Source organism: Lottia gigantea, assembly GCF_000327385.1.
Source record: "Lottia gigantea unplaced genomic scaffold LOTGIsca_237, whole genome shotgun sequence".
Taxonomy (NCBI): domain Eukaryota; kingdom Metazoa; phylum Mollusca; class Gastropoda; family Lottiidae; genus Lottia; species Lottia gigantea.
In genome coordinates this window covers 1-72,089 of record NW_008708692.1, presented here as the reverse complement: position 1 = coordinate 72,089, position 72,089 = coordinate 1, and the positions used below count along the sequence as shown (strand labels likewise).

Genomic DNA, 72,089 nt, shown 5'->3' with positions numbered 1-72,089 from the left:
CAAACATCTTGTCAAGCGTTCATAATGAAGGGTTGAGGTCAACCTTCCAGATTGGATTAATCAAGATCTGTGTGTATTTTGTGTAAGAATTTATTGGTACGTCCATGTTTATTGACAGCAATATGGGTTGCCGACATGGTGAGGGTACCAATATTAATCAGTCTATATGTTCTTACTGAATGGTTTATTGGACAGCTCTAATATCGCATTTGTTCAAACTGCCAAACTTTCAATTCATCAGAAGTATGAGTGATCAAGTGTAGGTCTAGAGAATTCCCACACTGACGGGGCTTTAATAAATGAGGCGAAAAGATGTTAGAATATTAATTCCAAGGTCCACTTATTTTAAATGAAAGACATTAATCAAATGAAATTCTATTAGCTTATAGTGAACAGTATTGTAGTCTGGAGAGAAACTGATGGAATACAAAAACTTTAATATTAAAGACATCGAAAAATGTCTTAAAATATCACAAAAGTGATCGATGTGGAAGAGCTATAGACGTGCTGATCAGTTATATGTCGCTTTACAGACTTTAACTTTTAGCAGGATCGTTCAAGACTTTTGGATAGAATTAAGATTTTTTCTACAGTGGGTTGATGCCCCGAAATGCATTAGTCCAAAGGTGGGTTCAGGACGACCGACGAATCTAAACATCTCATCGTGTCCATAGCAACGCTCATATCGCATACTAGACTGACTACTAGAAACTGCTATCAACTGGATGGTCGAAGTTTCAAACCATCGAGAAAATGTAAAACACGAGCAAATTGCGGTCCCTTCGATTTTTCATCTGTCGGCCTGTGTGCTTTGTTATGAGTCAATTCAGCTTCAAGTTGCTAGCAGTCGTTGAAAATACAGTTGCACCCACATTCTGCAAGTCGGAAGGTTAACCTGACCATAGTATTTAAAACCCTAAGTAACAGCATATTATATACTCGCGAAACCTGTTTTTTTTTTGGCTACAAATGCTGTGCGTCTACAGATACGGCTGACTGAAATAATGCCAAAATGCGCGTTATCCGCTCACAACACATCGATGCTACGGAATGGAAATATGGAGAGCTCATTCATATGGGAACTTGTACACTATAATGAGCTTGTACAAGACAGTAAATACAAAAAGTTTGCAAATATGTAGACTGCAATTTAAAATGGTTACCTCCCTTTTTCTGTTTTTTTTTTCAGTTACGCTCAGATGAAAACACCGTGTTGAGTTTAACCTGTTATTGATAAGGGATATCATGTCATGAACTAAGAAAACTAATTGCGGAAGTGACATAGCTAGGAGGTTTTACTCCGGGGTAATCAGTCTAAAATAAATATAGCAGGTCTTAATGAGGTACGTGATCAACAATTACAATCAGCAAGAGAAGCTGAATTAACTGAAAGGAGGATCGGGGAATAATGAAATAGACTCTGCAAACTTTGTAGTCATTGGAGGTTTACTCTTCCAAGGAATTTGGGGATGAAGTTCAAATACCCTTGTAGCTAAGAATAATTGCTTGTGGGAATACAAAATGAGTCCACCAGGAAATTAGTATACCATATATACACTAAAGCTACGTGGACTCCTGGAAGGGAATGTCATGTTGCTCTATGGGCAAAGTTTCAGCATGTGTCCGAGACGGATGAACATGTCTACCACGCTAGCGAAACTGGCTGCACAAGTTAACCTCATAATCCAGTTTGCAGATATTAAGCTTAAAGCTAATCGGTGGGAGCATGGCCCCTAGGGTTTAACCACCAACAAGATCAACGGCCTGTTGTTGGGCTCTAAATTTAATTTGTGAAACACTATTTATAAGCTACCCAACCTCTCTGTAGACATCCCTTACCTTCAAAACGAAATTCAAAAGCTGCTGTTAATATAATCTAAGTGACATTTCGCAATAAAAAAATAAACTAAGTTGCATATACCTGAGCTATTAATCATTAGTTTAACTGCTAAAAAAAATATAATATTTCAATTGAATATCCATCTACTTCGGGATGGAATAGACGAGTACGTGATATCATATTAAGGAGTGTGACTTTATTATTCAGGGAAATCTACGGCTTTCTCTTATATAAGAACACGGCACGTATCTCGCTTATTTCAAATGATCCCAAATCACTCTATACTTTTCTTTACTTTTCAACAATTTTAAAGACGTCCATCCAATCTATTATCTGGAAATTCTAAGCACAACTTCAGAATAATTAGTAAGACCCGGGCTAGCTTTATGTACTTGTCGATTAATAGACCTTCTGTTATTTGTAATGATCGAGGTTAATCAATCGTTTAGATATACAGAGTGATTTGTTTATCTTAGTAATTACGTTGATCTCAATTTTATGGAAGAAAAAGTCGGAAACAGTAATGTACACAGAATAATTATAAGTCACATCTTTTCTAAAATTATTTCTGAAATAGATCATCGTTAGCGGCCATTTAATAAACGGGCAGAATGCAACAGATTTTGATCACCATCAGGTTGCAATTGGGCATTTACAAATGCTGGAATGAATCGGACGACAGGTAGTCGCAAACATGCGAATTCTGGTAATTATTGGTCGTACATTTGCATGCATGTATTGTGCTAGTGATAAGGGCACACCAATGATAACACTTTTAAAATAGGGTGCATTTCGATATGTTGCATACTTGTATGCACACCTTTTTTTTTATATTTTACTTAACTTATAAAATATCTAGTGATTCTCTACGTTAGGAGTATGAACAACTAATATTGAAAACCCACAAAAGCTTTATACGTCATTGTAATTGCTTTCTGAAAATAATCTGAATTCCACATTACATGTCTATGTGAAAATATCTATCTTGGATTTACTGGTAAGCAATAACATAACATTGTAAGAGCCAGTTAAAATTTCTGGAATAAGGGACATAACTCTACATTAAATATTTCATTCCTTTCCGAGTTTTAGCTTTATTCAACTCAAAATCAACAAATAATGTGAAATTTCATTTAATAGCTAACATGGAATAATCGAATATACAATAATATATAACAGTAATTTTGAGGATACGTTTTTTTTTCATACTTAATAACAAGAGGCGAGAGACCTTATGAATACATTACTTTAATGTTGTCTGAAAATTTGAAGTGTAATTGTCTCCCTTCTGTCATGTTCAGTTGAAAAATATTTTTTATTTAAATACATCATTTTCCGAAAAACACTAGTTAATAAGATATAGGGTACACTTCTGAATATACATTAAACGCCAAAAACAAAGTGTGGAAAATGTTTTTTTTTTCTTTACCAAAATTACATGATAAATGATGGTTAAAAGCAAATATGTTTTAAGCTTTCTTATTCATATTTTCGTTTCCATGAATCTTTTCTACAGGATTTATAGCATCGGCTTACGCCCACAGGACATAATATACAGGCGCCACAGATGCCATGAATAATTTCTAGAGTCGTTAAAATTTAAATAATTTGGTATCAGATATTTTCTTATAGGTTCAACTTGACAAAATATCGGATAGCTGTAAAAGAAAATTACCATTTGTTTTTTTTAAATGTTAAATATGCACGAGAAATTAAATAAAAATAATAGACCCGATGTTTATAATGTAAGTAAATGTAATTCAATATAAATAAACGAAAATAAGTTAAACTTCGTACTAGGGTGATGAGACTGACGATATGCAGTGTAAAATAAAGACAATTTTACCTTGATAATTATCCTACTCATTTTTTTTTCTGAGTGGTCGAAGGATCAGCCTGACATTTGGCCAACCGTCGAAGCCCCTATCAAAACTCGCGCGAAAGCCCCTCTATTACTCAATATAACTAGCATACTCTGCCGAACAAAAGAGCAAAGAATGTTATGGTGTGGACAAATACTTTCCATCTGATCTTTATGCTAGTACCACCAGCTGAAGGAAATCAAAGAACTTTCCTCGCTTTAGTGATTTAATTTTGTTTCATTTTTAATCGAAAATGTGTTGAGTGTGAAAAGATATAATTGTTGAGGAGTGTTATCCCAGGGTATATATGATACATGGGTGATGTAGAGATTAATCACGATAAAAATTTGTTCAGCTTAGTTTTTTAATTCAAAATGAAAAGAAATGTCCCATTTTTCTGCACCATGTGGAATAATGACGGGAAACGCCATGCGGGGTGCGGAAAATTTGCCAGGACAACGGCATTAGACTGCTCTTTTTTTTTATTTCAAACTGTCGAGGGATCTTTAGTGTGCACACGGGGCCCAGGTTTTTAATTAAAAAATAATCTAGAAAATAAATGATTAATGATCTGATACTTGATTATCGGTTAAGTTTTGGCAATCAACCAACCATATTCTATGTGACAATGAAGTGTATGGAATACGCCTTAGGTAAACTAGTGCTGTTCCTGACGAATTTACAATCTCTGTTGCTTGCAAAAAAGACGAATAACAGCATATATATTCTTGCATAGAACAGAAATGTTTTGGTTGCATTAGCTTTGTCAGAAATTAGAAAATTTTTCTTGTTCTTTGATTTTTTGTATATCTAGTTGAACATGGAGAGCCATTACCACATCAAAGAAACTCTGTTGTCTATCGAATATTACATAAACCAGAAATTCTGTCTTTTCTCAAGTTCAATTGATTTGTAACGGGTAAAATATCTTCAAACCCAACAATAACTCTATCAGCTATTGAACAAACTTCTTACCAAAACACATCAAAGTGCACTTGTAAAGTCTTCATTTATCAATCTTAAGAAACAGGAAAGAAAAATCGAACTCTTATCCAATGTTCTACTTGTTGAAAATAAAGTAATAAACGATTGAATATATAGAAAAAGATGTCCCAGTTTTATTGAAACGCTCCTCGAAACTCCATTTTCTTTCAATTTGTTTGCATGAAGAGGATTAAATGACCTTATACAGTCCAATATTATTTCCAATACTTGGTAGTCAAATAGGATTTTCTTTCTTTATACTCTTCAACGCAAATTATGAATTCATCGGCAGTCGACTTCAGATAAATTTCAATCGGATATTGCAGTTGCTGCACTTGACTTGTCTGAAAATCGTATTATTATCCAATGAATAATGGAGGTTTTACGTGCATCTGCGATGAAGCGCTTCTACTTTGTCTTAAATTCAACTTTGCCTTAAGTAACACTTTTGCCTATTCCATGTAGTATAGGTTGAAAGTCTGTCTTAAGTAGAAAAATGTAAACGTACACATAATGTTCTTCTTTATTTAGTCGAAAGTAACACTGAGGTGAACTTGTACAAGAGTCTAAAAATATAGGATGGGAGGGGAAGGGGTATAGATCGACTATTCGAATAACAGAATCATAGAGTAACTAGATTTTTAACGAATCTCTTGGATCCATGAAATTAATCACACCAACAACGTCAAAGCCACAGTTGCTCACAAACAATGAATCATGGCGTCGATCTGAAGTAGTCAGAATCTGCTAGTTCATAAGGCTTTTCTACCAGTCGGACAGTTTCAGCACTCGACCTTGTCACTGTTTTTAACCACGTATTAGATTTTATTACATTGATGAAGAATATGAATAGCCACTACGGACAGGAATGGGTCACGACAAGGAAGCTCATCTACAGCACTTACGTCAAGTTCTTTACAGATTTTAATATTAAAAGTTGTTGACATCTAGTTAGTACCGTTTGAAATTTATGTGTTTCACCACGGGCATAGTAATCATCGTTATCATTTATCATAATGTTTATGCTTGTATCTCCGGGGACACCCGTTATCATAGAACGTGTATTCTTCAATTAGAGCCAAATCACACTATATTATACATCATCAACTCATAATTGTCATTGCCTTTTCTTATCTGATGTAATGCGAAGCTTGTATGATCTCACTAATTGATGATGTGTCAGGCAATGTCAGAAAACTGCGAGAAGGTCACCAATCAATATATCATCTTTCAACTACCAATTTTCTTTAATAAACCGCACTGAGAATTCAATTACTAAAATATCGACATCAAGAGAAAATAAGTTTCATGAAGTTGTCAATCCACGAGAATTTATCGTCATAATTCACTGCCGCTGATATTCAATATCTCGTCTATTTCAAAAACGCTATGCTCATGTAATTGCATAATATTCGTAGATGATAGCGATAAATTCTGAATAATTTACCTTGACCGACCGACCGAAGTAGTGTGAGTGCCGTGGCCCCCTTCATTGTTTAGAAAATTAAAAAAAAAAATGATTTTATACGTTTTAGCCCCAAAATATGTGCCAGAATGCACCAACAATAATTTTTTTTAACAAATTTTCTGATGGAAGAACCCTTTCAGACGCTCCTCTGGCGCTTTCACAGAGCTACCGCAATTTGAATTCAACGTTGCCCGGTATTAAATCAGTCTGTCACCTTGTCTTGATAGACTGACACCGTGAGTGCGAGATACAGAACAATTATTTAGACATTGGCCCTACAATTCTAAACCAATAAGAACATTGTGTTGTGCTTTGTCACAATTCTTGGCTAACATGGTTTGACTTATATTTCCACCGATAGACAGCCGTATATATTTTAGAACATAATAAGATGTTGCTAGCTGTATGCGATAGCGTAAACAGTTTTTTGTTTGGCAGGTTTGGTAGCGGCCGAATAAATATCGGCCATCAACCTTAAAATAAACAACATTACAGATGAAATTCGTGGGAAAATTTCGGGCAAACCAGCCTGCCCCTTAACAAGCCTTCGGTCCGTACACCCATGACAGTTTCTCACGCCACTTATATAAAATTACAGAGTGTTCTTAGGTAAAAGTCTTCAATGGACCAACCGTAGCAGTTTAGTTCGAGATCTATGAAATACGTCATTCACTTCTCTCTAGATAAGATATTAGTGTGAAAATTAATCTAGTTTCAACGAAGTTTCAAGTGCTTTTTATTTTTTCTTACAAAATTGAGATAGTTTCCTAGACTTATCAAAGTACTTGTTGATCAGAAATGCCTTATGATCTGCATCTTTTAATGGAGTCAATAAGAACAAGCCTCAAAATATGTGCTAGTTAATTTAGTTTTATTGCAAATTATAATTCTACCAATTTCTGAAAGTCTATTCCGAAAATCTTCATACGGATTACTACCCACTTTCCCATTCAGACGTTTATTATTAGTATTTCTTACCATTACATGACTGTCTAATTACATTTATTTATAATAACAGACAATAACTCAATCTGAAATCCCTCGTGTATAGAACATAATAAGATTTATACATATAATCTCCCTGTAGAATTTAACATCAATTTGAGCCGAGAATTAGCTGTGGTTGACAAAGTGGTTCTAATCGGAAACGCTGTGATAATTCTCAAGGCGAGACATACTCTGCAATAACCTTCATCAAGAGATTGATCGAGGTCTGCACCCTTTGTATGAAATGATTTAATACTTGTATCTAATGAACGAGCTGCTCTGTTAATACGTTTCAGATCTTGGCTTAGATACAAGCTACATGTGACAGACAGACAGTTGAATGCAGAGCTGGTTACTTTTTTTTCTAAAATCGTTTATAAAAGAGAGCAAATGAACGTTGAGTTAACTTATGTAAGTAATTGTGGTGTATGGGAAGATTGTGTATTGGTTATGCGTTTTCGGGGATGGTGTCTTCAGTGTTTGACCTACCTTCTGGATAAGCAAGGCTTTAGTACCACCAGTTCTTTTCTTAGTAACATCAGACTTTTCATCAGGTGTAGTAGCTGTACTGTTTAAACGGTCGGATGGTGTAGTAATGTTACTACCAGGGGTCTTCATCATTTGAGAGTCTCGGAAGAAATGTTGAAGTGACTTAGACAATGGCAGAGATATGCGAGAACCTTTCTTAGCTTTACTTGTTCCAACTTTCTCTTTGCCCTTTCCTTTATCTTTTAACTTTTCACTGTTTGAGCGAAAACAGCTGCTCATAGAACTTAAGTTCCCACTCGACATACGTTGCTTAATACTTTTCATAGAATTTTGGCTTTTGCTATGCGATAAAAAGGATTCAGAAGCAAATTTTCCATTAGTTAGAACAGCACTCTTGACAGTTTGTTGAGAGTCCGAGGAATCACGAAATGTCTGATCGTCAGGCACATCATCAGACGAAGTTATGGTTATCGACCGGGGTAATTCTCTCACAGCATATCTACTCCTTGATGTTTCCGACGCTGGCGGAGTAGTAAACGTATCGGTGGAGACACTCCGGAAGCTGTCAAATGTCATACTTCTAAACTGATCAGAACATATCGTGGAACCATCATGGGCCGTCACAAAACTGTCAGACAAAGAAAGATTAAGGCTTTCAGAGTGAGCCAAATCACCATTACTTCTAACGGGTTTTGATTCTGCATCATCAAATGGAGGAAAAGGAATTTCCGGTATTCTTTCCATTTTTAAACTTCAACAGCTGAGAGTCATTTCCGAGACATCAATCTGAAAATAAAATAAATGACTTTTTATTGTTCTGAAGACAATTGGAACGTCAAGGAACTGAGAAGATAAATGCGTGTTATGGAAAATGCTTCCACGTATATTTTCATCAGCTAAAATAAATCTGAGTATGGGATATTTTATGGAAATCGTAAGACATTAAAGGTACTGAGCTGTATCTGTAACAAATGAGACCAGACTCTTAAATTGTGATTGTCATTATCACTCCAGTTGTTTGCTTTTGTATATGAATAACGAAATAGTTTGCTCCCTGACCTTCCTAGCCGGAGCAATAATAGTTACATTCTACTAGTCTACCACAAAACATAAAATACAGATTATTTTTTTTTATTAATGTTCAACAATTTACTAAGCTGAGAGCGGACAACTTCGTTTACTTGGGAAATTGTTCGTGGCATTGTGATAAATCATGACAAAGGACGAAGTACATCAAAGCCCTATTTGAACAAGTTTTCTTGCACCCGAGAACATGAGAACCACAAGGTGTTATATTAATATGCGACATGGAATGAACTAGTGAGAACTAACAAAAATACTAGTATTACATATTGCACATATCAGGGGTAAAGTTAACTACATACTATATAAATTATTCAACATTTACCAAGTTGAAAAACTAATTAACCTGGTTCGTCCATGATATACTCGGTTCAATCTCTCTTGTATCTACCTCTTATGGTATCGTACAATGGTGTTTAATATCAGTTGATATCCAATGAAAGATATTCAGAAGTTTTTGAAGCAAGCAAAGGAGAAAATGATGACTGAAGGCAAAAGATTTGGCAGCGCACTGGGAACATCTGGAACACCTGATGATACTTTGGTTTTACCATCGACATCCTTTTTGTTATTTAGTATATATAAACAAAAAATACGTACTTTGGTATATACTTTTAACAAGACATCATTTTATACCATTCCCTCATATAGTCTGGGTTATCATTCATCTGGAAACAGAAAATTCAACATCTTGAATAATTATAAGTACATACGATTCCTTACAGATATATGTACACTATCAACAACACACGTACATAGAATCAATCAGTCTCGATTATCCACTGACAAAAATAAAACTGAACGATTAAATAAACAGAAATAGGAGTGATCACAAATATTCAAGAAGCCAATTGTATTTGCTTTTCATATAAAAAACCTTTCACCTTTTTCCACTTGATGTTGGAAAGGAAAATGTGAATACGAAGACATGCTCCGATGTTAAAGCGAAGCCTTGTCTTTCTTGTCATGTACAGCTTTATTATAGTATCTTCCAATTTGAAGCCAAACAACTCATGAAAAGTTACCCAATTGTAAGGAACAAAACGTGTCTTAGCATTTAGATTGAGGGATATTTTATGGTGTCATTATGTCCTTCTTGAATATCAGTTCATTTTGATATTTTAATATACAATGTACGGGAAATTGAACAGCTGTATTATTAGCTATTCAACGTATCACATGCTTGTATGAACTCTAATATGGAACCTAGAATATCTTTAAACTTAGTTGTTCTTAAAATGTCATCCTGTTTCACATCTGAGTGCATTTCAATCATATTAAAATTGTTGAAACATTTTTTTCCTGGGTTAAAAACGCTCCATTATGTTCTATGCGCTAATATTTCATGTTGCCATGGGACAAAAAGAATATCGATATCTCATTCCATCATAATCCTGCAAGTTTTTAAGATGCCCTGGAGAAATCTTTTTAAAAACTTGTAGTTTAGGTTCATCTTTCTCGTGCCTCGTAAATCGTTTTAAGTAGCGCAGATATTGCATCTGTGGAGAGGTTTTCAAGATTAAACACCTCTTCTGGGAAGAAGAAACCACGGTATTATTATCCTTTATATAAAAGCAGACTCTATAACTTTGTCATTTACTGTCGAATTTGAGCCAAGTTTCCAACACGAATGATGGTCTCTTGATGGTTTGTAGACGAACCAGGGCTGTATTTAATAAGTTTATAATGATAATAACTATCTAAACCAGTCTACATCAATATATCATATCATAATGATACACCTTCAGAGGTTAAAGATAACTTAGTGTCACGACTTTTAATAGACAAAGGCTGACAATCAGAAAAGACAATGCAACCTAGAACACCTGATGCCAGTCGGCTATTCAGTTAATTCATCAGGAATATATTAAACTAAATTAAATGGAGCAAACTAATTTGTTTGACATAAAATGAACGAAACAAAAAATGGTTAAGCATATGGACCACGGGATCTTGTAAACTTTTTTGTATAGAGGGGCATCCCATTCTAATTTTAATCCGACGCCTGTAGCTTTCGAATAAAACGCTTAGTTTAAGGGAAATGGCAAGAACCACAGACCTCCGATTAAAAATTGGAATGGTATAAATCAATACCAAAAATGTCACCGATACACATAGAAAGTTTTGAAAACCTCTTTACAATGACTTTAAGATCAGATATTTTGTTACAACAATTTGGTTATTTGAAAAAAAGATCACACACTTCCGCTCATTGTCTTCTTGCAATTTCCTTGCCATTTTGAAACCTGTCAACATGCAACTTGAGTATGGCTTTTTGGTATAACAGGAAATGAACAATTTATGCAAAACGAAAGTACCATAGTACGACAACATGAGTACACGTGTAACTTTAAATATCAAACCGCCAGATACAATCGATAGTAAGACAATAAAATACAGATCACTGTCTCTAGTTTCACCGTAACTATCAACAACCTATCAATATTTCAAGTTGAAGATTTTAATTTAGTACCTATTATTTATTGACTTAGTGAAAATGAAACGTTACATTAAGCTTTCATCAATTTCACGCGCTAGGGGATTTAATAAAATAAGTCTACTTCATTAACAACAAAGTGTATTTTAACAAGCAATATCACAGTTGTTCTCATTGTGATCTTAAGACATTTTCAATAATCATTCAGTATTCCTTTTCAATAATTCTTTATTCTTTTCAAAACCTAGACATCGATAAATTCAATACTATATATATATATTAAAAGGTGCACCAGTAAAAAGACTGTTGTTAGAGTATGTCTTTCAGAAAAGTCAATTTTTCTTTCCTTTGAATTCGTATGGATCCATTGATTACCGTCGCTACTTCTTCAAAATATAAACATCATATTTGAATCAAATACTGAAAGCATACAAGCTTCATTCTTCTATAGATCGATGGAACTTGTTGAATTTCACTTCCGCTTTTTCCTCTCGATATCGTAGTTTCTGTAATATTACAGTACAACGTATGCAACATTTCCACATTTCTGAGTACTAGGCACCGTAAGCTTGCTCTTCACAAAGATTTAGATCGTAATATTGTAACTTGTACAATAAATATATCGTTGATTCAGCTTGTATTTTCGATGCACACCGCATGGCGTTGATTGTGCATTATAGCCAAAATCAGATGCCAATAAGTAGGACGTAAAACTCCGGTTCACTTCTGATTCCAATAATGTACGAATTTAGGACAGAATATATAAATAATAAGATACATGTATGTTTAAATCTGTACTCTACAGGATCTTTCGTCATTTGTGCATCATATGACAACGTTTTGATTACGCTACATTGTAAGCAATTTGTCACGTACAAGGTACTCTTTATGACTAATGTAACTTGCATTTATAAGAGCTATCGAGAATATTTGAGTTGATCTTAGATCTTGATTTTTATCAATGGCCAAAAAACAAAAAAAAAATTAAATGGCAATTTTCTTTAAATGTCAAGTTGTTTTCGTTATTTCTGAAAAAAAAATTGAAATAATTTTGTTTTCATTTGTCACTTTCATTTCATTTCCTAGCTACATTGTTATTGTTCCATGTTCGGCAATTTATCCTTTCAATTGAGAAAATAATCGAATCGATTTCCGCAACAAGTGCCAAATATCTTTGTGACTTAAAATGTATGTATTTACTTTTACTTTGTATATATATCCTGGACACCGATAGCACCAATTTTCAGTCAGATGTCTCTGGTTCCTGTATTTCCAATAAAACTTGCGACGGGCCTTATGTGATATACACATTAAAGTTGAGAAATCCTCGTTACAATCTCCCCAAGACACTGTGTAGAGATAAGTGTAAAAAATTAAAATTCTTATATTATTAACTCTATAAATATAAGGTACATATATCAGAATACATTGAATTTATTAAATAATATATTTGATACACCTTGTATATAGGGATGATTATCAAAGAGCGTGTTCATATCATGAGCATATCAAGTTTGACATCAAACACAGATTCGAATCATTGTCCGCATCATTACAGCTCGCTGGGGAGAACTTGAATTGTAGCGAAATAGAATAAGAAAATGTACCGTTGAAATCAAATCAAATTTGGCTGTTTATATTGTCCCATACAAAAGATTATCACGGCAATATTTCAAATAAAGACTAGAAAATTGTAAAAATGATTCAATTTAGACTCGAGTAATTGCTTGAAATGATTGGAAGAAAAAAGTGATAGCGACATTAAAGTAACAAAATTGTTTGACATTAAGCGGGTTGATTAAATCTGCCTTCATTAAAGAACATTCCTAATCGTAGTGAACCCAAATCAGTGCAAATCAGACCACATTACTACGCTATTTTCTCTCAAATTATGAATCAGTTAAGTCCCCAAAGAATCATGAAATTAACTTATTCTAAATTTGTAATGGAGAAAATATAACGCACTTGATCTGTGTTCTCAGGCTGTCCTATATCTGAACTACCTCACAGTTCACTAATATGAAAAATAAGAGCGCAGCTTTTTCAATGGGATTAAAATTGGGATATTAATACCACAAGAAACGCTTTTCCAGGCGAATAATTCTAATTCCGGTCGTAAAATAACATCTGGTGTAACGAATGGATTAACATGCCCTGCTACATCCCAGTTAATGTTGTTGAGCTCATATAGGAAGTTTTCAGATTTTTTAGAAAACTTCAACCGAATGCTTGAACAGAGGCAAAAGCCTTGTGGCTTTATGGGGTAATATTGTTTCATTTGAAAACATGTCAGATAGAAATTTTGTCTCGAATATATCAATCCACTGTATTCAAATACTGAAATAAAACTCGAGAAACTGGAGATTCGACTTACATAATAGTAATACGATTATATCTACTCAAGAATCTTTGATCTAATAACAAATAGAATTTAGGTCCCCATATTAGCTCGGGAAATACTGAATCTCTAAGATAAACCACTAAATATACAGTCCAAAGATTATTATTTGGTGTCTCTAGGCCATTATTGATTGTATACTTTCTATAAGTCGTATTCACACTAGCATATCTCAAGATATTAATCAAGGACAAAATAAATCTATTTAATAACTTCGAGATACTGGTATTATCTGTCCACATACACCAGGGCACAAGGGTTAAAAGAACAAATATATATAGGCCACTGGTGCCATTAGAATAAAGCTTATCGGATGTTTCTAGCTTATCACGCGTATGAACAATGTTGACGTATCGGCTTAACTTAAGTAGTATAGTTTTGGTATGGAGCGTATTCCAAAATTCAGCACAGGAGGAATGAACTGGATTTCATGAACCTCGCTGAAGTTAAAAAGCTTGATACGCACCCATGTTGACCTTATATTACTCATTACTATTACTATTACTATTACTGAGCTGATCAACAAAGCCGTATACTGTATTCATCCATCCAATTGCTAACAGTAACATAGGTTGATAGACTTTCTTAGGGTCAAAGCTGAGCTACTACTAAAGATAGACTCATGCCGACGGGTGATTCAAAGCATCTTGTTTCATCCGTCAATAAGCCGACAAGAGCTGACAGTTGATAGAAAAATTCACAGAATGCTAACTGTGGTTAGAGATCTCACCAGTTGAAAGCAGTCATTGAAAATTCAATTGCTTCTAGATTTCAACTTAACTCTTCACCACTACATGTTGGTTCGCAGCGTAATTTCTCACTTCTCTGTTTATACTGACTATTATATGAAATTTTCAACCCAGAGATTGAGAGTGTGTCGACATGATACTTAAAACTGTACTTCGTGGATTTGAAAATAAGTACATTTGTATGTAGCTAACACCTAATTGTATTGACCAAACTGGATGTAAATTATTATCTTTGTCCATCCACAATGGGTTGATAATACTGTATTTTCGTGACACGACTTTGAGTTTTTTTTTGTGTAAATTGATGTATTTTTTACATGAAGAGTTAGTGAAAAAATGTTAAAAGGCTTGAAATAATACTTTTGTGGGTGTATTTTGTAGAAAGCTTTTAATATAACGAGGGAAAAAGCTTTTATAAGCACTATTTGAAAAGTCATAGTCCAAATTGAACGATTTTCTACATTTCCATTTTGCTGGTAATCGAAGCATGCACAATTATCTCTAAATTACCGACTATTGACTAACGAAATGAAATAAAAATAATTTGAATAGGAGAAACCTTTATGTATTTCATTGTATTAACACGCAATGAATTTTCGAAAAGGCGATTGTCGAGGGTAATAGACCAACACTGAATTTTAAGACGAAACTTAGAATATTATTTTTTCAATTGTTTATTTATGCATGCCCTGTTTGGTAACGACCAACTGAGGAATTGAAAGGTATTTATTTCACGAGTGGTATTTAATTCAGTCTATATTCAATTTTCGTTTAATTCCTTTCTCCTTTTGTTTATAAAATGCACAAGGTTGTGGTTTAAAGCACAATACAGTTGAAAACAAAAATATACCAAATAAAGAACTTCAAATAGTCCCGAGTGGCGCGTGGTATTCTGAATTTCTGAACATACCCTGCTTAGCTAACTCAACTCAGAACTAAAACAACAATGAAGATTTTAGGCTCTGACTCAATAGCTGAATTCTATGTTTCAGGGTGACCTCCTGAATAGTTATGTCAGTGACCTACATGCGAGTAAAAATAAAGTAAATAACTAGATAAATAAACACAATCAAAGGAAAATAACAACAACATTCTGTTTTTGTTTAAATGTTCAAAGACTAGTAAAGATCAAAGCATTCATTTTAACGTATATTTATGGGCATGTTATACAAATTGAAAGGCAATTTATAGGAGATGGTAAGCATAATTTTCATTCTAAAAAACGTCATACATTGTACTTGAATATATTTCTTAAATATCCTTTTTACGTCTATGTATATACTCGATCAAACTGAATTTGTTGTATAAGAATTAATAAAAAACAGAGCGTACTAAATGATAATTCAGCAGTTTGACCAAGTTTTGGTGTTAAATTTATTAGTTGAAACCTTCAGAAGAATTATGAGACATATTTCTCTGCAATTTTGCGTGTATAGTTATCATAAATTTGAGCAAAAATTATTTTGGCCTACAAAAAAGTGGAATGCACCTTTAAGTTGTTTCCGGGGAAGGCAAAATTTAATTCCGACACAATTTGACACAGCATTGGCATGGTGTTTGTGCGAAGACGGAATTAGTTGACTATTTAAGTAAACAAAATGTAATATAGTACAAACATGATTAAAAATTCAAAGGTTTGAGGTTGTAATAAGAGTATTAGATTGCTGATTAGACAGTAAGGTAATTGCAACTAATCTAGGCTTTGTAAATGTCAGCAACATGTTTTAATTGATTTTTTCGAATCATTTATTTATGACCGAGAGCTTACTGTTGCAACAAAGCTCTGTTGGAAGTTTCGAAAATAAGAACCTCCCAAGTCTAAAGATGAAATTGAAATAAAAGACTTTTATGTTCTACTTTCCAGTATGAGGACCCAATGCAAATGGGCAGTGTGCAATAGAAAATTTGTCACGACAGAAGCATTACGGTATTGGAATATTCAGCATCGAAATTTACCTTTTTGGAATGCCTTTTAAAGCCCTTTAGTACTTGTCACGAAGAAATACCAGAACAGCGGCCATTTTAGTTTGATACCGCAGATAAACCGATGACTTATTTGTAAAACAATCACTGTTATCTGATGTTCGACATTGTTTTGTGGTATTTAGATCTATTGCTTTGAATAAAAGGATATCAACACAATAACTTATGAGTCAAAATATTCTGCTTTTGGCATGGGCTTAGTGAAGTTATTAGTGTTTACACAAGGGCTTCGGTAATTACTTTTATGAAAGTAACCTACCCCTCAAGTAATCGACGCCAACTCTCAAAATTAAACCATTTAACATTAGTGTTTTGAATATGAAGCAAAAATAGTCGTGGCCACGCCACAGAAGTAGTGCCTAGGAAAGTGAAAGAAACAACTATATAAGGTGAAAATACATTGATTTACTATGATTTGATGCTTTCACCAAAATGCATTTATCAGTAACATCTTTGAATTAAAAAATAGAGAAATTAGTGTAGAAACCCTCAGTGGAGAATTCACACCCGCAACTGTCAATCAGATGTCGAATTAAAAAAATGTGTCTGTTTAATTTCCCCCTCAAGGCTAAATAAATTTTTTTCGGGTGGGTCGGATTCAAATACATGAACATGAACTGCACACAACCTTCTGTTCTATCACAAATATCTGACTTTAAATAATTAACGCACTGATCGACTACTAGCCTATTAAATATATGAAAGGCATGTAATGAATGTCCTTATTCACACCTCTAAAGAATGGTATTATGTTAGTCTGAAAATAGGCTTACCTGGTAAAACATAAAATAACAATGTCAGATCCGATAACTTCCGTTCAACTACGGAAACTTATTTATGTACTAATATATAGGCTATAAGCCATTTCCCAAGAGGATAAAGAGAGTTTAATATAACTTTGTAACATTACAATATGTTTGAAAGAAGCTAGATCGATATTTCAATACGGAATCAATGTATTGGTCCTCAGAGATATCAAGATGGTTCTTTTGATTGTTTGGACTTACGTATATTTAACAAATAGGTCATTATGTAGGTTTAACGTATATTGATGGAATTGTTTCATGAAACGAGAAGCGCGTAACGTTACAGATATGAAACTAGATCATAATAGGTAGATAATAAAAGGAAATAATCACAATTATCCAAATCCAACACAAATGGTTTCATGACCTCGGTTGGTGCGTTTTTGAGAATATTTTTCAGCACTAACAAATTAAAAAAACATGCAAAAGGGTTACAGTACTATTAATACGCGAGCAAGAACCATAGAAGACCAGTAATACGCGAGCAAGAACCATAGAAGAACAGTAATATGCAAGCAAGAACCATAGAAGAACAGTAATATGCGAGCAAGAACCATAGAAGACCAGTAATACCCGAACAATGGTCATAGAAGACCAGTAATTCGCGAGCAAGAACCATAGAAGACCAGTAATACGGGAGCAAAGGCCATAGAAGACCAATAATACGCGAGCAAGAACCATAGAAGACTAGTAATACCCGAACAAAAAGCAAAAAAGTCTGGTAAAACCCGAGCAAGAACCAAAGAAGACTGTTAATACCCGAGCAAGAATCATAGAAGTCTAGTAATACGCGAGCTAGAACCAAAGACAATTTTGTTTGAACACTGCACTACGACGAAAACGATTTGTTATTTTAAATCCCTGTAATAATGACGCCTTCACTTTTTACATGACAGAAATCTTCCGATGATTATTCAGTGATAATGTGTAAAAAGGAGAACATCCTACGTTAATTTGTTCACATGAGAAATCTGAAACACAGCTTAGATTCTGATTTGTCACTTGAGATGATCGTCTCTTATTTCATTATGAAAATAAAAGTAGTATGATATACATTTCAAATTAAAAAGCATATATGTTTAGTTAGCAATTAAATAGAAAAAAAAATACATAATTAATTTGAAACTTATAGATACGCCGTAATGAGTAAATCTGACAAGCAAATACCTGCCCATTAGGTGTAAGAGGTAGAACTCATTCATTTCATTTCAAGCTCTTTCAAGTGCAAGAGGTAATCAGACTACTTCGTTAAAATGCCATTACGCTTATGGAATTTAAAATGTCCTGCATTAAAACCAAAACATTTTGTATTGAGCAAATGCCAATAAAAAAGGATCTATGTCCTAATCTCTTGCTCCTAGTAGGCGAAAATCAGAAAAATAAAAATCCTTTTTTTTTGTTGAAAAAAACACATTTGTAAATATTTGTTGAAAGCGAATCTTATCAAAATCACGCGGTATTGTTTCTAAGTCATTATATAATTATATAAGTCTTTGTCTACGTAAGAATTATTTAAGAATTGTGACATAACGTGGAGCACTGATAATATACTATAAGCCTAAAGTTATACCAAGGACAGTATCACAATAATGCTTTTAGCATTAACATCGTTAATTAGATTACTATGTAAATCTAAATTCAGCTGGGGGATAACCGTAAGTGTTCAAGTAATATTAATATATTAACCATTATGAACCATGTTTATCTGACCTGTTTCAAACAAAGAGGATATTATCATGAAATCCCAACGTCCTTAAAGCTATCCAAGGAACACAATCTATATCATTTTGATAGATAGATAAATGGATATTCATTTAAGAATATACATACTGCTCTTTAAACCGGAACATATTATATAGTCGTCATATGCTTATTTGACAACTCGTGTTGTTGCTGAGTTGTTGATGGCACATTACATTTAATATAAAATAATATAAAACCTCATTTTCTTTTCAATAATATCAAATATTTGTCGTCGTGATAAACCGTCAAGTTATTTTGCCACAACTATGATATTGAACCATGTTTACCATGTTATTTCAATTGAATAATACCACGTTATTCTAAAAATATAGCTTAGACATTGAATCATTTTACCATGGTTTTACCTTTCATTTCATTTCGATATAGTCTTAAATGTTGATTTTTGTACCTTTCTATTTCATTTGATTTCAATTTTATCACGTTATTCTGCCACCCAACTTGATATTGTTTATCATTATATTTTTACCTTTCCATTCCATTTCATTTCAGTAATATCACATTATTCTGCCATCAAATCTTTGATATTGAACCATTTTATCATGTATTTAGCTTTCTATTAAATAATATTTGGTTATTCCGAACAACTTAGATATCGAACTATGTTTATCATGTTAATTTACCCTTCCATTTCTTTTCAATAATATTACGTTATTCTGACACATCACATCTTTCATATTGAACCATGTTTACTGTGTTATTTTATCTTTTCATTTCATTTCATTTCATTTCATTTCATACCACTTTATTTTGAAAATACAGCTTAGATATTGAACTATTTTACCATATTTTAACCTTTCCATTTCATTTAATTATATTTAGCTAACACAACTTAAATGTTGGACTATGTTTGCCATGATTTTAGTACCTTTTCATTTCATTTCAAAATATTTTGCCAATACAACTTAAATGTTGAACCATTTAGCCATGATTTAAGTATCTTTCCATTTCATTTCATTTCATTAAAATCTGCATTACATAGATATTAACCAATGTTTACATTGATTTTTTACACTTCGATTTTGACACGCTCCTGGTATGTGCATTTGTAGTTATCATTTACATTTATCTTAATACACATAAATGAATATGGCGAATATAGCCACAGAATAGGTGTTAATTTAAGTAATATGATGTAGGACATCGGGGAATAACAATCATATTTATAATATAGTGGCCCAGTCGAACAATACAATACTCGAGAGGCATTTAACTATATGATTGGTACAAATGACTGTCAAATTAATATTTTATTACTACCAAAACAAACAATCTAGTTAACCAAATAGATCTTATATTCTTATTTCCATAGCAAATGTGACAAGAATCTATATACTTTACGTCATTCGATGCTTTTAAGGCATAATCGATTATGACTTGTTTTAAAGGTTGGTGCGAAGAAGCAATTGTTACAATTCTGATGAATTGAAGGTTACTTTTCAATCAGATTTAATGAACATGTTCAAATGATCTTAGTGAGGACACAAATTAGTTAGTATCCAATAAGTATCAACTGGTCTTGTGTGCCTGTCTGATTTCTTCTGATTAAGAAATGGCAACAGGTCTAAGGCATCTGACATATATCTGACCAAGAAATAGCAACCGGTATTAAAGCGTCTGACTGATTTATCTGACCAACAAATATCAACTAGTGTTCAAACGTCTGACTGATTTATCTGACCATGAAATATCAACTAGTATTCAAACGTCTGCCTGACAGATTTATCTGAATATGTAATATCAATAAGTATTCAAACGTCTGACTGATCTATTTGGCTAAGAAATTTCAACTGGACTTGAAGTACTTGACTGATTAGACTGACCATGAGATAAAATATTGTCGGAGCGTGGAATGACCAGGAAATCACCGTTGGGCTGGGGCATTTAGCAGTTTTATCTGACCTAGAAATAACCAAATTATTGTATATTATCATTGACTGGGCTATTCAGGATATGACATACATTTCAGATTAGAATATAACAAAATGAATTCGCAATGATCGATTTTACATGGGCTTTAAGTGACAAATACAATAAAGAGTTACAACACAACCATAACCATTGTACATCTAAGTACAACATTAAAAGATCTTTGGAAAAAAATTCCGAGTTGATAAATCTGATCGGAGCACCGGAAATATTAACATATACTTCGTTGATTGCACCGGAATTTAAAAAAATAGAATGCTATTACTATTAAATAACGCAATATAACACGTAAACAAATTCATTTACCGTTTGTTAATGATATGTTCAGCTCTGCAAAGTATTCTAACGCTCAAATGCATATATACAGTATATATTTTTTATGGAAGCTGGACTTTCAGCACTGTTATTTCTTGTATAGAATTCATGGTTGATAAAAAAAATCTACCACGCAATAAACACTTGAAATTAAACATGTCCTACCTTTTGAAGCGTAAAATAATCCTTTTACATCAGAATTTCAAATAGCTAAAATATTCCCAATTATATCAAACGCGTTCTCACAAATTGAATATAAATACATTTCACTCATGAATTGGCTTATTATTTCACATCTTTCATGTGATACACATCATACTTAATTTGACAAATTACATCTGATAGGCGCCTTATGTTATTATTATATCGATCTTTTCTGGTAGAATTTCAGGAACTTCAGTATTTATCCACCGACTAATAACTGTACTTATATACTAATAACATCAGAATAGCTGACAGCCATTACTTTACACTAGTATTTTTTCTTCCGATCAATTACCATAACGTTTTTGAAAAAGTCGTTGGTACATCAGCGTTTCTTTTGTTCACAACTGGAAGAGATTTTCACTCAAGAGCATTCCTCGACAGACATCTATGTTAAAATAATGCTCCCGATAGGTGCTCAGTGGTAAAACTGGCTCAAAGTGACAACTTCACCATTCGATGTTGTCTTTCCAAATGATCTGAAATGAAATAAAGGGAACTTTTATAACAACCGACATCTATTGATAGTTAATCACGAAGGACATAAATCAATAACATATTTATGCATATAGTTATATTCTGATATACAGTCGCTTTTATCAGCATTTTCAGTCGTATAGATGTATATCGTTTAAGGTACCAGTAACGAATATATGCGGCTTCACTTTCATGGTTTAGATTTAGTGATTGATAGAAATCAGTGTTCTGTAATGATTAAACTAGTCAAACTGCTTTGTATTCTTCTCTAACTATAATTCCAGATTCAAACTGGGATAGGATGTTGGAAAGGCTGAACGCTTCATACCCCTCAAGTGACACCCTTAGCATTAAAGGAAGAATATGTGTCAGCTTCAAAAAAATGAGTCTGTCTCTCATTGGTAGCTGTGGCGGCATCAGCCCCCCGAGACTGGGGTACAAATAACGGGTAGACTAACTTAATAAAGAGAAAACCATTGAGGTTGAGATTTAAAATATAGCAGTTGTGTAAACGCTAAGTTGTAAAACCTCCTATGAAGCGTCTGGGTGGTTCTCTCCGAAGAAAACTCCGTGTAAAATAGAATTGATAAAGTGCATTCTGACACATATTTTGGGGCAAAAAAATATAGAAATCATATGGTTAAATTTGTCAGAAATGAAGTGGGACACAATTGATGGTACCAACCATGCACCCTTTCTGAAACCGCCACTATTGAGTACACAAAATTCTTAATTTTTGTATCATTGTAAAATCATTCTTGGGTTTTCTACTAAGGTTAATAAAGGGATTAATCCTCTCATAAACTTCATTTACTTTTAAAAACTTATAAACCAAGTTAATTGGCATATACTCCCACTTTGATGATTCATTGGTATTTTTTTTTTAAAAGCAAGTCATATATAGATTTGAATAATAATGTTATTACCCGAATTGAATCTAACGGAAGCTTTTCTTTTAATTCAAGATCAAGGCTTCAGGCCTTCTATTAAATTATGAGAAATGATTGAAAATGTATCTTTGTTGAAATGATATTGGATTTATGGTCTATCGTTACAAAGAAATTCCAGTAATAAAATTGAAAACTAAATTGTTCTCGTAAAATCGACAAAGTTATCACAGGATAATCTTATGATGGAAGAAATATTGCGATAAGAGGCCAAGGCCACTACATTAACGAAATAACGATTTTGATCGAAATATTAATAATAACTTTCGTGTTTACTTAAAGAAAACTGCTTTCAATCAGTTGTACTGCTTTCAATCAGTTGTACAAGAGAAGAAATATACAGTAAAAATAAGATGTATGCTTCATCGGTGCTTATTGCGTAGAATAATGTATCTTTGAAGTATTTTAAACTTTATGTTTAGTGAATTCTCCATCAGCAATTTCCACGGAAACATAGCAAACGTTTGTGAGGGGTACCTGTGAAACCCACGGTGAGTACCACAAAGGCAATCTAAATAATTTTGCTTTTTAAATATCAGCAGTAGATTCAGACATTTTTTCGACACTGCGACAATTCGAAACTTGGTGAACCAGGGGAGAAAAAAGTTCTAGTTCAACACAATAATGGGATCACTTGTTGCATAACGGAAGTTCGATACTATTACACAATATCAAATGCTTATGTGGAATAACAAAGCGTGAGTGGATAACAACTCCGGAACAAATTCTTATACACATTAGTGATTTCTCATCATGCATATATCTTTGAAAATTTTACCGAAACGAGAAAAATATTGCAATACTATTTTATACACAAAAATCGATGTACATCTTTTATGATAGGAATGTTAGCATTAGAGCTATACAGGAATACCAAATAATATTTTTTTATTTAGGTATTTAAACTCTTTGAACTAAATGCAGAGATGATAGACCAAACCTCAGAGTATGAGCAGAAGCGTTGGGGCACCCGCGTTGGATCCCAGACCAAGTATTTTTACTTGGACCTAAAATTTGAATCAAGTCGTCAACTCATCTATAGAGATCCTATTCTTAGTGGGTTCAAAACCATAGCCCAATCAAAGCCCCAGAGTGTGAGCAGAAGCGTTGCGGCACCTTCGTTGGATCCCAGACCAAGTCTTGTACTTCAACCCAAATTCTTAATCAAGTCGACAATCATCTATGGACGTCATATTCTTAGTGATTGTAGGTTCAAAACCTTAACCTTTCTTAATTTTCCACAGGTTGACGTGTCTGAAGTTAAACTCCGTGACTTTATAACTGTATAATTGTAGTTTTATGATCATGAATAGCTGAGGAGATCATTAATGCATGATGTGAAAATATAATCAATCTATTGAAGTGAATTATGATCAATGTTGAAACAAGAATCCTTAGTTTGAATGCATTGTTGATGATAATGTAACATGATTACAATATTCAATTGATTGTAACCTAACATGGTCTGACATGAAAGCAACCATTATTCATGATACCCCGATTTAGATCTTTTTATCATCAAAGTATGGACGTAACCTCAGGGCACAAGTAATAAACATCTTCGTAATGCCAATATATTCTTACATTAAGGCATTATTATTATCTTGTTTGGTTTATCAACTTGATTTATAGACAACAAGCCAAAATACGTTTGGATAGTTTCGTCTTCTCTCCATGACACCTCTTGTTCTGTTACGCGTTTGATTGGGATGTATTTTTCCTTTGATTTTAGGACTGGGAAATAGGGTTTGGAAGAAGAGAGCTGTTATAGCGCTGTTGAATAAGGAATGTTATTGTTATGGGGTTTCTTGGATTGATCTATTTATTGAATGGTTGTGATAGCTATGGTATGTGTGCGTAGATTTGCTTTTATATTACAAATTCGCTGCCAAATCCAATACGTATAATGAATTTGGTCAAATAATAATTAGTACTTTCACCCTAAATATTGCAAGCCATCGTGGTGTAGCCATGTAAGCTACTGGTAAGATACTGGCATATGATACGAGCGATATATTAAACATTATAATGTAACCAACTCGGTACTTGACTGCATTTGCTGACGGCAACCTAGACATTATGAAGTTGCCACTGATGTGATATGAAATTTTATCTGATTTTGCTTTTAATGAACATAATCATTTTTCATACATACATGTTCAATTAATTTCATCGACGTATTTTATTGCATGTAAAAGATAAGGTTACCAAGGTGAAGAGCTAACGGGAAAAAGCAAGTATCAAGATAAGAAATTTATTACAACGCATCTCGACTGGATGTAAAATATTTTCTTTTATTAGTTTGTTATCATTGAATTTTGATAAGCAAGGTCAATTGATGCTTTTGGTCATGTCTGTCGAGTGTTAGCAGCAGGCCCGTTATCGAATTTTACTTTCCAGTTTCCATGTTACATACCGGGAAGGACTGATGGTTAAAAGATCCAGCTGTTCGAATAGTACAATACTCCATCTACAGGCAAATGAAAGATAGTTGGCTTATGACAAATATGCCTTATGTTCCACGCCTTCAGTGTGTTTTTGATCTATTCTTTTTCACAATACCTTGTTTTCGCCCAACACTTGATAAGTACAACGGGGTCGACTAACCTACTTAGTGTGACTTACCAAGGCCAAATGAAAATAAACTTTAAGTGGAGGTAAATTGTGAGGACCACTTCAAACCTGTCGACAAGTAAATCAGAATACCCTAAGCATCAGAAAAACAAGAAGAGCAAAACGTCAAGTGTATTCGTATTGTAAGAATTATAATGATCGAGAGGCTACTCGAGTTAAATCCCTCCATCCTCTTGAGGAACTTGGACACTTGAACTAATCAAGCCTTTTATTGACCTTACAATAATTTGATACCTATTAGACATTAAGAGATCTAATGAATCGTCTTTGTTATACTTAACATCGGCCATCGTGTCTAGTTCAGATTAATTCAGATGGAAATTAACGCACCATTCACCTGCCTACGCATTTAATGGTATATTTTTGTCGCTTCTTATACCTTTCTACAGCTGTAAGTGGGTTGGCAAAGGATCAGCTGGTAGACAGGATTTTCTAGGGGGCCGAAATAGGTATCCTTGTAGAAAATGCTTGATTGTTTCTTTCTGAATCATTTTAATTAACCCTCATCATCAACATGTTTACATGAATTACGATATAATTTGTATTATGTTTCGGGCAAGTATAATGAAATAAATATATATTGATTAACCTGCGCCAAAAATTCTTTGAAGATGGCTTTCAATTTGCATGATGATTAACCTTAAGGGCTTGTGTTTTGATATAATTCATTTATTTAGCATGATTTCACAGTGATTAAAACATCTATGGAAACAGGTTTACGTTTTAACAGCGTCTTTGCTACGCGTGTACTAAACCGCTCAAGGAAATGTTACAACACTTGTCTAACGGCATTTTCGACCCAATGGCGTTCTCAATGCGATCCAAAACAGATCGCCGAATTTTGGCATTAGTTTTGAACGTGAATAGTGGTGGCAATTGCGCGAGGTTCGCTGTGTGCTGCATGCTTAAACCACGCTTATGGCGACCTCTTACACGCTCTGAGTCAGTTTTCCGTCCAGGTAGCGATAGGAAATTTTGTTACACCATGTAGTTATTGTAATTTTACGGTATTGTAAAAGGCATGTTCGTCACTGCATTTATCTAACACGTATCCGGAAAAGTTTTTGAAACCTGTTTTTTACAAGTCCTTACGCCTTAGGTCCCAGTGAAGCCTTTCATTTTCATTCCTGTTTAAATATAATTTCGAAAGATTCCTTATAAACTGGTATCCATTCTGCTGGTTCGTTTAAAGATGACCTTGAAGAACATGGGCAATTACTTTATGGAAATAACAAAATAATTAGGAAGACACAGAACTGTTATTAAGCAAGAGAAAATCTATAAGGGAAATTAGGAAATATGGACGTTGGACGAAAAATCATACGTCTTTGGAACATAACGCGTTATGCGTCCAGTGAACCGCAAACACTTAAAGCTTATAATTATATATATAACTGTTTCATAACCAGATCGTTCTGTATATCCAAAGGATCATATTGGTCATCTCATGATGATCGATAGGAGCTAAATTAAAATAATTTTTACCTTGTATCAAAGAAAATTTTGAAAAAAAATCTTGTTGATGACTTAAAACAAGTTCCGAATAATATAATCGCTGACATTTTCGTTTTCTTTTGAAGAGTTATCACAGGGGAAATTAACATTGACTGTTCATGTCTAAAACACTACAAAACATCGTCCAGATCGTTCGAAATTTAATTTAACGGAAGCTTGTTCAATAGCATAAATTGACAATCTTTAGCAATTCAATTATAGTTGACTTTCTGTGATTAAATATCAACATTCAATTTTAAAAAGAATAATTGTTTAACCTTCTATGAAAGGTCTTGTAAAACGATTTTTATAATTGCCAATATTCCAAACGGATGTTTATAAGAAAAAAACAGCTATTTATTCAATTATAATTGCAAGGAATGATTTTTCTACCTTTTGCGCTATTTTCAAGCTTATGGTAAATGGATGGTGGAGTTGAATATCTGGTCGTTACGACGTCGGTAGGCCAGTAGGCCATCGGAAGCTCAACGTCGTTGACATATGCATTATGTTTGGTCATGTGAAATGCATGAAACGAAATATATCTGAAATCCTGTCGGATGTAAATAGCAGAAACTGAATTTATATTGAACTTTAAAGTTCAACAAACTGGTATAATATATATTCTCAAATCGAGGAATTCGATGCACATGGCAGAAAAGGAACGAAAAGGCGTGTTTCGCTGTGGTAATTTCCCCTATCGAAAGGTATGGTTATTATCAAGACATTTTTCTCAATGTCAAGAGCATTGCTACAATATAAAATCGTGATTATTTCGCTGTTTGACACAAAATACATATTTCTGACAAAAAGGCGTCTGACCTAATATCACCCGTCGGGCATGTGAAACAAAATCAAATTAAAAAACTTAACGATGCTCCGTTTTTAAATCTGACGTTACATTCTCCGCCAACAGACTGCCAATCTCTGTGACCCAGTATCCAATATATGTTTACACTACTTTACTTCAATCACAGCCTGTCATCAATAAAAAAGAAAATTGGTTCCAAGTTAAATGAACTCCAACTGACCATATCTTAACCAATATGTTCTGGCTTTTCATTACTTAATTTAGACCATTTCAAATCCCAAAGGAAATAAAAAGTAACTTAATGTGTCTTCATATAGATTGAATGATGTTGGCTGTAGACAAAATAGATGTTTCAGTAATTTATAAAGGCTTTATAAGGTTTAGATTTGAAACACGACTTTCATATATAGTAATGATATCTGTCTCGATTCACTGATACTTTCACTTTCCATTAATGTATTTTATTTTTCCTTCTTCCATTCTTATGTCAGATTTATTTATTTCAAACCTTTGACATTTAAAAATCATGATTTTGCTAGACTAATAGAAATATATATGACAAGATTGTAACAAAATCCGCATTTAAATTTGTCAGCATATGAGATGGGTTTTACCTAGAGTTAAATATGTAATAAATCGTAAAGTAATAATATACAAGGGTGGGTTTGACAACATATGGGATGGATTTGACAAGGTAATGATGGTGTGATGGAAAAAGGCAGGACTTGACAAGAAAGAAAACAAGTTTTAATTAGAACTGATGTCATATCATGAATTGTAACGCTATAATTGACTTACACATTTTAGAATAGACTTGACACAATGTTCTTGACGGGATATGGATTGGTTAAAAGTGAACAACTGTTTTAAAACTATTTTTCAGCTATAATAAAAACTCAAGTTTGAAAGTTAAAATGTACCACAAGACACTGATATAAAGTAAAATAAACTTCGCCCGGAACCAGGAAATTACAACTATCACAAACTTATTTTCACAAAATTGATATTTTATCAGCTATTTGAATATCTATATAGAAGTAATCTCATTTCTCTAATCTCCTAGTAGAAGATGATTTAAAATTATGTCATTTGTGTACAACGGCGAAATATAAGGCACTGCTTTTGATATGTGTGCAAATTTATATCTCTTAAGAATTTTGAATTGTCTACCACACCTCCATGTTTTTTAATGTCGCAGTGGTTATGATTCATTTATGCCAGTCCACATTAACCAAGAACTGTGTTGAAATTCCACTACAATTTGTGAACCATTTTCCTTATCGAGATAACAATAAAATAAAGGCTGACTGGAATCCGTCAGAAATAGAAAATTATTTCCAATTCGAAGATTGCAATTCAAAAAAAGTAAATTAAAATCGACATTTTTATTGAACAAACAGAAAAGCCAACCGTTTGATTGACAAGAGCCTTATTTTTTACTGTTGTACTTAATACAACTAATTGCACGTTTTGAGACCTGTAAACCTTTCATTGTCACAAAGATAGGACATAATGTGCTAATAACACAGTCGTTAGTTGGAGTCAGTGAGTTTAACTCACAAAATGTGGATGAACTTTACCCAGGAGCGCTTGGCAATAGGATCCTAAAGGCTGCCAGTACGTCAGTCTTATTTAAACAAATAGTGTATTGGTGTGTGTCTGAGGCGGGAATGGGCATATCGTCTTGTTACTGGCTTCATATGATGCTACAAGTGACAAATTCCTAACATATAATTATGGGTTTTGTTATGGCAATGGGAAATTCGATGAAATTGGATTTCGACCAGGTCGATTATTATACGCAGAATTTTCATCGAAACCATTGTCTTTCAGATACATGTACCCAAGAGCAAAGTGGTAGCCTAGTTATGTAATAATGTACACAATATATCCACAAGAAATAAAAAGAAAATCAGATAGTTATACGTCAAGACGAGGATTTTTTTACAGTTCTCGAAAATTAAGTACAGAATGTTGCTGAGAGAATTGAAGAGGTATAAGATAGATTGCCCAGAAAAATACTATCTGTAATCAGGTTTATGTCTGCATTGTAATAGATTGATACAGAAGGAAATAATTGAAATAATCTATCAAATTGTTACAAAACGTTTAATCATAGTGTAAATACATCTTAACACAGAAACAAATTGAATTTACTATCCAATTCAACATTGATAATGTCAGTCGTGTTCAGCAATAAGTCATAAATATCAACCTCCATTGATGTATGTGGTCAAAATGAACCCCAAAAACGATCTAGAAAATAGATACAACTTCCATAATGTACTGATACACACCAGTTGATGTGTTAAACTGATTTCCAGACTTCTCTCTCTTCAGGTTGTCGTCTTTAGTAAGAGAAGTTTTCTTGGAAATTTTCTACCGCTTACATTTGCCTGTTGGTTTGATAGTAAACTAACAAAATACCAGGAAATAAATCTCAAATTAAGCACATTTTATGTTATTTGTTAACTGTAAGGTAATATCCATGCATATTTATCATGTTGCTGTACATGTCAATGCCATGAAGTATTGTCCGCACATGGTTCAGAAATATAGGACGTAAAACTCCATTCATTTCATTTCATATTTTGGGTGGTTATTTAGACTTTGTGTAGACCATACGTTTAATCTCTTTTTTTAGCTACTGAATCAATTTCCGGACACCAGATAGTACAAGGACAGTGTTCAGTTTCTGAATGCGTCTCATTTCCATGTTGCTACATAACGGAAGCATAATATGCATTCAAGTCAGTTTAAAAAAAAATAGAATTCTTAACATTGGTTATACAGCCTTTGGATAGCCAGGCGATACAGAACAGATTTAAGTCATCTGGTTATGGTAATCTGGTTGTACCAGGCCATCATTTTTGTGCTAGTGAATCAAGATCCAGACATTAGATAAAGTCAAATCGTTTTGCTCATTGATTTTTTAAAAGATGTTATGTTGACTGTTTTCATGTTGTGGTGGAAATTAATCAGCTTTTACTTTGATGATTTGAACTAGACTTGTGTGAAATTACATTTCCTGGTTTGTGCTATGTAAAAGATTTGAATCTGTTACAGGCCGCGGAATAGTCATTACAGCTACACTTATTTACACGAGAAAAGCTATAAAGTCACTATTATTTGTCATGGAATCTGTTTTAGCTGAACGTTTTCTCTCTTTCAACTCTGATTATTTCTAAATGTCTTGAATGCTTCAATGCCAACGTCGGCGAAGCTGGTTAGAGAGTTACCATTTACATATAGAGGGTGTTTCGAAATCAGTTAATAAACTAAGATATATATGGACAAAAATCAAAGTTATTCGGAACAGTTTTTTGTTTAAAGTTTCTCTGTTAGTATTTATTATTTTGTGCGGCCTCGATTTGCTTGTACCACAGCCTACATTCCCGAGGGGTATGATTTCAGCTTATCAATAAAAGGCTGAGAATCACACACATTTTTTACTGAGAACTGATGCTTAAGATAGGTAGCCACAATTCAATATAGCATTATTCCTCTCATTTCGATTCGATCTTATTGCTACATTTTAATTTCGAAAAATGCCCAGTACTCTCCATTTTGATTTTGATAAAACTGATGACTTCCATCTGATTCAATAAATACAATGAATGAAGGTATAATGGAATGATGATATTCGTGTCAAAGTAAATATTGTGATCAGAATCAAAAGGTGACTAAATAATAGGACATTAATCTACCTCAAACTATTACTCAATAAATAAATAATGGTCTCGATGAATAGAATGGAAACAGGAAATTCTCGTGGACAATTTTAATTATCTATTGAATAATATTGAATTACATCAAACGTTATTGTATAAATAGACGATTTATTATTCAATATATTGTTATGTGATGCTATATAGGATAAGCTACATTACATCGTCAACATTTTATCTATCCGTTTTATAGTGGAATTGCGTTAATAGAACAAAGGAACACACCCGAATTCTGTCAAATTTTTAATGGATCCTTAGATCCTATGGAGAAAATAAAGAATAAAGAGGAAAAACATGTGAATTGGGCTCCTATGGCTACCTGCAGCATCTGTCATAAATAGGCAACAATTTCTCGAGGAGACCTTGAAGTGAAACTTCTTTCCGGTCTCTTATCGAATGGTATTTGGTTAGTCATATTATCGGAAATGTGCCATGAGACAGTTAGCAATAATTTCATGATGTGACAATTTCTTAAATTGTAGATTGTAATTTGGATCTGTGGTGCATAAATACGATACACAGTATATTGAGGACGACCGTTTCAACTGCAAGGATTGGTTCATTTTCTGACCTGTTTTAACCAGCTGAGCGGAAAAAATTCTTCGGCCAGTGTCAATATATTTTATTGGTAACTAGCAGAAACAGAGTGAAAGAATTAAACCACAACCTCGAACTCATCAGCTGACTTCAGTGATCTAGGATCGGACAATGTCACTTTGGAGGTCAGACATGAAATAAGTATCCATCTGATTTCTATGATATAATCACTATATAAATACCTCGTAAATCATAAAGGATGTGGTTTCTTAACAATATTGGCACGCAGAGAATAATTCCTTGGTGTCATTTTCACTAAATGTTTGGTATCATTTTAATTTTTATAGATAGTACAACGTTATCGCATATTTGGCAACTTCAATTAGCTTTCATTCATGGTAAGAATTTCAGAAGTATGGTCATAATATATTTCCGGTTCCAGGATTTCACCTGATTTAATTGGGCGTGGAATATTCAGTAGAAAATTAGTCGGAAATAGATGAATAGGTACACTATACACTCCTTTTTCTTCTTCATTGTGCATCAGGGACAGTATACCGCATCATTGCCTCGTGTAATTTACACTTTAAAGGGATAGTAGGATACTTATGTGACTACAAATTGGCGTTTATTTTGCTTCTCCGTACGGAAGTTTTCCAACACCAAGAACATAATGTAAACTTGTTTACGTAAATATGTTAAATAGTTTAGCATTAAAATTGAAAGCATGATTTGTTTTAGTTAACACTTTCAGATTTTGTCCATAGTTTTCATAAATTTGAGAATCTACTAACAAAATCAGTTTGCCCCTTTAACGCAGTAAAAAGCTAAATTGATCATAATATTGCAGTTATCATTTAACAGATCAGATCGACAGGAAATAAGTCAATTTTTCATATAAATACAGGCTCTATCGAGGTCGATGTATAATTGATTGAAAACTGTCTGCTAAATTTTTATTACCTTTTCAACTAGTCCTTTGTTTGATTTATTCATAGGTGTTCTCATCAAATTTCTCCACAATATTGACAAACGGTTGGTTGGAAGAAATTTGGACCTATCAGAAATTTGACATTATCTGTGTTTTAACACCTTTTTGTTCTATGGCTATTCTAATTTTTGAAAAAGATACGTGCTTCAACATGTTACAATTGTTTCGCAACCGTAAATCTCGTTTTTTTTCGTGAAAGATTGGCTTTGATAAGATGCACTGATACTAAAAGGATATTGTGTAACGAAAGTGGACATGATGGCAGATGATATTCTCCAGCTATATAGCCCCAGCTGATCAGTCTGTTACCTCAGGTACTTTACATGTAATTTAACATATGTTCCATAGTCTGATATTGGTCATTCATTAAAGGAAGTCTTGGTAAGAAGAAAACAGTCTATGGATGGAGACCACTCAATATTTTAAGAGACTATACTTCAGCAACAAGTGCTAATTACAGCACTGAAGATATTCTCGTGAATGTATTGTCTGTGGGCTTCATACAATATGCATGTCTTACAGGCATTGTTAACCTTATCATATAAATTGATTTTTTCAGCAAAACGTTTGTCATTCCCGCTATACAAAATTATAGTTTTAACGAGCATGTATTATTTTATCTTGTTAAAGTAAATAAATTGGCAAGTGCTGAACAAATACATCCCTTCCAGTAAAAAAAATCATGAATTTCGTAAGTTTTAATAGCAGTTGCAATTAACTTATTTTATCGTTTTAAAAATAATATTTATAAGTAAAGTTAGTATGCCATTAAGAACCAAAAAGTGACTTTATTTGAAGAATTTGCATAATAACGTTGATTAGCTTCTGGACCCCGCTTCCACTTTTCCACAGATAAAATTTTACATTATTGAATACGCATCTCAGAAAAGGTAATTCTATTGTTTTCATTCAAATGCTCCAATAATAAAACATTTGAACTTTATGAAATAAATATATATGGCACATAAAAATATATGGCACTTGATTTAGACCATCAATAACATATTTCAAGAGTAATGATTTTTATATGTATTTCAATGTAGTCTTTAATTGTTTCCATAATAATATTGACAATAGTTAATACATTGTCAATATACATTTATTTGTATTTTGTTTATACAACGAAATAATTGTATATTGAGATCCTGCTATTGACTTAGTCTGACTTGATTGTCTGGTAACATTTCCAAATCGTTCTATAATTGCATAAATGAATTAAGATCAAAGTCCTAGACTATTTCGTATATTTTGTGCTCTAGTGAAGGCTATCGACCCACTTTGATGAGAGGACAGTGAGCTTTACAGTGCACAGTTAGGAGGGTCTCTCATAGGTCCGCGCTCGCATAGTACGCTTATAGCGACAATTAGTGTGGTTCAAACTAGCTACTTGTACGCCATTTTTGTTTCCAAAATGGATATCTTTGTAAAAAGCTTGTAAATTGGGAGGCAGATTTTGATTGGTTGTGGGATGACTGAACAGATTTCTCAAAACAAATATTTTACATCTTGTAAAAGGAACGATAACGATTGTTATGGTTTACATATTCTGACTTTTTAAATTTCCTTTATAATATCTGGAACCGTGGGGATAATTAAACATACATTGTGTTAACGCAACTATTTGCTTTCTATTGTAATTCGCACTGTCTCCATGATGGGAATGTGTCAATTTCCGTATGTTCGTTTTTCTGTCTACTGGAGGCTTCAAATCAAACGATTTATCTTTTTAACTGAATAAAACACTTCCGATCTTGTTTATTAATATATTTATTTGGGAAATGAGCAATAAAACCTCGGTAAATCAGCTCTTTTCGGAATATACATGCCATATATGTACCACTAAGTTAAATTTCTAGATAAAAAAGAATAGGCTGTTTTTTTTTTAAAAAAACAAACATACAAAAAACTTAAAAAAAAAAACAAAGAAAGTAGAATATGGACAACCCCCTCTGACATTTAAAAATTATTTTAGATCGTTTCCATTATTAACTATGATCATTTTTATTTCCCATATTCTATTAACAAAGCAACTTAACATGTTAAAATAGCCACTTAAACGTTTCTTAAGAGAATATAATTTTATCTACCACACCGACAAGTTGAATTTGTCTTGTTCCAAAAGATGGGTACAAATAAAAAGTAGTGTGTCGAATTATGCAAAATTGTAGACACAAACATAACATGCTGATATTCCACTAAACAATTGTCAAATATTGGGCTCAAATCTTTAAACACATAGTAAAATTACTCAGAAAATTCAGGAACTATTTATGCGTAAGAGCAATTGTCGATATATGTGGAGGATATTATTCATATCGTGAGAATCAATCAATAAGTTATCATACAGGAACTTGCTATGGTATCAGTTGATAATTACTTCCGCCAAAATCATTTGTTAGGATTGAGAACATCTTCAACATCAGCAACTTCTAAGGATTTCTTAGATATTTTTTATAGGTAATGAGTGCATTGGGTTACAGCTGCAGTTGATGCAACTACGCGAGGATATCTGCATTCAGAAGCATCTTAGAATATGACTTTATATGGTATGACAATGTACAACAGTATCTCTGGACCGGCCTTTCAAGGATTAGCTCTTTTTAACAAAATGATCAGAATTGAGTTTACACGCATTAATTAAAATCAGGAAGCAATATTTCCCATACACCAATCTACTCAGAAAGGGAGAAGAACAAGCTTGAAGTGAACGTGCATTGCTTTTAGTTAATATTAATAATTGCTTCTGTCAAGTCCATTTATGAGAACTGAGTACAATCGCCTTTGGAAGAAGTACTAATAGTTTATAAACGCCTTGGTGATCAATAGAAGTCTTATTGTGAAATGAATTAAAGCCAATGTAATAGAGAAGCAACCACAAATTGATTTCTCGGAGAATATTGTATTCATTCACCAAAAATAAATACAAATGGCTTTTGTTACTCAAAGGGAAGCAAGTTTGTTTTTCTGAAATAGATTTCAAATATTATCAATGGTAGTTTTTATCTCATTATATTGCGAGCATTGCTATTAATAACCCATCGTTTGTTTGTTATTTTTTTTTATTTGAGAGGTGGTATTTATAGAGACTGCTGAATAGAGTTTGTATTTATTGTTATCCATTCAACATAAGGTAGACCCAATGTTATCCAATTTGGAAATTAATTTTTTATGATCATTTTCTATATAATTGATTGATTACCCGGTTTGGCAGTTGATGGAATGGAAAATTAAGCTTCTGATGACACCTTACAGAGCACTTGTACACTACCAAGGCTTCATTTCCTGCATTACAAGTATTTGGTGATATGACAATATTCTGAAAGGTTTCAATCCCCGCATAATTTCGAGATAATATCGTCGGATTTTTCAACCCGGTACAGATCGGATGCATTGACATGAAAAAGGCGTCTAGTCGTTCGGATAGAACAATAAACCAGGGCCCCGTGTGCCACAGGCTGTGCACGTTAAAGATCCTTCGACAGTTGGAAATTGGAAAAGAGAATGCTAATGTCGCTGTCCTGGCAAAATTTCCTCGTTGCACACTTCATGGCGTTGCCCGTCTTATAAGGAGCAGAAAAGTAGCAAGCAAAACTTCATCCATTTCATTCAAAAGAGATTCAATGTCAGAAAAAAATGTCTAAGCAACAGCACTGCAGCACTTTATTTAACTTTAAAGTAAATAAAATAACGTTTTAACTTAAACAATCTCTTAGGAGAATCTAGTTCCAAACTAAAGTATTCTATTCTTTAACATTTCTCTAACTTGACTGTAAATCGATCGGCATGTGTAAGTAGAGAAATCTCTGAAGAAATTTAGAGCGTAGAAAAAGTTCGAAGCCCCATCTGTAACTAGCTCATATAACTCTCATATCAACAACCTTCTACATGTATCTTAAAACGGAAACAATTTCTAGAAGAGATCTTAAAGTGAAGGTTTCTTTCCGCTGGCTAATCGAATTGCCTTGAGTTTAATAGTAACATTATCTTGTTCTATTGTAAGCTATTCAATCTTTATTAAACTGATTCCATGGAGCAGGCAGATCGGATAATGTCATCGTTTGGGTCAGAAGAACAAAATCAATATTTGACACTTTACGATATAATCACACTATTATATATTATATAGACCTCTAGGGTCATGGGAATCGTTTTAGAGTGTGTTCCGATATTTTGTTCGTCAAAGGTTATGGATAAGCTTTGGTGTAGTTGTGCTTAGTAATTGGTCGGAATAATCTTCACGAACATTTATTTTCTCTTTTGCCTTAAAACACCACTCTGAAAGGCCAATTTCCCACACAATTTACACAAAGAAGCATGCAATTTTATTATTGTATTAACGCATTGAGTATGGAGAGGCAATCAAATCAAAGGCTCCTCGATAACTGCTAAAGGCTTACGGAGTTGACATTTTCTTGAAGGGCACCTCGTATTGTATGTCTATATACTCAACATCGAATACGTGAATGTATACTCAACCCCGATAAAGATTGTTATATGGCTTCAAATTCAATTCGTATCACGATTACCAAGTATCATCTTAAAAACCATTCAGCTATTTCAGGAGACCTTGGTGATTAAAATTTTCTCATTATTCTATATTCTTTAGTCGTTAAGTCTGAAAGGCAGTCACGATTCACATTAAAAGTGCAAGAACAGTGGCAAAAATAATTCAGTTACAGTTTGAAACTCCTACTTAAGTATTTAATATCATTTTAACTCAAATTTGGCTGCATTATTTTCTAATATTTCTGCTTTCTGTCGAGCAACTTGGTCGTTTAGATACACCCTATGGATAATCCTATTTCAAGCTATGACAGTTCTAGTAGGTCTGTGTTGAGAACTAAATCATGGTCTCTACCCATTTGCTTGTCTAACTATGACAAGGTTATAAGGTATACAACGCTGCAAAGTCGGCAATAGGATAGAGGATTAGTACAGCTCAAATTCAATAATAATTTTTGGTCTCTGGAACAGTCTTCTCCACCAAAACAAATTGTTTTAGATTATCTCCGAAGGTGATGCCTTGTTGACGCGTTAAGAGTTTAACAACTACTACTCTTACTACTAAAAGAAATCAAAGTAGTAGTAGTATTTACTAGAAAAATTAAAACTGACATAAAAAATCTCTATGCAGGCCAATGAAATATATGTGAACAGTACTTCAAGAGCATCTGACAGCAGTAATTAAGTGGTTCGAGATCCTTCATTTTATATCCTGTCATTCGATGTACCAGAATATTGAAATAATTAATGTGTTTTGTCCAGTTCGAGAGTACTTATTCACTCAATTGCCCACTGAATCAAAACTCCTCCAAACTAAATAACGTGCGTGCTTAATCGAGAAAGAGCGTGATGTTCGGGTCGATGCCCTGCCATTTTAGCCTTGGCTCCGGAAATTTCTATAGCTAACCTTCTAGAGTAAGTCAATGTAACACGATTACTAAGAGATAAATGCTCTAGATGGTACAATGATGAGATCGACATAAAGTCATCTTTCAAGGGGAATCGTCGTTATACATTGATGTAGTCCTTAATTGTTTCAATAATAATATTGACAATGGAAAAGGAGTTAATACATAGTCAATATACATAGTATTTATTTGGGTGGAATAAAGGGAATAAAACGACAACGGGGGAATTATTGAAATAATGTTCTATCAACTTCAGTCAATAGACTGTCACTAAAACTACAAGCTTCTGGTATTGACTAATCCTGATTTCAATCAACATACATACTTAAACACTGGGCTTTTCATTTATTCTAGGTTTTCAACCTGATAGAGTGCGGATGTGGACACATCTGTAGTACTGAATAAGTAGCTGTTATTTATGTCATTGGATCACACGATGTAAGAAGGTGCCCTCAAAGGCAGGGCAGTCAATATACTGCAGCAAGATCAAATATAAAATTAATATGCACCCCACAGAGAACTGCCAAATAAATACAAGCAAATGAAAATATAAATGATGATATTTTGCGAAAAAACGTGTGGAATCTGGCCCTAAAATGTAATTGTCCACCCAACAAAAGTAGTCTAACTCGAAATTGGGCTCAAAAGCCATCCTATGACACCTGAATTCTATGCTTTGTTTTAATGCTTGAAGATTACTGAAAATCGATAGAGTAGCTGAGCATTCTGTAAATCCTCATTGGAAAGACATATAGTTAACGCTAACCCACTCTATATAATCAAACACATCACGAATACGGCCTATATAATGAAAATGAAATTGCATTACGCACATTGATTGACTTTTTAATAGGAAAATAATGCGATTCCATTTCTTCTGGGAATACGTCAACTGTAAAGCCTATTTTACAGTCTGTTACAGACTTATAGCGCTGACATAATGCAGGCATGTACATTAATAGCAAAATGAAAACTGGTAAAGGTAAGTTGGATAGAAGACCAACCTAAAGATTTTATTATCGCTAAACAAATTTATTTCAGTATTCTCTTAGGCTTATTAGCTCTATACCTGAAACATTTTCTGCCCTGAAATCAAAATCTCACAAAACTCGTGCTAATATACTTAGTGTACAAAAACCTCAACAAATATCTAATGGCAATATGAAATGAATATCCTTGCTCGTTGTTACAAATTAAATATGTCGGCATCCCAAAAAGGGAGTAGTTCATTCCTGGTAAGACGCCAAAGATCACTACGATTACAGATTTTACAGAATGCGTTTTCATATTACTGACTGATTATTCCCCTTACCAAGAACAAACCAATAACAGGTTAATGTAACAAGCAGGGGGAATTTAAATTAAGCATCTAATAGTAGTCAATCAATAGTACTCCAATGGTTTTTAAATTGTTTCCGTTTTTGCTATTGGCAATTGATTCTGTGATTAGAGTCTTAATGGATGTTTCAAGGTTAAAGATGATAAAAAGAATTATTTTCAAATGTTTACATTGTTTTGCAAGTTAAACAACCTATTTCCATAGTTGGCAAAGAATGGAATCACGTTAACTCTCAATTTTGTCACTTGAATACCAGTTAAAATGCCTTGTGAACACACCGTATGCTTCTGACAACTGAATGCTACTGGAAATGATTGACCGGCTACAGAACTGGACGGAAACAGAATCGATAGATTAAGGCTGTTAAACAGTCTGTATAAATTTAAAGTACAACAACATACTTTTGCAGCTGACGGTGGAGAGAAATGAACTATAAGTTTATGCAAGTGGTTCTAGCGTGGGCAACTGTGCTAAAATACACTTTCTTGCTGACCTTTGCCTCGATTAACTTTCGTTCCGTTTTTTATTAGTTTTTTTTTAATATAGCCACTTCACAGAAAGGTCTAACAACCGGAGTCTTGACTATTCGTCAAATTAACCTTACAAAAAAACGAAACGAAAGTTGGGTTTAAAACTAATTAGACAGTTCAATTTATTTATTATTACGGACACCCCGATCCTGATTTCGCCAGAAAAATACAATTTTTGTTTCGACTTGGAAAAAAATATCAAGATGTCTAATAAACCGAGTCTATTTTCGCCATTGTATATATCATGTAGTTGGCGTCTTGTAGATATTAAAAAATATTCAAATAGAATTTCATTTAACAATCTTTTCCTTCGTTATTATGTCGAAATCTCTACTAGGATATTAGACTATTTTATACAACATATTATAGCGTACAAGATTGTCCCTTTTCGATCTGAACATGGAAGTGTCTTTGACCTACCCAATATCCTGCTATTTAGAAATGTTTATTATTAGCGGAATCCTATATAATGGTACAAATTTCCATAATAAACTATATACTATTTGTTACTAATAACTTTATATGAAAGAGGACCCAAGAGTTATGATGATGGAAAAGAGCTCGTTCAATTTGGCAGTGTTTCTAGATTAATGTAAACAAATAATTAATACAAGTACATCATTGCTGCTCTGACCTCTAATCATTAGGGACAATTGAAAACTAGAGCTAGAATTCGATTAAAGGCAATATTTAATGCTTTTCGTTCTCTCGAGATACAGCATGAAGCATAATTAAGGAGCATATAATAGACATTATATACATTTAACCTCGATTCAAACCAAGCTATGGGAGATCTCAATTGTAAGGACAGTACTTTCAATAACTGTAAAGTAGGCTATGTACATAACACAGAATTTAAAGATAGTCTGTCTGTACAGTTCTTGCCCCTTTATAGGGCGCCTTCGATTAGGAACATGGCTGGAAGGGGTTGATTCCTGGTGGTATTGAATGAAATGAATTATAAATTCTGTTAAAAGTACCATCATATGTCTTTACCTTTAGGGAAAACACAATGCACATCAGTTATATGCCCAAGTTCTTCCACAGAAACCAACGGTAACGTTGATCTTACCTCAGATTCAATGATGTATCACAATTCTCTTTCCTTTCAAATTGGCATAAGTATCGTAAGATACGTAGAGAAACCATGTTGAAGAGCGAGACAGATCAGTTCTCGATTCTTACCGACAACGTCTCTACGTATGAAAATGACATTCGCCGGCATATTGGCATACGATGTAGTATCCGTTTGGCTTAATTGTTATTTTGGGTTTCACAATCATGAGTAGATTAGTAACTTGCTTTAATGAATCTTTATATAGACACTGAACTATCAGGTCCAATGATTGTTGACAGGTATGCCGGTTTATATTATGTTTTATAAGTGATTAAATTAATCTAACTTTACTTAGACAATTAATGCCAAAATAAATAAATATCTGTCTACTATGGTTATTATATAAGTAATATATAGATTTAAAATGACAAGGAATAACTATGAATTTCAAAGTCATTATTAGATTTCGTCCAGACGTATAATTGTCATATTGGTCTGTCTGACACGAAAATGACAATTCTATATTTTGATTATTCTGTGTAATATGAATATATATTGGAAATAATAACGCAATACGATTGATACAAGAATTATGCTTGAGACTGAAATATGTCTTTCCCCTCTGAAGATGGAGGTTATATTAACTGAATTATGTTCAATTTAAAAAAAGAAAATACACATGATTAGGAATCAAATGATTCGAACTTCCAGTTATATATCAGAAGAGGGGAAGAGTAAGTTCAACCTAGGAAGGAGAGAAAAGTACAGGCAAAGTTTTTGTGACTCTTTGTTTTCAGGACAGTTCAAGAAATCGAAAAAATGCCGCTTTCCTGTTTCTATTTTGAATGGCGTTTTCAGTAGTCACGAGCTAAATTACTAGTAGGAAAGTAAAATTTCATTTCATATCCGATAACTGCCTTAATGATTTATCCGTTGACTAGGTTTGGACACGCGCATCAGTAATTTTCACGTATTGGCATATCAATAATAAAATGACAATTGTAAGTTAGCCTAGACAGTTAATTGTTATATCTTTGCTCTCTGACATATTCACTGTCGCATTTTCCGACACACATGACGGTAATCACATATAATATCTTTCTAGGGATGACAACTAGTGTCTTAGATTAAGACATCATAACACACAGGCGGATCGGCAAAAAGAAGTTTAATGTGAATGCTATTGCAATGTGAATTATGCGATGGAATAAAATATTTGCAAATTCTCAAAATATCCATATGTTTGAATTGTACGAGATATAAAATATGCGCATCGAATCCAAGGAGATCATCAGCCAACACCCATGACATTGAACACATGAGCTTGATAATAATTGTTGAACACTTATCACTAATAAGATTTTAGAGAATCACTTGCCTCTCAATGCTTTACTTTGAGAGTTCCAGTAAGTGCATTAATACCTAGACTCATTTATGTTAACATCTATAGTTGTTGTCTTGAAGGGGCTGGTTATTATTATTTTGTAACAAGTATGATCTTGATTTTACGATTCTGCTTTTGCATAATTGGCTGACGAATTTATTATATATTGTAACCCACATATATCGGTAAAATATTTACTCAAGATTTTGAATAGTGATGGCCAGTTTCTATATTTAGCAAACACTTCCGTGTTGATGGCTGACACATTCAGATTAACAATAATCTGATTAATGATATTGATTCAGAAATAAAGTAGGTCTGAAGATAGAAATAGAGAACGAGAAAACCGCTATATCAAAGACGTATAAATGTCAAATTCTCAAAAGGCAATAGGAGTTTAATTAGTTCGTATTTAAAAGTTCTAATGTCAGGTTGTTCTACGAATGATGTGGATTGTAGTTTTTTGGTCTTGAGTTAGGTCATCAATTCATCAACCAGATCATGCTTGTTTAAGGTTTCTTTTTGTATAAAAAAGAAGTAGCTGCTTGTCTAGACAACCTTGTGCACCATTAAATCCATTTGTAATCCATTTTAGTCATAACAAAGATGTCTAATGGTTGTCGCCTCGACGAGAAACAGGAAAAAAAGAGCAAATTTTCACAAGAATTTCATGAAAATAAATAACTACTGAAACTTACTACGGGCGTTATATTGTAATACATAACTACCAACTTCATTATATTTCTATCGGTAATTTAACAAATGAAGCGAATAGCAAAAGAAAACAAAGATTTGGTCGGTTTGTACTCACAAACATTTAACGTCAACTAATTTTTTAGAACTATTTCGTTCAAATTGCATTGTTTTACGACTGATCTTAATTTAATTGCGGTTTAATTCTGTATTATTTAGCTTATTTTCGAATACCCTTTTATTATCAAAACCATTGTTTGTAAATATCTCTCGGTTGCTATAGTGTTTTAAATTTCACGAGGACAAAATTAATGATTTCACATTAAAATGTGAAACGTGTTTCTCGCTCATATTAAGCTGAAATTATTTTTAAAAAATCCTTAGTTAAAAATTCGGTAAACAAAGAAAACAATATGATTGATTTGAAGAAAACAGTGATTAAAATTATGTAATCTATATAAATCTATACTTGACATGCAATCCAACCATAAAGACGAAGACGCCAATCTTGGACTGGATTCGTAATATATGTTGTTGTCAACTATCTGAAAATCTACATGATGTGTGACTATTTACTTCCTCGAGGCTTACAGCTATTTTATTTAGTAACAATTTACATTGGTTAAGCTTTGTTTGAATATTTTTTGATCCGTTTCGAAGGCATCCGATAATTTCAAGTAATAGAAAACAGAATGTACACAAGAAAACATTCTGCATTAAGGATGGTTTAACAATATTTAGAGCTAAATATCAGGATCTTTGTGGTCAGAAGAGGAAAATCAATATGTAACATCTTGTCACCTAATAACACTTGTCATCAGGAATCATTACCGAGGATTTCTGACTTTTGTTAACTTATAAGTTCAGTCTAGGTTTTACCTCATTGACCTTCTAGAACACAATTCACTATCCTTGAATAAATTGAATTTATTTTAGCATTGAATTAGTATTTATCGCTCTTCAATACAGCATAATATACAACAGTGTGAAGTAACAGCACAAATCCAAACCAGTGTTGATGAATACGAGGCATTTCCACTGTACGCGTAATGTAATGTCTGAACGTTGGTTAAGTTATTTCACTTCAAATGAACAAATTAGATCTTGGTCAAAACCAAACTTATATGAATGATTTAAAATGACCCCCCCCCCCCTTCCAATATAAAAACATTCGGTTTATATATTTCATTTATTTACCTTAGGCAAACCCCTATAACATCTAGCTGATATCAGCTCCCTTTTGCTGAATTTCTGAAAGAACCTGTTACCGATGTGATTGGCAATTTTCTTCCATTCATTGAAGTCTTCAATATTGGTCTGTAAGAGGATCTAATTATGGACAGAAAATATTCTCGTCAATGTATTTCACCGGGCTTTATACAAGTCACATGTCTTACAGGCATTGTTAACCTTATCATATAAATTGATCCTTTCAGCAAAACGTTTGTCATTTTCACAATAATAACGAAGTGTTTAATCAAGCTTTCATTATTCGTTTACATGAAAGTGCATAATACAGGAAGTAATACAGAAATCTGACAAAATACTACAATTACCAACGTATTATGGTATAACAATGTATTTTACTTGCACATTGGCATTTTATGGATCTTAAAATTGCGTCATCTTGTAAGCACTACGTGGTACAGATCTACGTCTAAGTGTGGAAAGCGAAGAAGGAGCAGAAAAATTCATATAACGTTTAAGTCGTCGGAAGGCCATGATATTGCTTCCAACAACGGACGTATCATTGGCTAATTCCGACGACGTTTCAGCACAAGAAAACTTTTTTCGTAATTACTTCATTAGGTGGGTGGATTGGACCTCAGATACTTCAGTTGAAAGTTTGTTTTGAATTGAGTACCATAAGGTAGAAATCATTGGTCTGGCTTGTCCAGTTCAAGAGTTCTTATTGAAATGATTTGCTCCTTAATAGGAATGTTTCTGGTCTTGTAAGCTTGATCTACGTTATTCATTTAAGTGGGTGTTAAGGGATCGATGTGTTCTTTGTATTATACGATTTCACAGAAAATTACTATGGATTCACGAGAAACGACATGCAAGCTATTTTATCAGAGAATTGCCATTAGACACAAAGAGAAATGCCAATTCCATATAAGAAACAATTTATGGTCCACCAGAACACGATTACGATGTAACAAAGTAATTCAACAAAACGACAAGAAATTTTTTTTTAATTCGATTCTCCCTTTTATGTATATTGCTTCTATGATAGGAGCATTTAATAAATATTTCCCTCTCGTTCTAGGTATTTTCGAAGATTATGCAACTACTGTCCATATTGTCCATCACTTAGTGCCTCGAGCAATATTGTGGAATCTTTTTCTACTTACGCCATTCTATTATCATGCCGTAACTATTGTGATCTTCACACTTTGACAAGAAATATCAAATTCACAAGAGACTCGTTCAATTACAGGTTTTCTAGCAAATAGTCAGACTACATGATAGATATACGTCTGGCCATCAAGAATCATCTGATTAAATACTTTATATAGACAGTTTACAGTTGGTAATTATAGAACCCCAAAAAAAAAATAAACCAGTTCTTTACCACAGCTCGTCTGAAGTATTCTGTCACCTCTTGACACTAACCATATAAATATCACAAGATCGTCTGGCTTTCGACCGTATAACCATCTCTTGTGTTTTTATTCTGCCAGTGAATGGAAACAGAAAGTTAGATCTTTCCATTAAAAGAATGGAGAAATATGAAGCTATACTTAGTTATAAATGCTAATGCTACAATTCTTAAATCCGGAGAATATTTCCAGCCAAAGCATATTTTACATGAAATGAAATAAAGTAAAGGTTTCCGGAATGCCTTTCTGCTCCAGATAATGGACAAATACTTGCAATGTGTACTGCGAGAAATATTGCCACAACGACATTAAATTGCTAAAGTTATATAAGATCAATGCTATGGTTTTACCTGATGTCCTGATTGCTACTTTACCATTTTTATCTCACCATCTTGTATTCGTAATGGAAACAAGAAAAGTTGATTTAAGGATATTTATTACCAATATTAACGCCGGATACGTGCTTAGATCTTGATTCCAATGAACTATTGCTTAGCAGTAACGTTATTGGTGCTATAGTTTTACATTCATGTAAATAATAAAAATGGTATATGATCTAAAATATTGTGTTCCATAGCATCGTCCTGTTGTCATGGAGAAAGTGTGGGTAATCATGTTCACAGTATCTATAGGATAAGCCAACACCGTTTTTTTGTTTTGTTTTATCCTCAACTGTATAAGAAGTTGCACCCAGAATTGAAGATCACACAAACAAGTAATACCATGAATAATTGATAAAAAATAAAGGAAAGCTGTTAAAAAAAATTCTGGTTAAAATCTGCAAGCTATAAAAAAAACGATCAGTCAAAAATGTTAGATAGCACTCAAATAGGCTTCAAGATGAGCAGGTTTTGTCATAGATGTCCGGAAACTACGCAATGGAGGGCATACAAATTATATTTTAAGTAAAGCAGAATATGTGAAATACCTGGTTGGTTGCATGATTTGTTGAAGATAAGTGTGGTGAACGACCAAGCATTTAACCAAAATAACGTTGCTGCCAATAAAATGCTACGAGGTTCATTAATTCCAAAGTTCGCTTTGTTGAAAAAAAGGCTTTATCGTTCATGGCATCAATCATCACTTTAAGTCTTTTACAATTTAAAACATATTATTTACCATTGACGTGTTAATGATATAATCGGCAAATAGGTTGTGTACAAAGTAAAGTAGAATTTAAGATAACCGGATCTACATTATAAAAAGTTGTTGAATTAATTTTGTTTCCAGAGTCACTTTGACATTGACATAGATCTGGTCAATGTTTAATAATACATCGAGGAATTATTGATCCGATGAAACCTGTAATTAAAATTACGCAATCTATATAAATATATATTCGACATGCAACCAGATCATTCTTGCACGAAAACCCGTCTATCAGCACAGCAGTACCCGTAGCGTTATAGACGGTTTACTTTCGAAAGCATGATCGAAATAGTCAGGGGTTCTTAGTGAAAGATCAAAGGGCGCAATATAATGAATACAATTGCAATATTGCAGATGCGTAAATGCTCAGTACATTACATTGATAATAATATTAACTCCTAATACCTAGCAAAAAAACGAAAGCTTTTAGACCTCATCCGTTTCGTGGATGATCCAACAATCTAAAATCTGTATGGTGTCGAAGAAGTCGGATGCAGTTTCACGAAACCAACCAAACGAAACCAGTCCTAAAGAAGAAAAAAAACTCTACAGAGATACATACAATGGCTGAGTTCCATCGATAGATAAAGTTCCACAAATCCCAAATTAAGCATTATTAATCAAAACCGTTAAAATATTAAGATTCGGGAGAATGATAATCAATTTGTACTCGACTTGTAGCATATTCAACCTTTGCAATTTGATAAATTGAGATTTGGTACTGTAAACATTCAAATACGTGGCTGGGAGAAACCAGACGTTGTATTGTGTACACGACAATAAACATAACTTGAAGAATCTAACCTTCTATACAAAATGTTATAAATGACTAGACTTGAATGATGAGATTGCTGAAAAAAGAAATGATTTCTCACTGAAAACAGTCGTTTGAAATCGATACATGGCCTCCTTGAGAAAAGGTATCCCCTTCCCGATTAATATTGAGTTTAATGCCCATATACCAAATCATCCATATTTTGTTTTAAAATGAAGAGTTCAATACGTTACATCTACACTTGTGGACTTTTCTAAGGAATTGTACGTGCAGTTTCCGTAGTCAGTAAGACAGTGATTATGTAACACGATAATCAAAATCAATAAAATAATCATGGTGATGAAAGACTATGCAAAATTGCAAAGGTTTAAGACTGCACAGTCAAATTACCAAAAATGTCCAAAGACAATCAAATGGTTTAGTATTGATAGTATCCTTTCCAGTGGAGCAACCTTAGACTGCTCTTCTTCAAGAAGACATTTCGTGCAGGGCAACGTAGTACTGTATAAAATATTAATGATGAAGATCAACTGAACATGAAATAAAAAGTAAGGATTGCTAACAGCGGGCTTAAAGCTATTGAAAGGAAGTTTTCAGGTTGTTTTTATGTGTATTGATACTATGTACGACTTCTTTTTACATTATTCAATTTCCCATCAAAGTCTGTGGTTTTTATACAATTATAGAGAGGCTTAACCGTATGTGACGTCACTATCACAAAAACTACTGATAGTATCTAAGGTTTGAGAACGCCAATGGAATCGCAAGACCCACAGATGTCTGAGTGAAAATTGGAATGGTGATAATTGATGCTTTCAGTATCCGTGAAACAAAGTAAGAAAACCTTTACAATCCCTTTAAGGTTTGCGGGTGTAAAAAATGACTCTTTGATCAAACTGCAGTCGCCAATCGATGAGATTACGTTACAAAAGCTTCAACATAAAGTTATTTAAAGAAAAGAAAACCAGATTGATTTCCAGAAAGATATTGATCGTTTGAACTTATAATTCTATTATCAATATTTAGTATTCTATTACGAACGTGACCCGAGTCACGGCAAATCTTTACCAAGTTTTTATCTGTCTTGTTGACACGAAAGTAATAATAATCGAGTTTCCCTCCAATGATTTCTCCTTCCAAACTCTTTAACTTTCACGCCTGGTTGGTCGATATCACTAAATGATCGACTTTGGGGTAATTTAATCTTGATCAAATGGGTTTCAGAACCAATGATGTGATATGAATGTCACTATTATAGAACTGATGTTTCACATTGTGCATCATGCTGAATTAACCAACTGCTTCTGATTGGACATGCACATATTGTGTAAAGGGTTGCATTCTAACATCATATGTACATTTTGGGCGTAAATGTTATAAAATGTCAAGACAGATCACTTTTGAGCACCGAGTGTTCCTGTTTTGGACGACAAAGCACATTTGGTAAATGTACTATTCTGCTGAAAAAAGGCTAGTTTGAGATATAACCATTGTGCTCTCAAGATAAAGTGTTTTGAAATAGCACATATTGTTTAAAAAAAAATCTCAAATTGTAAATTTGTCTTCTACGCCCTGGATATATAGTATATAGCAGTATTGAATGTTATTTTATTCATCGGATATAAAACGTTCATGTTAATCAATAACCTCTGTTTTTATGGTCAGTTCGGTTACATTATTGTTTATTGCCAATTGATTCTTTGATGAGCTTTAATATAAACCTTCAAGGTTAAAAACATGTATGATTGATCATTCCGATTACAACACTTTATCTGTCATGCTAGTCTGGGAATTGACTGAAGTTTACGTGTTTTAACAACTTGACGCCGCCGTGTGCCTTTATTTCTTCCGGAACACACGCAATTTGAAATTGTCCTTTTAAAATTTGTGTCTACCTTTTAAACACCATCATTACATAAAATTAAGTAACCCTGTGGTATTAGTATCACAACTCCAATCGATCGTCCATGGAAAAAGCGTCTAATCGTTCGGATGGGGCCAAAAACCGAAGCCCAGTGTGCTACAGGCTGTACACTTTAAAGATCCCTCGACAGATGAAAATCGAAAAAGAGTAGACTAATGTCACATGCTCGTTTTCATTTGCCCAATTAGGTGCAGAAAAATAGGACGCAAAATTAATTTCATTTTATTTCCAGTCGATCGTCTAACCATAAATTCACCAGGGTCATGTGGGCTTTTCAGACCTACATCTCTGGCTAATTAATAACATCAAGGAGACCAACGAACGATATTTCTAGATTGAAATGACAACCAATTAATATACCAATAGACCAACCTTCAATCATTAGAGCATAAGTGCCAATTACTTATATTAATAATAACCAATTCTATAGAAAATCCTTCTTATTAAAGGTTTAAGTATCGTATCTTAAATGCCAGAGATGCTACTGTTATTCATTCTATTAAGATGGCTAACGAAATCAAGTGGGGCAATTTTCAATAAGGCTTCCTAACAACATTAATCCGAGAACATCACTTGATATATCGAAAGAAAAAGGGTGTAAGAAATATCATTTCAGGTTGAAGAAAATATGCTTTTCACAAAGATTAAGATTGCCGAAAGATGGTAAAAAATACTGTGTTTAATGATTACATCAGTTCATCTGGTTGATCCTAATGAAAAAAATAGTTCTATCTAGAAACACCAGGAGGATTTGGCAGGACACACTCTGCATGTTTACATATACGAAACCCAATTCAATTACTAACAATCAGAAGCCAATCAAATTGAGAATTGGTCACCGATATGGGAGACAGAACATTTATTATGAACATGTAGAACAGTAAATTGGTAATTGTCTCCAACTCACGAAATAAATAAGCAATCTATGACTAAAGGGCATCTATAAAGCTGAACACTGATCTCTTTAGCGCCAAATGAAATAAAGTTTCTACAAAAAAAATAGCCGAATTTTCCAGGTCGGTGGGAGATAAATTGGCTTCTGGAAACTAAACAATCGTCTTTAATCGATAAACATCACGTTCTGTTTTTCAGTGGAAAACATTTTGTATTTTCTCTGTACTAACAACTGATGGTTCAGTGAATTTTCCCATCAAAATCATTTCAATGATCCCATTTTCAATACTCCGATTCCAAATAGACATGTTATTTCCTAGCAAATATATCTGGTATTTTCTTACAGACTGGATAAAAGAAAGAAAATTTATACTCTGGCTTATGGGTATATTTCCGATCAAAGTCAATGCCGAAAACGTGCTTTAACAAGACTTAATGGTACACAGCTAAACCAAAATGATTTCAATCAAGTTAATGATATTTTGGCTTTTGAATATTATTGTATTTATATCTGAAATAAAGCGTTTATTTCAGTTTGATGGTATTGATAATTGTGAAATTCCACTAGCACACTCTCTTCTTATAGTTATACAACTTGAGTGATACATAATAGATATTTCCTTGTGTTAGATCTGCCTCGGACGTGCAGTCTTTGATACTTCTTGGATGGCGGCAAAACCATTTTTATAGTGATGTCATACTTGCCCCTTGTACCTGTACGTGCCTGAGCCTCGAACATTGCATTGGCAAAGAAAATCAAAGTGATGTTAAGTGACCCTATGGTGTATCCGATACAGATTTAAATTATTTGACACCTACAATGAATCCCGTTCATGTCTTTACCACATAACATTCCTATCTGTCTACCTTTCCATAATTGCATTAAAATTGTATTCACTTACCAGTGCAGTACGCTTCATGTATATCATTGATCTAATACGGTTTAATAATAGTGCAAAATCATTATAGACCTGTAGTATAATACTATATGAATGGTAACTTACCCTAGACGAGTTATAACTCTTTAATATAGTTCCTGTCACAATTCCTGACACACAGTGATATGATCACCTGGAGGCCTAGTATTATTTCAAACATGACACATAATGTCTGAGACTGAGTTTAGCAATAACAAAGTTTGTGGAACTTTTGTTACGAAGTTAACTTGCTTTACTCATATATAGTGTGAGAGAATAGTTCTTGCTTGATTAAATTGCTATTGATCTGAAATAGAAAGACATGAGAGGCCTAAATTCCTGAAAGAACAATTCTTTAGCTGAGCTCTGCTATTCTTTCTTGCTAACGTAATGCAACCTCCTTTATGATATTTCAGTTTATTTTTTATTTTTTTAAGCATGTTTATAATTGACTTTTACAACTGTTTTTCATGTGCTGTTTCACTAGTAACCGCTAGATGGTTTATGTATTCCGTTTATCTATACTCATTACATGTATATAATGTTCTCATAATCCTTCTATATTCAAATTAGATACAAGAAAGAGAACATGGTAACATTTCAAATTGGAACGCTGCCTTATGACGAAACTACAAAAAGACCTAACGCTCAGAGTTTTCTAAAATTGAAAACTGAAATCACATTTAAACAAGTTAGTCTTAGATTGTCCAAGGTCAGAAATACTAAAAGTGTCTCCTGCAAGAAAAATCAAAGTTCACATATTGAACACCCTTGGAATTTAACAAACAAGATCCGTTGATATTTCATTGATTATTAATTCATGTTGTTCTTTAATGAACTACATTGTAATGTTTGTCATAGACTATTGCCCTTTGAGTACAGTTTTTATTATGCATTTTCTCATGGATCATCATGATGTTGATTTGGCTATCTGATCTTTTTTGACGTATACCACAATTTCTATTCTTCGTTAACCCAATTTACTATAGATAAAGCATTTTATTTTAAATTCTCACTGAATATAACATACTTCAAATATCTTTCGCTGAATCATTTAACAAATTTGCCCAAGGCCTTTTACGAGCAACATGTTTTTTCATGTTGAAAATCCTCAAAATCTATCGAGACAATTGTATTTGCCAGTTTCATTTCGAGAGCAAATACTCATCCTGGAAACTTGTCTTCAGGTTGGAATCTGAGTGAAATATGATCAATATTCCCCAATGGCCATGAACTCTTACCCATGTTTAACTTGATACCAAGTACACAAATTTATCAAAAATAGTAGAAAATAGATGAGATTATAAGTCAAAATGTTGTCAGTTGTTTCCAGTGGTGATATATTAAACGTGTCCATCGTCACCTTCCAAGACACATTTGACTCTTTACTGCTGTAAATCATATAAATATCATGTCGACTGTTTAAACACATCTCCCACCTGCATTGACTTACTCTGCTCATTGTTGATTATCTGTTTTTATAGTGAGTTTATTTTAAATGTGCAACCGCTGCGGTTGGTGCATTGGAATGTTACGAGAATGGCGAAAACAGACACAACCGCCATTATCTTTTAAAGTCTTTCTCATATCAGGGACACTGATAACACCAATTTGTACAATTCCAAGTTCCAATCAGACGTCTGTGGTTCCTGTAATTCCACTAAAACTAAGTGGCGTCAGCAATTGTGCTACAATCACATTTTACGGTATGTGGCGTCATCAAACACTTATTTTATGTGGAATTGCAGGAACCACAGGAGACTGAAAATTGGAATGGTGCAAATTGGTGCTATCAATACCGATACAAAAACCATTTTGAGTAAACCTCTTTACAATCCCTTTATGTAGCACGTCAGACTAAGCACGTGAACTATCTTGGAGTATAGGCGTACACTGCACCCTCAACGGCACCTCTCATCTCCTGGGATTTGACACTTAAGAGTACATAGAAAACCAGTTTTAACACTCTAGAATTTGAAAAGAACACATATACAATTAAGTACAACAAAGCGTTGCAAGGCCATGAGAAAATTAATTTTCACAAATAAATACTGTACGATAGATTTACTTCTGCCTTCAAGTATAATTATATCAAGTTACAATTAATAAGCTTAAACAGTTTCAAAGTCAGATTGTCGAGCTCAATATTATTAGTCTCCTTCCTGTCACTTGTTGAATGGAGCAATTACTAACCGGATTACATAATTGGTAAAGGATAACATTCCTCTGCGGGCTAATTACCAACAAAATTTTCTTCCAACGAATCTCAATGGTCAATAACCCTTACAATGATCAATCAAAATTGACTATATTATCTCTTAGATAAATGCTTGGACTGAATCGTTAACCTTGTGGTGTAAATATAATATACAAAACTTTTTCCGTCGATAAGACTACTTGCTTAGTTTAACTAGAATTGAAATGTTAGAGAGGCGTATAGTGAATTAAAGAAAACGAAGCAAGTCATTTAAATTATTAATAATAAGATATATACGATTTGCATTGATTCCAAAGCTTAGAACTAGTAGGTGATCTTTAATATAACGGTATTCGACAACAGTGATGGATTACTTTCAAATCAGAACTGACATATTTGGTAAGATTTATAAAACAATATATGCCACAGTTATTAATATATTTAAACGTTTTATATTCATTTATATAACCGACTTTTCTATCCTTCAATTTTTACAGTTATCAAAATAATTGCAGTAATTCTTAAAAGGTGCCTGAGACAAGCGTTAAGAACAGATTGCATTTCTACTTGCACAATCTGTAATAACAAGACAGATCCCACTGGCCAGCATCGACAATGGAAAATTAGATTTAAAATCCAACGGCATTATCCGATGGGATTGAACCCGAGAATACGTTTTTATTATTCGTTTGCATTTCTATTATGGTTTGGCCAATGCTCAAACTAAAAAAATGATGAAAGAATCGAATTAAGAAAACCATTAATTAAAAAGTATGTCATAAACAGAAAATTAAATCCGTCATGCGATTGAACAATTTTATTTGAAAATACCATTGTTATCGTAGTGGTATATGTGGTTACTATAGATTTCATTTTGCAAATCAAACTAAAAACATCAAAGATATCACTTGATCTGTTGTGTGGACACAATATTACGATAAGGCGATTTCTTCATGTTGAACACTATGTATCCAGATTAAGATCAATGCCAATAAGTTTGGCCATGGACCGGTTGATAAAAAAAAGAGACCCGTGAACCTATACTGTTATCCTTGTGAAATATGATTGTTTTTATTCCTTCTTTACAGAACAATTCAGACTTATTATGTTTCATTCGCTTGTGTTCATTCCTTGAAAATGAAATCTTTATGAAAGCATCATAAAAGGCTTTTAATACCACAAACGAAGAGTTTTATTTTCGAACAATATTTCTACGAAGAACAGTGCCTTCTGTTGACCCACAAGAAACTCTGAGGAGCAAGCTGACGTACAGCTATCGAAATACCAATTCATGCAGCAAATAATGTCATTCGGGTTTGGGTTTAATTTGGCTTCTTTAATGTTGTGAATCTGTTTATATCTCAACACCACATGAAATCACTTAAATTCACAGATGTAACTTAGATACCATTGATCACGAAAATGTCCCATTAAACACGTGTCATCTCGACCCCTTGCTAACTGGTTATGGTCGGCAAAGATTGAGAGGCAGCATTCCTAAAAAAATATCATACGCAATACAACAAATCTCATCAAAATGAATAACATTGGTATTGATCTTTCTGATAGAAATATAGCCACATACTGCTTATTCAGACAGATTATATCAATCTGTATTACCTAAATCTGTATTTAATCCTCCTATTCTAATGGAATTTTAAATTTCCCCTCCCGGGCCTGTCTGTTGTTGATTACATCACTTAGTTTGAACTCTTTAATTGGAGCTATGTTTTAAATGAACTGAAAACACTGGGTTGCATTATATTGTGCTCATACTTAAATGCATTAAGGCAGTTTAACCGTCGGTATTGTTCGCCAATTGTTTCGACATTCTGACCCCGTCTCTCTGTGGATTACTACCCGGACTATAACAGAATATAACGATGGTTGAAGAATCTCAAAAGTAAAAAAAATTATTCAAAAAATAAAATTCATTAGGATTAAAAGAGTGTCTTTAATATTTGAAATCTGGAATTAAGCCATTTGGAAACAAGGATTAGACCTATTATTACTCAGCAACACTTTATGTTTAAAGTAATTTTCATTTGCTTTTGAAAGTCTTAATAGCAACACCACTTCCGTAAAAGAAAACACATCAAAAAGAATCTTTGACAAAAAAGATCAAAGCACGGTGTAATGAAGATGAATACAGCGAAGCAGTAATGCAGTTTAGTTAGATTGTAGCGTGTATACATGTATTTTGTAAACTGAAGATAGATATTTCAAATCATAAACAATAGCCAGACAAATCAGGCCCTACCCATAATTGGATGGGATATCGGAACCGGGTTAATGGCCAGACATGTAACGTCTATTCGTGAAAGTCGCTCCGACCCATTTTTGAATTGCTGGTTTTTGAGAAAATTCACCAAGACAAAAGCCCAATTTGACACAACTTTTGTAACCTATACTATTGCACACTTTGCAAAGGGAACATATTACAAATATGTTTTGTACAGTAAATAACTGTTCCAAACTCTAAAATTTACCTTATACAGAAGACTAGAAAGGCAGCAGACTCTCTACTCAACGAAAAACCAACGAAGCTGTAATAAATTTTCGTATGAAGACACATGCGCAGTATCCCTAATCGCGATTTATATTGTCATTGGCCATTACTCATGGACAACAATCCAGTAATGCACCAAACAAATCTAATGATATCGTAAGTATATGAGCCTGGAGTTATAAGTATGCAATGAATGAACATATGTACAGTCAAAGAAAAACGAGCGCCAGATATCAACCAAACTATTTGCCTCTTCTGTACATAAAAGTACATCCAGAAATATGTCACAATTGTAAAGAAACCGTGAAAGAGTGGTACTCAAGCATCTATTAAAACGGTCTGCTTGCTTCCTCGTCCGCATTATTCAACAATCCAATCATTGGAATTTGGATTTATCATGTAGTCTTTTGGGAACAGTTTAAATGAGAATAAAAATCACAGACATATTTACCTAGAAATGGTCAATAGAAATAAATTACTTCAAATATCCAATTTCTCTTAGATTTATTGACAGAGACTCACGAAGGATTTGGAGTTTGACCTAATTAGAGTGAGCTCTCATCACAGGAACCAGTCGAGTTGAAATCAACCGAGACTCTGGAGGATTACATAGCTTAAAAGTTATTAAATGTTATATCCAGCTGAAGGGCACAATTGAATGGCTCGGAAGATTTGATGTATTTGTCTCATTTTCAGAATGTTTTCATTCGACACAACTAGTTCTATTTAGTTTCTAAGTGAGTGTGACAAGGTGCAAGGTTATAAAATTGTATTGAGACCAATAAGTCACCACAACGAGGAGATATGCATTACTGCGCATCAGGGGTGTATGTCTTGAGCCCTGAGCATTTAGAGGGCTTAATTTTCACTTCAAAATAAGACTCCACACGGACAGGCTATGGTTCCCCCCCCCCCCTAAATACGTTACTGCTCGAAGTGTTATGAACATTGATTGGTATACCATTAATTCTTTTTCTCTTGAACCTTTGGTAATTGACACAAAAAGTATCATTACGCTTTGATCCTGTTAATAATGTGCTCGAATGTTGTTGAGGTTACTTATGTGGTTGATACGTTGTACCCTAATAGTCAAAATACATTTGGATGATGATATACAAATCATCTGGAAACTTCAGGCATCTTAAGTAAGTATTACTCCTACCACAAGAAAATTCAATATCAGCTTAAAGAATTCTTTACCATAATCTCAGTGACACTGTTTAGTGTGTTAAAGAGTGTTCAATGTATCTATCAATTTATCTCCATCAAACAGTGCTTGCCTCCCTTTCAATTAGACCATCTAATCAGTACAGAGTTTCGTGACGTTACTCGATCTGGAAGTGTGGTGAAAAACTTAAATCGTTCATCTTTGGTTAATTGACGGTCCATTGATCTTACTTGTTATTACTATTGGTACCTTGAAACACAATAATTAATTATCTATCAACTATGATGGAAACCAAGTCTCGTTGGAAAGCTTTTATTTTCTCTGATAAACGTTAGTCTGTCTAAGGTGTCACGAGAAGAAAGAATTACTTAATCAATTTTCCTAAAACAAATGGTTTCGTTTAGACTCGCAATTGGCATGTTATTTAATGGGGTAAATACTGACTACGTGATCAGCAATAATAAAGTGCCCATTCGTTTTAATTTAGTTTAGAAGAAAATGTAAATTGATTCAGACTGAAGTAAGCCAATGATGATTATTTTAAACTCTAACCAGGGTGACAGGACGAAGGGCAAGAGCGCCCTGGAAAACTTAACTTCGGTTTGTTAAAATTTTGATGTGGATCGTCTGCCTGTTCTTAATTCTATGCATGTGTATAGCATGCCCACCGATGGTACCACATGCCCTGACCCCCGAACACGTTCAATGATTTCTTAATTGTGTAATTTTAATTTGGACTCCTTGACCTTTTCTCTGTGTATTGCGAAGAATACATATCAATATTACAATGCATCCCTATTTTAGTTCATGGAAAACGATTTCTAATTGTAAATCAATCATCATAAATCTCACATATGCCTTCGTTTTTTGATGCATGGTCAAGTCAAGTCGGTGAAAACTTTCTATTTACGGTTAAACACTATTAAACAGTTTAGTCTTCATTGTATTAATCAAACTGCAAAGAACTTGCATAATTATGAGTGCCTGCCAACTACAATATAAAGTATCGAAACTGTTAAATGCATTCAAACACTGTCCCTCATTAAGAGCAATCGGTCTCTTGGAGAACAGGGAATTCCAGTTACAGGAAATGCTGCTTACGAGTGCTGCAAAAATTTCAGATAAATAATTATTTAATAGGGTTATCACAGTTGAATGTAATCAATAAAAATGGGATATTCCCTTAACGTAACACTGGATATGAGCTAATGATATCCATCGAATAAGTCTAACATAATAGAAGCAATAATCCAAATGAAAATATTTTAAGGAACCCGAGATTGTAGAACTTGAAACACAAATATCACTCCAGGCTTCTTGTCCAAATATGACTCAACACGAGTTCGTGAAACTCTTTCTATGATCCCTTGACCGATGTATTTTTCCATGAGAGGTTCCAATCGTCCTTTATATTCTTCAACCAATGTAAAGATATATTCAGGTGCACTAATTACTATGAAACCACCTAAAACAAGAAAAAATATTTAGATTCACCAACATATTATCTAGCAGTTGCATGCGCGTTTCCATCGTGTCCAAACCACACCATTCGTCCTATTTCCTCGAGTTGATAAGTATAACAAAATCTGTGATACGATGGGGCTTTTCCAACCTATTGCTTGTCGAAAATGTTTTACCACATTCGCAATCTTGGAGTTTCCACTCCATCGTATGTAAGTGATGCCATTAAACCAATATTCTACTAAACATCGCCTATTTGATCATTAGTGTGTTAACTATTATTTTAATTTAATCTTTAAGTTTACCTGGTTTGACAACTCGAATAAACTCTTGTAAAGCTGCACATGGCATCAATCCAGGAGCAAAGCCACCAGAGCTTACTGCACAGTCATATTCATCTGAAAAAGAGAACATACGTAATGATGCGCGACCAATTCACGATGCATTGACCATTGGCGGATCAATGTCAGCCAAAACTCAAAAAGGACGCATATACACTTACCTGTCCTAATCTTTAGAGGTCTTTCATCTACAAACTCCACAATGTATCTCCCGTATAGATTTTTCTCCATAGCTGTTTTTTCTGATGCTATACTGGGATCTACTCCATCTATTTGTATGAAACCATACTTTCGTAACTACAATTTATAAAACTAATTACTGGGGTACATAACTCATGGGATCTCTCATAGCACATGTCTAACTGTTAGGTTAGGCTGTTGCTTGATAAGCTTACAAATCTGCAAAATAATGAACCTTGAAATCTGAAATTCTCACTACCAGAGCGTTTAGATTAATACGCTGTATTCAAGAATCAAACTGGCTTTTGAACATTATATAAATTAGAGTACTGGACAATTATGTGACTTACTTCAACTGATAGTAATCCAGTTCCAGCAGCCATATCAACCATTCTTATATTCTCCCTATTCTTTTGGAACAGTTCGGCAACAACTTTGGCAGTCATCTGAGGTCCCTGATAGTTCAAGGCATTGACATCCTAAATGGGACAAATATTAACTCATTAGCATCTTCTGGAAACAAAAGTTCTTACGTCAGTTCAAGTATAGGTTCGAACCATTGTTAATGTATTGCATAGTAGAGCAAGGTCTCTCCGAACCTTCATTAAACAAGACCATAAGGAAATTTTCGAACTAAGCAAAACATCTGATGAACGATGAATGGGCTAACAGACAATTCTCTCCTTCTGTATATCGATATGAAATCCGGCACTCGTGCTTCTAGCTTGAGGAAAACCCGGCAGCCTCTATCCGACTATCCCGTTGTCAGATTTGATTGTTTTGTTTTTTCTTTGTTTTTTTGTAACAGAGCCAGTTGAAAACTTTCAAAAAGGCCCCGTGAATCCACTTCAGATACTAAGAATGCAACCACTTTCAAATACTCACTTCTATATAGGTCCCCTTTTCAACCCATTTATCAAAAGTACCAGCAACCTCCTCTCTTGACATCCCTTCCCTTTGTTTTATAGAATTCATATAATGTAAAGAGCCATCTTCTTCCTGGTAGAATTTCTTGAAGGCTGCTGTTTTGGTAGCATCTGTTGCCATGATGGACTACGGCTATTTGGCAAGAACTTCAATTATTATAGTCTAATCAAAAGAAAATATGTCATTACCCATGCGCCCACGAACAGCGATAACAAAACGAACCATTCAATGCAACAGGCTATTTTGAAAGATGAACGTCAAAATATGAGATTCTGGGCCAAATTGAATGACACCTATATAAGAATCATTTAGGCATTTAGTAATTTCGTTTAGTGACACGAACAAACCGTAGGCGTAGGTAGTGTAATACAGTACAAAGGCAATTAACTCAAAGGTTCACACATATTGAGTATATCTTATTACAACTATGAGGTCACTGTCCGCTTTACAGAGTGTTGACATACTGTATATATATGCAAATTTTCACACTGTTGATTTGCAACAAATTATTAATGTATAGCCATCACTATGGTACATACCTTATGTTGGAGTGAAGTTCGTGTCAGTAAATGAGCATAGTGTAGATTTCAAGTGGGTTTTAATAAATATCACTAGTCAAACCACAGCTGATCACCATGACCTGGTAAATTTGCATAAAGATAAACCACACACTCTATATATGTACTGTATATGTATGGAAAATTACAGAATGTGCCACACCATGAACGTCGAATATTAAATTACCGATAGAGTAGAGAAGTTCACTGGAGATAAAGTAGAATCCGCCGGCTCTTTTTATTGCGGTGTGCAATGTGATTATGTTTCCGGGATTGGTTTTTCATATGGCACAGAGTTTTAAAAGGCAATTCTCTCCTTCTGTATATCGATATGAAATCCGGCACTCGGGCTTCTAGCTTGAGGAAAACACGGGAGCAATTCCCTGGCGGCCTCTATCCGACTATCCCTCGGTCACTAAGCTAGGCAGGCCCGTTGTCAGATTTGATTGTTATGTTTTTTATGGGGGGGGGGGGGGATCGGTGGGGAGAGTACGGTAATGAAATTAGTTGCCCCCTCTCCCCTAATATTCTGAATGAATATCCGTATCATATATTGTGGTAATCAGTCCATTCCCGTTTATCTCAGATGTCGTGCCTCTTAGCATTTGGGTAAATTTATATATCATGTGGATATGTCTTGACAATTAACTACACGTATTAGTTAGTAGTCTACACTGATTTAATCTGGAAATAAACAAATTACCAAGACTCACAGCTTGGTCTGTCTATAAAAGTTGACCTACAAGATCAACCTAAAAGAGTTACGTATCCCGAATGATACGTTTAGGCCCCTGATTGTTTGAAATCGTAAAGAGTAGTCCAATAACGCAATCTATTATTATGCAGATTTAAAAGTTTGTTTTAGTATTTGTTTTACTGGTGACTTCACTATTTATATTTATGGCTTGCCACTGTCCTCGCACTATTTCTCTCAATCATATAACTTACTATGACCAAAAATAAGGCGCACAACTCCCTGTCCAAGCATAGTCGGGCATAGTGTAAAACAGATTCCATTTGTAAAGCATAGACCATTTTCAAGACAAGTGAGTACAAAGTTAATAATGGATGGTAAAACAAGGGAGATAACTACAATGGAAAGTGATCAAATGAATTGTGAGGTTTTATAAGATAAGTTGTCAGAAACTGTGATGTTTTTAATTATGTTATCAATAATAACTTTAATGAACCCTTTGTTCCTTTTGTAGATAAGGTATCTTTAATCCATAATATGACAATCATTCGTGTAATATGTTATCGATGACCGATAAATATGAATGAAATATCTCTCTTTTATCATTTGGTAGAAACCAAACGGTTTCGATTTTGAAACTGAAAGTAGAATAATAAATTTATGGCCCGAGGAAAAGAGGGGGGTGGGGGGGGGGGGGCACTGGCCCAAAGATTACCGCCATAATTAGCCACTTGATATTAGTGGACCTTTCAACCGGAAAACGGTCAGTTCCAAAATATCAGTCTGTTATTATCTCAGAGATAAGACAACTGATAAGAGATTATTCTACCTATTATAACGTTTAAGGTGCTATGTGATCTACTTCTTTCACAACCGTTTAAAAATCAAAATGATGAGGTTAATTGTGTTGCTTTCAATAGCTCTTGCACAATGTAAGTTTTCTCAGTTTATATTCAATAGACGGGCTTGACTGCTCTCCAAAGTAAACAAATGGTTGTTCCAAAAAAAAAAAATGGAAGTAACGTTCAAATGGGTTGGATGACTGTATAAATATTAATACTAGACTTGATCATTCAATACTTTCCGAAAAACATGCTTTTATTCAAGGTAATTTTCATATGAAGCCACTGATGCTATATTATATTTTTTGTAGATGCATATGGTTGTCCTAATGGTTACCATTCACACAACGGATCTTGTTACGCCGCAGTTGGAGTCCGATCTACTTGGCCCAATGCTTATGTAGGTTAATTTGAAATGGTCTATCCTATTGTCATATTTTGTCGATATCATGAAACTTATAAAAGATACCCAGCTGGACAAATACATGCTGATGTTTGCATATGCGTGAATTGTATAAAATTTTTCATTTTAGGATTATCATTAAGTATATAATTTGGATGTCTATCGAAGATCTGTATTGTATATGTAGTAAGTCTTGTTTGTATTTCAGTCATTTTGTAAATCATTGAATGGTAGCTTGGCTATTGTTGATACAGAATCTGAAAGGGACTACCTTCACCAATTTCTCAATAATAGATTTGGTAGGTAAAATTTACTATGTTTACTATCAACCATTAAAGTTCTTCATTAAAAACAGATTAACCATAGAAATTATAGCTGCAATTCCACTGCAACCTACCATGAAGACAGATTGTATTTTCAAAAGCATGTGTAAATGACAAAATGACAAATCTGTGGTGTAACATTTTCAGTGATTAAGATTTTCTAATACTCTTTATTTTTTTTTTTTTTTATAAAAAATTAGGTTCTAAATTTGTGTATTATTGGGTTGGTGCCACTAACCTTGCCGATGGATCATGGATGTGGGCTGAATCTACTCGACCAGTAGACAATCTACATTGGAGTTCTGGTTACCCAACCGATGGTTCCAATTCTCAGCATTGTTTACAGATGGTTGTAGCTCACCATTATTATTTCGGTGATAATAACTGTGAAGCTAAAAACGCATTCGTTTGTGAAACTCAGTAAGTGTTATCTAATTTAGCAGTTCCTTATCTTGACATCATAAAGTTCGTAATGCATTGTTCATATAAGACTTGTTGTTTGCAAGTATTGTATTGTTCGTACTGACAAATCAGAAGTCATATACTTACAACATGCTTTTGAATCATTTATGATTACCTTCTCCGGAATTAACCTTACTTACACAAATTCCATGCCTTTATAGAAGCGGATTTCAATCCACTATATTTAAGCTGTGATCACATTTTTCAGCAACTGGCTGATAGCATGTTATTTTAGCAAATTGATGATCTGTTAGTTTGTTATCTTTTATATCTATGAGACCTTGTAATTGTCTACCACTAATTTTTGCCGTTTTCTTTCTTTCAGAGATGCATAATAATAAACAAATTAATTGTGGTTCATATTGTTTTATTACTTGTAAAAAATCCTACTGTTAACCAGTTTGTGAATAGATAAATCCCCATTATCCATAAAAGAGCCATTTATCATTTCCTTCTTTTTACGATATCATCAACACTAAAAGATGATTCATCACCTCTTTAAATCAGTCTCTTGAAGAGATGGATCATACCATTATTCCATAAGTATAATACAAACCCATTTGAATACGTCCCCAGAATAGATGGATAAAACGACCAACGATTTAATAGGGGAGGAATCTATCCTCTTAACACCAGTCTCTAGAATAGATGGATGATAAAATTATCCACAAAGGAATAATACATACTCCCTCTACATCAGTCTCTAGAATATAGGGATGATATCATCACACACAAAAGAATAAGCCATCCCCTCTGAATCTGCTTCCAGAACAGATGGATAAAACGATCATTTAAAAAAGGAGTAATGCATCCGCCTCTAGAGCATAATAGAATAGAATCATCCAAAAAGGAAAACAGTCTCTAGAATAGATGATTGCTACCATCACCCACAAAAATATAATATATCCCCTTTGAGTTTGATAAAACGATCGAAAAAGGAGTAATAGAATAGACGGATGAGACCACCATCCATAAAATAGTAATTCACCAACCCTTCACTTCAGTCCCTATAAATCAGAAGTATGACACCTTCACCCATACAAGTATAATACATCAGCCCTCAGGAATAGATGAAAACTAATGACCATTAATACACCTATACACGCTACAATAGAATTTTAATTTCCACGAATCAAATGTTAATGAAATCTTTCGGAGTCTTGTAGATACCTGGCACGGTTGTGAAAGATCATGGAACGCCTGTAAATTTCAAAGATGAAATATATGAAACGTTCAGTTGTTCACGGTTGATGATTTCTATATTTAATATACAATCATTCAGAGATTCAGTACACCTAACTGTATTCTGCAATATAGCAAGAGTAATAACGACCAGTTTGTAACCAAAAAAATTAAGTATAAGGTCAACAAGCAGTTGCAATAGATCTGGTATGAATCAATGATTGCTTTCGTAAACTATTTTATGGTTTCATAAATTATTTCTGAGACACATATTAGAAAAACACAGTTACTCCCCTTTACCTGGAATATTAATACAAATACCTGATGCTATTCAATATAGAATTTGGTTACTTGTGCGTATAAATAGGGGCTCTTAGGTAATACGTACTATTTTTGTCGGATTGTTTCGCATGACTTTGTAGATTAATGGAATCTTACGTTTCTTTTAATGTCTTTTCTTTTAAGTTTGATGAGTGCAAAAATTAAACGTGAGCTGAGTTCAATGGTGAGTTGGCATTTTTAATTGTCTTATCATTGGAGAGGTCATAGAGGTTATCTAGATCAAATTTACGATAAGAAGTTTATTATGAAGTATGCCAATATGACATCTTTGAAGTTTGTTGTGGTCTTTCTTGTTTTGCAAGGTAACTTTAATAATTTTTTAAATAGAATTTAGGCATGTAAATGAAAGTTTTATTGTCATCTAGTTTATAACTCAGATGCATTATTAGGCTAGCTCGATACGACACAGATACAATTTTTTTTGTGGTAGCATACTTTAAAATCAGTAAAAAATTTACTCTTCAGTTGTATACTCCTGTCCAAATGGTTATCATCAACATGATGGGTCATGTTATGCTGTGGTACCTATTGCAACAACATGGCCGAATGCTGTGGTATGTTCAATTTGTCAATATAGACATATTGTTAAGATATATAAGAAGATATAAGATAAGAAGGCTTCATATGATAATTTTAGACAGATTTCATAGCCATGCTGTATTAATTTCAGACATGTTGTAAATCTCTGTTTTAATATTTCAGACATTGTTATATTTTCAGACATATTGTAAAGCTATTGGAGGATATTTATCAGTAGTCGATGGGGCTGTTGAAAGAAATTATTTAAAACAATATATCAACAATAAATACGGTAAGAAATTAAAGTCTTATATCTTCATTTCATAACCCCTGAAACCACAGAGCCCAACAATTTTTGTATTACAGAAACATCATTTTGACATTTAATTTGCAATATTGTTTGTAGGTTCACAATTTAAATATTACTGGATTGGTGGCTTGAACTATGTGGATGGTTCCTGGGTTTGGGCAGGCTCAGTAAGAACCATTGATCCTTTGATGTGGTACCCAGGGGAACCCTCTGGTAGACCTGGTGAAAGATGTCTAATGATGGTGCAGAAAGATAATTATCTCTTCGGAGATTTGGAATGCGATGCTAAGTACCCTTTTGTGTGTGAAGTAAGGTAATGTAATATGAATAATCTTTTTCTTTCACAATCTTCAAAAACTATGTCGGGATTCCGAGCATAACCGCCATAAGTCGACATAGTCCACAAGTCATATTGTAAAAGCCAACAAAATTGATACAATGGACAATGAAACGAATAAGTAGTTTAAGTGTTCGCTGAAACATTCGACGCCTTCTGTCAGTACACAACATAGACCAAGATAGTATCTCTGTTCTCTTATTAAAGGAACCTGAATGCATGAACCCCTATAAGTATTTTTTTTAACAACCAGTCCTTCGGTTACGAAGAATTCCAGTTCAACAATTTATTCACATTATTACACCTTTTAACAATGTTTTTCAGACCTTGAACAGAACGAAAATGTTTTCTTCATATAATAAACTATATAGCTTACCCGAATATGCATATTATGTGCCGAAATAAAATATCAAATATCAAAGTGTTTTTAATCATTTTATTCATCATTGAATTCCATTCAATAAACATGCTGGGTTACCGCCTTCACATACACTATTATTCACTGATTGGAGTATTAGAGGGGTAACAAGGGATTTTTTTAAACTTACTTGTGTATCTGGTACACTAAAGAGAGAATTGCATCATTGCAATTTACAGTCAGATTTCTGTGGGTCTTGACCTTCCCCGACATAGGCCCCTTAAATACCAATAGCAGTTATAACGATAGTGGCGTCATATGCATTCTATAATAACAGAAACCACAGATATCATTACATGGTCCAAAGCACATAAAACATAGAAACCCTTTATATATAAACACAAGAGGAATACCAACCACAACGACAAATGTTTTAAATGTAAAAAATGATCGAAGTTCATTAAAATCTTGTCCTATAACTCCTTTAATGTGATTTCGTAACTTCGTCATATGTGGGCTACACGGTTACAATCTCTACACTCTTTGTCTGAAACTTGTGAAAATGTTGAAATGCAATCAAACCAACCGATGATATTCAATTATACCTGATAAATTTATCTGTTATTAACCTTCAGTGCAGTTTTTTCGAAGAAGTCGTCGCCGAGTTTCTTATGTCAGAAAAATGTTGGTCGTCCATTCTTATTTAAGGGACTAAATGCAAAACATCATGAAGGTTTGGTAAGGGAGCCATATATTTATGACAAACGTAGTGTCTTTCAAGCTATGAGGTGAACTAAATACGAACCCACTTTCGTAGACTTCGTTTATTAAAATTGGTTCATAAAATTGAATTTCGGTTGGCTTTCCTTGAATATTCTGTACCTTTCATTGCGTAAAAGAAAGACAAAGAAATACAAGAGGGTCAAAATGGCAAAACTTAAGTCACGCAAATCCAAGAAGCTGAAAAAAAACCTGAAAACAAATCCCGCATACTTTTTTACGCGTGAATAAAAGGATTTATTGTAAAGTGTACTCTCTGACCTTTCGAGCTATAAGTTGGTCATAACCAATAACCTATTTCGAGATTCTTATCACTTCAAAGAGGTCAGAGGCTAAACCAGATTGAAAGAGAGCTCCCGTCAGAAATGACGTCCTTGTTCTTATTGGTGGTGTTTCTTGTTCTGCAAGGTGCGTAAAAAATGTTTTAATTAAAATCAAATTAAACAAAACAAGCAAAATATATCAAATAGGTGATAGCAATCAAACACAAATTTAAAAAATTGGTTTCCGATTTCCCTTCCAATTATAACTGTCATTATTTTATGTACCGATTCAATTAAATGATCAAATTGTGTTTCAGTTGTATATTCCTGTCCAAATGGTTATCATCAACATAATGGATCTTGTTATGCCGTAGTTCCAATTAGAACAACATGGCCGAACGCTGTGGTATGTTGAGTTTGACTTTATATTGTACATCTAAAATTTCATGGTTTGTGACAACCGTAATGTGTATTTTCAGACATTATTTTTATTATTCACCAGAACATGGATTACAGGGTTTTGTGCTGTGTTTTTTTTCTGGTTTTGCACCGGGAAATAAGTATGAAATTTTGGGATTTATTTTACCAAGACAGTGGCATTATCTTCTCCCATCTTTGAAGGGTTATCAACAGCCTGTAAGAAAATCAGGCCCCGGTTTATTGCCTCATACGAACGATCAGATGTATTTTATATGTCCTGTAACATACCTATTGTTATGTGCTTTTATTTCAGACATATTTTAGAACTAGTGATAATGTAAGTTATGTTGTAATTCTATGTGTTCTACATTTTCAGACATATTATAATGCTGTATCGTTATAATTGTAGACGTTAAGTTGTGCTATATTTCCTGTAATACATTAAAGCTATATGTTATATTTTCAGACGTATTGTAAGGCCATAGGGGGATATTTATCAGTTGTGGATGGAGCTGTCGAAAGAAACTATTTGAAACAATATATCAACAGTAAATATGGTAAGATGTATTTATTTGTTCTGTATAAATTTTATGACATTTGACTGTCCACTGTTCGGATGTTGCCTTCATTTTCCGTCCATTTCTTAAATCATAGAGTTAGTCAAATGATGTAGTCATTTTCTGATTTACTTAGTCTTTGGTTTAGATAACAGATTGCATTGACAATGTTTCTACCCTCACAACGACGATATGTCAATCAAATAGTTTTAAGCGAGATATCGATACCTGTTTATATAATTTTATTACAGGTTCCCAGTTTAACTATTATTGGATTGGAGGGTTGAACTATGTAGACGGTTCCTGGGTATGGTCAGGATCAGTGAGGACCATAGATCATCTCATGTGGAATCCGGGTGACCCATCTGGTAGACCTGGCGAAAAGTGTTTAATGATGGTACAGAAATCTGACTACCTTTTCTCAGATTTTGAATGTGATGCCAAAAACGCATTTGTTTGCGAGGTGAGTACACATTAATCATAAAAAAATGCGATGTTTGCAATGCTACTACCTGTTTTAAACTTGATTCAATAAAAAAATACATTTATCAGTGGACAAACGTGTTGTCCGTAAATCCGATAATTCCACTACGTAGAAAGAAGATAGTAGCCCTTAGAGATATAAAGACTTCAATGTATCTTTAATAAACGCCATTTAATGAGAGTCCATCAATTTCGGTTGATCTACACATAATGATATTTATATGATATATTTTTTTCAGACTCAAGACAAAAGAGCTCAGTAGATTCAACAGTTGATTATATTTTCATCTAGATACTGATATAAATTATACACATGTATTTATCTTTATGCTTTTTTCATCTAGGGGTAGCCCAGAAATATATAAAAGCTTGTTCAAAGATATGATTTCCAAATACAAGATATAAGAGCACTTTTTGTGCATTTTTTGCATACTTAAAATGATAGAGGCGATGGTGTCTGATTTAGCTAAAAAGAATTTTTTAAAAAAGCTTCAGCTTGGTCTCAAAACCGGGACCTCAAAGTTGCCAGGCGAGTGCGCAAACCACCAGGCCACCGAGACCTGGGGTTAGCGAGGATTAACCTTAGGGTTAAGCTGGGGTTAATCCTAGGGTTAAGCTGGGGTTAACCCTTGGGTTAAGCTGGGGTTAACCCTAGTTTTGAAAAAACAATTAGGGTTAGCTCAGGAAAGGCTTAAAGCTTGTTCCAAGATATGGTTTCCGCATATGAAATGTGGGCGATTTGGTTCGGCCCAGGGTTAGGCCATTCTAGATGTCAGGGATCCCTTTTGTATACTTAAAAGGATAGAGGAGACGGTATCTGACTTAGCAAAAAAAGAATTTTTAAAAAAGCTTCAACTGGGACTCGAACCCGGGACCTCAAAGTTGCCAGGCGAGTGCGCAAACCACCAGGCCACCGAGACCTGGGGTTAGCGAGGGTTAACCCTAGGGTTAAGCTGGGGTTAACCCTAGGGTTAAGCTGGGGTTAACCCTAGTTTTGAAAAAACAATTAGGGTTAGCTCAGGAAAGGCTTAAAGCTTGTTCCAAGATATGGTTTCCGCATATGAAATGAAAGAGCACTTCGTTGCGCATCCTCTCAACACAAAATGGTCTAGAAAAAAGAATAACACAGGGGTTTAAATGGGCCCGAAACAATTGTTACCCCAGTGGCGCCAAAGGGGTTAATGTGGGCGATTTGGTTCGGCCTAGGGTTAGGCCATTCTAGATGTCAGGGATCCCTTTTGTATACTTAAAAGGATAGAGGAGACGGTATCTGACTTAGCAAAAAAAGAATTTTTAAAAAAGCTTCAACTGGGACTCGAACCCGGGACCTCAAAGTTGCCATGCGAGAGCGCAAACCACCAGGCCACCGAGACCTGGGGTTAGCGAGGGTTAACCCTAGGGTTAAGCTGGGGTTAACCCTAGGGTTAAGCTGGGGTTAACCCTAGTTTTGAGAAAACAATTAGGGTTAGCTCAGGAAAGGCTTAAAGCTTGTTCCAAGATATGGTTTCCGCATATGAAATGAAAGAGCACTTCGTTGCGCATCCTCTCAACACAAAATGGTCCGGAAAAAAGAATAACACAGGGGTTTAAATGGGCCCGAAACAATTGTTACCCCAGTGGCGCCAAAGGGGTTAATGTGGGCGATTTGGTTCGGCCTAGGGTTAGGCCATTCTAGATGTCAGGGATCCCTTTTGTATACTTAAAAGGATAGAGGAGACGGTATCTGACTTAGCAAAAAAAGAATTTTTAAAAAAGCTTCAACTGGGACTCGAACCCGGGACCTCAAATGCTAGGCGAGAGCGCAAACCACCAGGCCACCGAGACCTGGGGTTAGCGAGGGTTAACCCTAGGGTTAAGCTGGGGTTAACCCTAGTTTTGAGAAAACAATTAGGGTTAGCTCAGGAAAGGCTTAAAGCTTGTTCCAAGATATGGTTTCCGCATATGAAATGAAAGAGCACTTCGTTGCGCATCCTCTCAACACAAAATGGTCCGGAAAAAAGAATAACACAGGGGTTTAAATGGGCCCGAAACAATTGTTACCCCAGTGGCGCCAAAGGGGTTAATGTGGGCGATTTGGTTCGGCCTAGGGTTAGGCCATTCTAGATGTCAGGGATCCCTTTTGTATACTTAAAAGGATAGAGGAGACGGTATCTGACTTAGCAAAAAAAGAATTTTTAAAAAAGCTTCAACTGGGACTCGAACCCGGGACCTCAAAGTTGCCAGGCGAGAGCGCAAACCACCAGGCCACCGAGACCTGGGGTTAGCGAGGGTTAACCCTAGGGTTAAGCTGGGGTTAACCCTAGGGTTAAGCTGGGGTTAACCCTAGTTTTGAGAAAACAATTAGGGTTAGCTCAGGAAAGGCTTAAAGCTTGTTCCAAGATATGGTTTCCGCATATGAAATGAAAGAGCACTTCGTTGCGCATCCTCTCAACACAAAATGGTCCGGAAAAAAGAATGACACAGGGGTTTAAATGGGCCCGAAACAATTGTTACCCCAGTGGCGCCAAAGGGGTTAATGTGGGCGATTTGGTTCGGCCTAGGGTTAGGCCATTCTAGATGTCAGGGATCCCTTTTGTATACTTAAAAGGATAGAGGAGACGGTATCTGACTTAGCAAAAAAAGAATTTTTAAAAAAGCTTCAACTGGGACTCGAACCCGGGACCTCAAAGTTGCCAGGCGAGAGCGCAAACCACCAGGCCACCGAGACCTGGGGTTAGCGAGGGTTAACCCTAGGGTTAAGCTGGGGTTAACCCTAGTTTTGAGAAAACAATTAGGGTTAGCTCAGGAAAGGCTTAAAGCTTGTTCCAAGATATGGTTTCCGCATATGAAATGAAAGAGCACTTCGTTGCGCATCCTCTCAACACAAAATGGTCCGGAAAAAAGA

At 34.1% G+C, this 72,089-nt stretch overlaps 5 protein-coding genes across 5 annotated transcripts; 3 read left to right on the top strand and 2 right to left on the bottom strand.

The window, feature by feature from the left end:
- Positions 1-6,429: 6,429 nt before the first annotated feature.
- LOTGIDRAFT_175064 (hypothetical protein) lies at positions 6,430-8,374 on the bottom strand (the record flags this gene model as incomplete). The annotated part of the gene is made up of 2 exons (XM_009055191.1): positions 6,430-6,627; positions 7,631-8,374. The coding sequence occupies 2 exons, from the start codon at positions 8,372-8,374 to the stop codon at positions 6,430-6,432; spliced, it is 942 nt and encodes a 313-aa protein (XP_009053439.1).
- Positions 8,375-58,729: 50,355 nt separating this feature from the next.
- LOTGIDRAFT_175063 (hypothetical protein) lies at positions 58,730-60,493 on the bottom strand (the record flags this gene model as incomplete). The annotated part of the gene is made up of 5 exons (XM_009055190.1): positions 58,730-58,929; positions 59,231-59,323; positions 59,428-59,563; positions 59,797-59,925; positions 60,332-60,493. 5 exons carry the CDS (start codon positions 60,491-60,493, stop codon positions 58,730-58,732), a joined length of 720 nt encoding a protein of 239 aa, XP_009053438.1.
- A 2,020-nt stretch (positions 60,494-62,513) lies between these two features.
- LOTGIDRAFT_175062 (hypothetical protein) lies at positions 62,514-63,989 on the top strand (the record flags this gene model as incomplete). The annotated part of the gene is made up of 5 exons (XM_009055189.1): positions 62,514-62,556; positions 62,778-62,866; positions 63,078-63,168; positions 63,393-63,612; positions 63,980-63,989. The coding sequence occupies 5 exons, from the start codon at positions 62,514-62,516 to the stop codon at positions 63,987-63,989; spliced, it is 453 nt and encodes a 150-aa protein (XP_009053437.1).
- A 1,448-nt stretch (positions 63,990-65,437) lies between these two features.
- LOTGIDRAFT_175061 (hypothetical protein) lies at positions 65,438-66,324 on the top strand (the record flags this gene model as incomplete). Its single annotated transcript, XM_009055188.1, has 4 exons — positions 65,438-65,480; positions 65,644-65,732; positions 65,899-65,989; positions 66,104-66,324. The coding sequence occupies 4 exons, from the start codon at positions 65,438-65,440 to the stop codon at positions 66,322-66,324; spliced, it is 444 nt and encodes a 147-aa protein (XP_009053436.1).
- Positions 66,325-67,847: 1,523 nt separating this feature from the next.
- LOTGIDRAFT_175060 (hypothetical protein) lies at positions 67,848-69,468 on the top strand (the record flags this gene model as incomplete). Its single annotated transcript, XM_009055187.1, has 6 exons — positions 67,848-67,890; positions 68,063-68,151; positions 68,479-68,502; positions 68,632-68,722; positions 68,974-69,185; positions 69,445-69,468. The coding sequence occupies 6 exons, from the start codon at positions 67,848-67,850 to the stop codon at positions 69,466-69,468; spliced, it is 483 nt and encodes a 160-aa protein (XP_009053435.1).
- Positions 69,469-72,089: the final 2,621 nt, after the last annotated feature.